At 53.1% G+C, this 67013-nt stretch overlaps 5 protein-coding genes across 21 annotated transcripts; 2 read left to right on the forward strand and 3 right to left on the reverse strand.

Annotated features, from left to right (window-relative positions):
* Nucleotides 1-9687: 9687 nt before the first annotated feature.
* DERL3 (derlin 3) lies at nucleotides 9688-16223 on the forward strand. 8 transcript variants are annotated; one of them, XR_008291877.1, is made up of 9 exons: nucleotides 9688-9847; nucleotides 9961-10026; nucleotides 10110-10183; nucleotides 10312-10405; nucleotides 10896-11091; nucleotides 11641-11731; nucleotides 13036-13189; nucleotides 14434-15129; nucleotides 16026-16223. XR_008291877.1 is itself a non-coding variant. In XM_015086733.3 (7 exons), the coding sequence occupies exons 1-7, from the start codon at nucleotides 9755-9757 to the stop codon at nucleotides 16147-16149; spliced, it is 738 nt and encodes a 245-aa protein (XP_014942219.3). In that variant the 5' UTR covers nucleotides 9688-9754; the 3' UTR covers nucleotides 16150-16223. The 8 variants fall into 8 exon arrangements, 4 of the variants coding, with proteins under 4 accessions (XP_014942219.3, XP_014942221.3, XP_053062547.1 ...); XR_008291878.1 differs by having other exon boundaries at nucleotides 14434-14593; XR_008291880.1 differs by lacking the exon at nucleotides 13036-13189 and having other exon boundaries at nucleotides 14434-14593; nucleotides 14860-15129.
* On the reverse strand, nucleotides 14243-48062 carry SMARCB1 (SWI/SNF related, matrix associated, actin dependent regulator of chromatin, subfamily b, member 1). Of its 4 annotated transcripts, none has more exons than XM_027049725.2 (9): nucleotides 47795-48062; nucleotides 44390-44528; nucleotides 42593-42722; nucleotides 38317-38454; nucleotides 36086-36213; nucleotides 29033-29199; nucleotides 22295-22485; nucleotides 15012-15143; nucleotides 14243-14576 (listed from the first exon to the last, which is right to left on the reverse strand). In XM_027049725.2, exons 1-9 carry the CDS (start codon nucleotides 47885-47887, stop codon nucleotides 14537-14539), a joined length of 1158 nt encoding a protein of 385 aa, XP_026905526.1. In that variant the 5' UTR covers nucleotides 47888-48062; the 3' UTR covers nucleotides 14243-14536. The 4 variants fall into 4 exon arrangements, with proteins under 4 accessions (XP_026905526.1, XP_026905527.1, XP_053062539.1 ...); XM_027049726.2 differs by having other exon boundaries at nucleotides 44417-44528; nucleotides 47795-48057; XM_053206564.1 differs by lacking the exon at nucleotides 47795-48062 and adding an exon at nucleotides 45998-46620.
* A 1178-nt stretch (nucleotides 48063-49240) lies between these two features.
* MMP11 (matrix metallopeptidase 11) lies at nucleotides 49241-59583 on the reverse strand. Of its 2 annotated transcripts, XM_027049724.2 has the most exons (8): nucleotides 59435-59580; nucleotides 54072-54298; nucleotides 53007-53150; nucleotides 52795-52928; nucleotides 52414-52655; nucleotides 52111-52327; nucleotides 51072-51329; nucleotides 49241-50109 (listed from the first exon to the last, which is right to left on the reverse strand). In XM_027049724.2, the coding sequence occupies exons 1-8, from the start codon at nucleotides 59543-59545 to the stop codon at nucleotides 49976-49978; spliced, it is 1467 nt and encodes a 488-aa protein (XP_026905525.1). In that variant the 5' UTR covers nucleotides 59546-59580; the 3' UTR covers nucleotides 49241-49975. The 2 variants fall into 2 exon arrangements, with proteins under 2 accessions (XP_026905525.1, XP_053062537.1); XM_053206562.1 differs by lacking the exon at nucleotides 53007-53150 and having other exon boundaries at nucleotides 59435-59583.
* Nucleotides 59584-61653: 2070 nt separating this feature from the next.
* CHCHD10 (coiled-coil-helix-coiled-coil-helix domain containing 10) lies at nucleotides 61654-63619 on the forward strand. Its single transcript, XM_027049655.2, has 4 exons — nucleotides 61654-61814; nucleotides 62078-62297; nucleotides 63167-63314; nucleotides 63411-63619. The coding sequence occupies exons 1-4, from the start codon at nucleotides 61774-61776 to the stop codon at nucleotides 63428-63430; spliced, it is 429 nt and encodes a 142-aa protein (XP_026905456.1). The 5' UTR covers nucleotides 61654-61773; the 3' UTR covers nucleotides 63431-63619.
* CD3H22orf15 (chromosome D3 C22orf15 homolog) lies at nucleotides 63613-66243 on the reverse strand. Of its 6 annotated transcripts, XM_053206571.1 has the most exons (5): nucleotides 65969-66243; nucleotides 65237-65323; nucleotides 65017-65142; nucleotides 64712-64786; nucleotides 64492-64631 (listed from the first exon to the last, which is right to left on the reverse strand). In XM_053206571.1, exons 1-5 carry the CDS (start codon nucleotides 65991-65993, stop codon nucleotides 64492-64494), a joined length of 453 nt encoding a protein of 150 aa, XP_053062546.1. In that variant the 5' UTR covers nucleotides 65994-66243. The 6 variants fall into 6 exon arrangements, with proteins under 6 accessions (XP_053062544.1, XP_053062545.1, XP_053062542.1 ...); XM_053206569.1 differs by having other exon boundaries at nucleotides 63613-64786; XM_053206570.1 differs by lacking the exon at nucleotides 65017-65142 and having other exon boundaries at nucleotides 63613-64786.
* Between the last annotated feature and the right edge of the window lie 770 nt (nucleotides 66244-67013).

Here is a 67013-nt window from a genome sequence, read left to right on the forward strand (position 1 = left end):
TCCACGACCCTGTAATCATGACCTGAGCCAAACTCAATAGTCCCGATGCTCAACCAACTGATCCAGGCACCCCTAGACTATAAAGCCTTTATTTTAAGTTTGGGAATAAACAAAAACATACCTTATGTCTTACATAGGGATGCATGCTTATGTAGTAAAAGCTCAAGGGTGTGCAGGGGCTAAATACCAAATTCAGAACTAGGTTTATCATTCTGTGTCCAGGGCCACTGCTGTGATCACACTCGGGTGCCCCTCCTCCTCCCTGAAATGACACCTGGACACTTCACTTCACTCAGCCCCCAGGTGCCTGGGTTCCCCAGCCATTAATTATTGTCCTCAAGCCAGGAAGCTTGAAGTTTCTCCTCAGCAAACATTACCTGGGAGTTTAACCTTGAGTATCAAGGTAAAGTTTTGAATAGTTGGTGGCCCCGTGCTAATTACTAATCCTCTCAGCAACCCATTGTGAGTGGCTTCAGCCTTCCTTACAGAGGAGTCCCTGAGAGTCCACAAGGTCAAGCATGGGACTGCAACCACGCCGTGGGAAGTAAAAGTTGGAGCTGATCTTCCTCAGATCTCCTGACAGATGCGCCCCCCCCCTCATACCGCCCCGCCCCAGCCCAACCCCCGTAGCGCCCCCAAACTCAGATGAGTTGAGGGGAGTGTGGAAAGAACACCCCTGGACTCTTCCAGCCCTTGGCTTTCTGCATTTGATTCTCACCTAGTCTGTTTCCCGAGAAGGTAGAAGTGAGGGACAGGGAAGGAGGGGTGACCTGCCCACAGCGACCAGCTGCAGGAGAACACAGCAGCCAGTGACTAGTAGTGACTAGTAGCCAGTGACTCTTCCTCCCCCGTGGTGCGAGTCCACACCCCCACGGCCCCTCCTACAAGCTAGGGCCTTTCACGCTGCAGATAGGGAAACTGAGGCCCAGAGCGGGAGGGGATCTGCCCCTGGTACTCAGCAGGAAGCATGGAGGAGTGCTGCTCACACTAAAAGTAATCAATACAGAAAAGCCAGCTGGCGACGACTCCCATGGGGGTCCGCGCCCCAACCCAAGCCAGCTGGCTCTGCTGCTCTTTACCCCTGCAGGAGCGGCACAGGCGCCCCTCCGACCCGGGCCGCCCCAGAAAATGCCTCTGCCTGTTATCCTGACCTGGGGTCTCAGCAATGGAGCGAGGGGCATCCCAGGGATTCAGCCTCCACACCCTCCGGGGACCCATTCAGTCTACCCGGTCCCGCTGGGTTTCCGAGATTTTCCCGGCGACGCCGCCGAGACCCGCTCCGGCCACGAGAGGGCGACAAAGCCCAGGCTGTGCAGGAGCCTGCGCTGCGGAGCTCGGCCATCGCGGAGCACTCGCATGTGGCTGGGAAACAAAGAGGCCTGTGTCAGTGCTCTCCCTGGTGCGGTGGCACTTCAGGGGAGGCAGCTGCCCCGACAAACCCTGGCCCTCCCAGGCCAGACGCCTCCCTCCTCCACCCACCCCAGGGTGATTTCACTGCCTCTGTCCTGCTCACCCAGACTCAGACTGTGGCACACCAGGTGGGCCAGGGGGAAACTCTTGCCTGGTGGTGAGCCTCCCCTCCCTGCTCCATGAGGGGCAGGACAGTGGTCTCAGCTAGTGCCTTTCCCCGGGGACCAGGGCTCAAGCTGGACCCCAGGTCTCCTGGGCCTCTCCTCCAGGGCTCAGGCCAGAAGGCCAGTCCATCACTGGGGGGTGTGTGGTGGGTGGACAACTCCATCAGGCTGAGGTACCTAGCACCTGACTTAGGGCTGACCCTCTCTGGGCCTGCCTCTTAGCCTCTCTGAGCCTCCATTTCCTCCTTTGTCAGGTTTCTAGGAAGTGCTGCCGAGTGGGAGCAGCCTGCAGGCCCCCTTGGTTCAGGCCACTCAAAGGTCCCTCCTCCTTACAATCTTTCCTCCTGTTCTTCCCACTTGGACTGACATCTCTGCCCCACACCAGAAGCCTCCCAAGGCAGCAGAGGTCAGGAGGCCTCTTGACCTTGGACACCAGGCTGCTAGGGTGACAGTGAGCCACCACCAAGCACAGCATGCTGCTATGAGCCTCTGTTTGCTTACCTAAAAAATGGGGACATCATAACAACTGACCTGCCCACCTCATAGGCATTGTATCCTCAGGCCCTCATGTGTGTATGTTGACCCTCCCTGCACTGGGCATCCTAAGGGCCCTCTCTTGATCTCTACACTTGTCCCAGACAGACCTACACTTGGGTGTTTGAACACAGGGGGCTGCAGCCTCCTCGGGCATCCCCAGCAGGGGCAAGGTTCTGGGGTAGCTCCTGCAGGCCCTACCCCAAATCCTGCTTCACCCTCCTCCTCAGAGCTGGCATTCCCTCCAGTTCTAGGTCTTATTTCTCATTTAATGGTTCAAAAAAAGTAAGGAAGGAAGGAAAGAGGGAAGGGAGGAAGGGAGGAGAGAGAGAGAAAAAGAAAGAATGAAAGGAAGAAAGAAAAGGAAGAAGAAAGAGAAAAAGAGAAAGAAAGAAAGAAAGAAAGAAAGAAAGAAAGAAAGAAAGAAAGAAAAAAAGAAAAGGAAAGAAAGAAAAGAAAGAGAAAGAAGGAAGGAAGGAAGGGAAGAAAGGAAGGAAGGAAGGAAGGAAGGAAGGAAGGAAGGAAGGAAGGAACAAACGAGTGAACTTAGGAAGGAAATAAGGAAGGAAAGCCTACAGCCAGCTGTCTCTCATGGCCACCCTTTGATATTTGAGGACTGAACAATGAGACTGATTGCGGCTAGGAAATCTGAACCCATCTTAGTTAGAAGGAAAGAATGTCCTTGTGGCTGGCTGTTCTAAAAATATAGCTGTGCCCACATCTGGAGGGGAGGGATGGGAGGTGGGGGGTGGGGGTGGGGGTGGTGGTCAGACTAGAGTCTGAAGAACCCATGCCTGAATTTCTTGGTGAAGAGATGACCCTTCTCATTAGGGTCCATGGAAGAGGGAGAGGGGAGGGCGCCAAAGTGCTCCAATCCCCTGTGGCCTGGCCACCTGCCACAGTGTGGGGATGTGGGAACTGAACAGGCAGCTCATCCCTTCCTGGGTCCACCCTTACCCCTTCACCTGAGCCCTCCCCCAACCTCAGCTGCACAGAGGGGACATGCAGGGGCCTGGCTAATGCTTCTTTACCCACCCCTGCCTGACCTGGGCCCAACACATCACCTAGCCACAGGCTTCCGACCCGGGGCGGGGAGGGGAGGATTTTCTGTCTGGAGTTCATGATGTTGGGTGGTATTTGTCAGTTTCATGAATTTATTGTTTGAGTTCTCTTTCTAAGTAAATGTGCCCTTTTGTACTGAATCTTGCAATTTTAGCTTTGTATTTGTTTTGTTAAAGCCCCCCCCCCACCACCACCACCCCCATAGCTCTTGTAAGCAAAGGGCAAGGAGGCAGGGAGTTCTGGTGGCGTAGACAGGGGGGTACAGACACGTGGCTCTTGTCCCTGCCTGCTGTTATGAGCATTCCCTCCCTGAGGCTGGGCCAGCACCTGTCATGAGGAGCACCTGCCCTGGATGTGTGTGAGCAGGGATGTTTGGCAGGGATGTCGGTGGGGGCAAGCCAGGTGGGACATGGCCAAACCGTAGCCCTTCGAGCCTCTACTTCCACCTGCCCAGAGCTCTGAGCCACTGGTCCTGGGCAGGGGCTCCCACAGTGGCTGTAGAGTCGGGGTGTTTTTGTTTTTGTTTTTGTTTTTTACATGTCTTGAGGTTCTCCTGTCTCTGTGACCTGGCATCCCTGGCCCTGCCATTTGGCTGACTCTGCCAAGCAGATAATCTGCTTTCCCAAAACACTGCCCACAGCGCTGAGCCTGAAAATAGCTGAGGCCGGGGGAAAGGGAGGCCCGGCCAGACGCTCTGGGACTCTGAATGGCTGGCCGGAGGTAGCTTTGACATTCCTGTAGTGGCCACAGAAGGAAGTGGGAATTAAGGGCAATTGCTGAGGATCAAGACAGCTGGGCACAAGCTCAGGCTGGCCTGGCAGCTGAGGCTGGGAAAGGCCCAGCTCATTCAGCCATTGAGGGTCAGAGACAGTGAAACTGAGGCCCAGGCAAAGAGCCAGGCACCCAAGCTGCCTGGGGGGGCATCACTGAAGGAGGAGAGTCTCATTATGGAGACACTTCCAGAAGCCCAGGGGCAGCAAAGAGCTTTTGCCTCCAAACTATGGCTGGAGAAGTGTCTGAGGCTGCACGACACTGGCTGGTTGGTGGCCCCCGCCACAGGCACCTGCAGGTGATGCCCCTCACTCCTTGTAGTGACAGCCCCCCGTGCCCCAACAATAGGCTGGGGGCAGCTCACCGCTTCCCCAACAGCCCCTTCCATCACCCTTCCTGGTGGCCAGGCCAGCACCAGTACCTTAGTGTCTTGGTACCTCTCTAGCTGAGTGCCCTCAAGTAGGTTACTCAATCTCTCTGAGCATCTCTGAGTGAGTTACTTCACTCTGTAATAGTAATCTAGTTTGCAAGGTGGAGGTGCAATATTGTGATTTTTTAAATCTAATCTCCTTTGAATTTTTTAAAAAAAGTTTATCTATTTTGAGAGAGACAGAGAGAGAGAGAGAGAGAATAAGCAGGGGAGGAGCAGAGAGGCGAGGGGTGGGACAGAGGATCCAAAGCAGGTTTTCTGCTGACAGCAGAGAGCCCCATGCAGGACTCGAACTCACGAACCGTGAGATCATGACCTGAGCCAAAGTCAGACACTTAACTGACTGAGCCACCCTGATGCCCCAATATTTTTAATGTTTATTTATTTATTGAGAGAGACAGACAGAGAGAGAAACAGAGATAGCATGAGCAGGGGAGGGTTAGAAAGAGAGATAAAGGGAGAGAGAGAATCCCAAGCAGGCTTTGTGCAGAGCCCAATGCAGGGCTCCATCTCACGATAGTGAGATCAGGACCTGAGCCTAAATCAAGAGTTGAATGCTTAACCAGCTGAGCCACCCAGACACCTGTGATATTGTGGTTTATAAGAAATAGATTTGGTTATTCAGATGACCAAAATATATTTCTCAGGTATGGGAGACCAGCCCATTTCACAGACAGGGATGCAGAGGCCCGGGGGGGGCCGGGCAGGGTCAGGTCTCAGTGCCAGCCCCAAGGCTGCAGATCCAGCCCTGGAGAGAAGGTTTCCACCTTCTTGAGGCTCAAAGATCACCAAGGACTTCTGGTGACTGGTGCCAGAGCAGACACCAGGGACAGAGAGTGTGGTGCAGCATGTCTGTGGGCATGAGGAGCACCGTAGGTGGCAAAGTGCTGGGAGCACCAAGTTGGGTGGCCAGGGCAGGGCTTCCCTGAGGCGGTCATGGCTCACAGCACCCCAAATTCAACCTGTCCCAAACCAGCGGGCAGTCTCCCTCAGAAACCTGGCTCTCCCCTGCATCTCACCCTTCTCCCAATCGCTAAGGCTTGTGGCTTCTACCTCCTTGACCCACTCACTCTGTCACATCCCCGCCACTGCCATCCTCCTCCACTCAGATGACTGCTTCTATTCCTGTCTCCTTCCTCCAGAGAGCTGTCATCCGATTGTAACCTCACCACCATGCTGAAAACTCTCTGAGGGCTCCTCATTGCCTTGGGACAAAGACCACAGCCTACACAGCCCTGCTAAGCCTCCAACTGCACACAGCTCCTCCTTGCCATGCTTTCTGCTTCTCTCTGCACCCCCACCATGGCACCTCAGGACCTTTGTACAGGCTGTTTCCCCTTGGGGCATGGCTAATGCTACTCATCCTCTGTCCCAGACCTCTTTGTCCTTCCCTATCCCCCCTCCCCACCCCAGAGACCTGCTAATTCCTGGAGAGCCTGGAATCTGCTATCAAGCTCAGAGGACCAGGCCCAAGCCTGACACAGCCCACCTGGACAGTCTGTCATTCTTGCACTCCAGCCATGAGCAGCTGCTGCCAAGTAGGTTCTAGACTCAGTGCTAAAAATACTCCATGACCCAGACAGGAAGGGCCATCGGGGACACAGCTGTTCCTGGGAAGGGCTGGCTGGGGCTGTGGTAGAGGCCTTCCCACTGCAGTTTGGGGTCCATGTTCTGGAAGCGGGTGGGAACTGAGCTCACAGACCCCGAGCAAAAGCCCCCAACAAAGGAGGCTCAGGGTCACTATGGGGTGGCCTTGTATTGTCAAAAGGAAAACACAGCTGCCTCCAACATGTACACAAACACCTTGTTTCTCATTCTTTGGGTTTGTTACCACAGGCAAGTGTTGGCTTTGGAATAAACTACATTTAAAAATTAGGTATATGGGGACTTAGGTGAGCCTAGGTAGGTGAGCTCTGGTCCCCTCAGGGAGGGCTTCCTGGAGTAGGGAGCATTTCTACCACTTTCATCTAAGCTGGTAGGGAGGAAAATGAATGAATGGATGAACCAGAGATATGAGGCAGTCCTTGGAAGAGAGAAGCCGAAGCCCAAATAAGAGGTGGCAGCAGCAGTGGTGGTGAGGTGTGTTGCAGAGATGAAAAGGGACTGGATGGGATGTCTGGGTGGCTCAGTCCGTTGAGTGTCCAACCAGCTCAGGTCACAATCTCACGGTTTGTCAGTTCGAGCCCCACATCACGCTTGCTGCTATCAGCACAGAGCCTGCTTCAGATCCTCTGTCCCAACCCTCTTTGTCCCCTCTCCAGAAATAAACATTAAAAAAAGGCGGGGGGACTGGAGAATTCCATGGGAGCCTCAAGTTCCAAGTGGGCTGGGGAAGGTGGGGCTTGGATGACCCCAGGTTTCTGGATCGTCACTGGGGCTGATGATGGGGCCTCCTAGCATGTGAGGCCTGTAAGGAGGAAGGCAGGCTTGGTGGGCATGAAGGGGGTACTGTCCTGTTTGTGGGCACTAAGAGCCTAGACAGGAGATTCTGGGGTCCTCTGGGTGCCCCCAGATCTGGGGATGCTGGAGTTCCTTGCTCTGCAGCAGGCAGGGTTGCAAGGCCAGAGAGACAACTTGAGGAGCAGCGTTCACTGTCACCTTGCCCAGGGACCACAGGCCCTCCTTCAGCTACATCCTTTGCCCAGAAGAGAGGGTGGGCCCAGCTGGCCCTACTGCTTGGGACAGGAAGCTAAATAGACGTTGGCATCCAGCACACAGCCTGCCTACATCTTTAGGCCCCTGGGACCATGTGATGCCCAGGACTTCTCTCCAAAAATAACTGTCTGCAGGTACCTGAGTCAGAGGAGAAATGGGCCTGCCCTGGACCTGAGACTGGACAGGAAAAGCCTGAACTGGTGATGGAGGTCTGCCCCAGGCCCTGCTGTGCCTCCTACTAGGCCTCAGTTTCCCCAGGGTTCTGAGGAGGGAGCATCTGCAGTAAAGTCCAGCCACTGTTCCTGTGACTGTCCCTCCAGCTGGCAACCCCCACCTACCCTGGGCTCCCAGCCTCCCAGGAATGTGCTTCTGGTCCCCAAACCAGGCTCCTGCCTTATCAGCCCCAATCAGAGGGGAGACAGACACCCCTCCCCTCCTCCACCCTCCGCTCCACAATTGATAGCCCCTCCTACTAGCCTCGGCCTGACCCTGAGTGAAGGGCCCCTGCTGAGTGCCTGGAGGCAGGAACACCTCCCCTTCCCCATGCTGACAAGAAACCTGACCTCCCTGGATGGCTCTTTTGTGCCTGGCAGGCACCAGCCCTGGCATTTGAGGTCCTGCATTCCCACCAGCTGCCACACCTCCCCCCTAACCCTCCACCAGGATGGAATCTACTCTGCTGGGCCCACCGCAGACGTGACCTTGGCCTGTTTTGCTGGAAAATGGAGGCTGCCCAAGGGGGACTATTCCCACCACCAACCTCTCAGCACCTTGGTCCAATTCCTGCTGTATCAGGCCAGACCTATTCTCACCCCTAAGCCAAATGCACATCCCCCTTCGGTGCTCCCAGCCTCTCCCTCCCCTCCCAGCAGCTCCATGAGCTACTCACTAGGGAATCCCTCTGAGTGCCCTCATTTTCTTGGGATCCACCTGAAATAACTTTATCAACTGGTTATCCCCCTTTCCAGTCTCCTCTGGGGGACCTCAGGGCCCTGTCCAGGGCATTCCTCATCTTCCACACTTACATCCACACCTGAGCTCCCATATTGGTAAGGGCACATCTGTCTGGGCACCTTCCTCTCCCTCCTACCTTCTAGTATCCTGATTACAGAGACACTGGCAGGGCTGCAACCCTTTTTTCCCAGGCCATGTCTCTGTGAGCTTCTGTCTTGCTCCTGATGCCCTTTCCTGGCTCAACTCCTGGAAGACCCCTCCCAGCCTCCCCTGGCCTCCCTGACCAGGTCTGCCTTCTCTGATTGTTGAAGGCTGAGCTGCCCAAGCCTCACCTCTTCTCTTCTCCATTTAGCCTTGCCCCTTGGATGCTTCACGCAGGCCCAAAGCTACAAATGCCACAGGTCTACGGTTGACTGACATCCACAATTGGACTGCCTGCCCAACCTCTCCCTGAACACCATACTTGGATTTCTCCAGGCAGATATCACACAAATACCCTAAACTCAACAAGGCCAGAACAGTACTCCATCTGCCCGCCTTTTCCCCAAGTGTTCTTCATATCTGTAAAGGCCACCACCATCCATCTTCCCGGTGGCACAGACCTCTAAATCACCGTTGATTCCTCCCTCACAGCTCTGTCCAATCCGTGGACAAAACCACCTCCCACCCCAGCCTCACACTCCAGGCTCCATGCTGCCCACGTCACTACTGTGCCTTGCAGCCTCCCTCTGCTCACAGATTCCTCTGACAGTCTGTTGTGCTTGCAGAAGCCACAGGGACCTTTTTTAAGTGACAATCAAGTGTCACTTCCTCACAGACACTTCCCCGGCTTACTGCTCGACCCTCTACTCTTGGCGTTATTTGCGTCATTTCCTGGTCCTGTGAACACTAGCTCTCATATTCGCACAGGTCTATGCCTGCCTGTCTTCTCGGCTACACCATAAGGGATAGCATCCTTTATTGACTGCTGTATCTCCTGAATTCAGAAAAGCACCTGGCACATAGTCCGTGTTCAGTAAACAGTTGACTTAATGAGTGCATAAATGGAGTTCCTCTTTTCCATCAAAATGATGAGGCCCTCTCCAGCTTGTCCACTCGTTCTGGCCCGTGTGGGCACCCTGGCGTCCCTGGGGGAGACCTCCCACAGGAGTCGGCGTGGGGTCCAATGGACTGAGGCGGGGTCGGAGAGTGGACGTGGTGCTGAGCACCTCCTTTGTTGTAGGCTACGTGGCACTGTCTCTGGCTCTCAATGGGGGAGATAGACAGGACCGAGTCTCCCCCAGCACTAGGTGTACTCACAGAGCCCGGGGACCAGACACGTATTAATCCCGGCTTGCCCACGCTCCAGCGTGACCCCGCCCCTTCCGGTCTCGCTGTTCTCCCGTCCTGTCTTTTTTCCACTCGCGGAGTAATTTCAGTCCCGCCCCCAATACGTCCTTGCTATTGGTTCTCCTTAGATTGAGGCCAAGCGACCAGTTCCTCATTGGCTACACGTTCTCCCGCGCCGCCACTACAGCCACCACAACAACCGCCACGTGCTCAACCGTGGGGCCTGCTCATTGGTCTCGAGTTCCGACCCGCCCACTCTCTCCTGTCCCGCCCTCGTCTTCCAGCTTCCTCCTCCTATTGGTTACTGGGCCCAGGGACCCGCCCCCTACACTGGGCGCACTGCGCTCCCCGACATGGATTGGCCGAAGTCGGGGAGTGAGGCGGGATTGGGAGGAGGGTTAAAGAGCGCGCAGCAGGTTGGGCCACGAGTGTCAAAGAAGGTTCAATGGCGTGGCAGGGACTGGCGGCCGAGTTCCTGCAGGTGCCAGCGGTTACGCGGACCTACACCTCGGCCTGTGTCCTTACCACCGCAGCTGTGGTAAGCTGGCCGGGCGGGTGGGATCGGTTCCCTGGCTGCAGCCCGGGAGGGGTGTAGCCATGGTTACCGCTAGATTCCCCGGGGTCGCACCTGACGCGCCCCTGGTTCCGCAGCAACTGGAGCTCCTCAGCCCCTTCCAGCTCTATTTCAACCCGCACCTCGTGTTCCGGAAGTTTCAGGTGAGGCCACCCGCCCCTTGCACCTGACAGCCGGGCCCTGCCTGCCCCGCGCCTGACCGCCCACCTACCCCCTATCCCCGTAGGTCTGGAGGCTCGTCACCAACTTCCTCTTCTTTGGGCCCCTGGGATTCAGCTTCTTCTTCAACATGCTCTTCGTGTATCCTGCGCCGAGCGGACGTAGGCGTAGGGTGGTGGGCGGCCCGCCAGGCTGAGGGAGGCCCAGAATGGCCAGGAGTAGGGAAACCAAGGCTCCTCCCGGTGGCATTTCCTTTACGGACGCTGCAGGTTTCGCTACTGCCGCATGCTGGAGGAGGGCTCCTTCCGTGGCCGCACGGCCGACTTCGTCTTCATGTTTCTCTTCGGGGGCGTCCTCATGACCGTATCCTTCCCAGGCTCTGAAACCTTAGGCGCTGCGCCTCTGGGTCCAGCCTCTGTAGGCCCTGGGGCCCGACATGAGCGCCTGGGCCCGAGGGGGACAGAGTCGTTCACTCCAGTTTAGGGTGAATCTAGCATACGTCATCTGCTCAGCCCCGGGCTACTAGCTCTTCAGTGCTGTACGCAAAGTATCACAGGGTGATGTGGAGAGCCAGGTAGGGTGCTTGCAGGCTGAGCCCCGAATGCCAGTAGCCAGAAGAAACTGGGGCAATGAAGGGCAGTGTTTGGAGGCTGGGGCCAGGTGGAGAAGCAGAGCAGATCACGTTGGCCTGAAGGCCACAGTGTGGCTTTGATTGAAGGGTCCATCACTAGAAGTGAGGAGGGAAGGAAAACTGGGGAGGAGTCCAGGGGTTCAGGCAGTCAGAGGGGTCCTGGGCAGGGGCTCTGAGGCCTACACAAGGAGAAGTCCTCCCAGCACCTTGACTCTGGCTCAGCTGCTGGGGCTCCTGGGCAGCCTGTTCTTCTTGGGCCAGGCCCTCACTGTCATGCTGGTGTATGTCTGGAGTCGCCGCAACCCCCGAGTGAGGGTCAACTTCTTTGGCCTCCTCACCTTCCAGGCACCATTTCTGCCCTGGGCACTCATGGGTTTCTCACTGCTGCTGGGCAACTCAATCCTTGTCGACCTGCTGGGTGAGCCTGCCTGCGCATCCAGCCCCGACCCCCCAGAAACAGGCTGTCTGGTACCTGATGACCTTTGGGAGGGCTCCCAGGCTGGTTGCTGTGCCAGAGCACAGCACCCACCTGGAATGGACCTCTCACCTGTCTTCCCACCCCCACTTCCTGCTCTGCCAGCTCCTCTGTTCTTCTGGCCCCTTGAATAAGCCAGCCAGATACCTGCTTCACATCTTTAGGCCTGATGTACTGATGCTTGTGGGGGTCCTGACCAGGGTGGGGTTGGGTAAGTCAAGATTCCAACCTTCGCTCCTGTTCCTCCCATGTTCTCAGCCCATCCCCTCTCCAAGTCCTGCCCACTTCTGGGCCAGGTAAGCCAATCCTTCAGGGTCAACCCTGGCCCCACCCTGGGCTGGCAGTCTGTGCAAGATGTTGTGTACTCTGGGGCCTCAGGTTACTTGGCCTGGCTGGCCTCCAGAGCTGTGCGTGGAGTCAGGGAGCAGGTTGTGCTGGCTCCAGACTCGGGACTGTGGAGGGTGGCCTCAGCAGTCCTTTGCTCTCCTACAGGGATTGCTGTGGGCCACGTTTACTACTTCCTAGAGGATGTTTTCCCCAACCAGCCTGGAGGCAAGAGGTTGCTGCTGACCCCCAGTTTCCTGTAAGTGCTAGAGATGACAGTTATCCCCCTACACTCCCTCAAGATGGCTCCTGACCCCACTGGGGACCCCTGCTGGCCTCAGCTCAGTGTGGGCCCCTCCCTACAGGAAGCTGCTACTGGATGCCCGAGAGGAGGACCCCAATTACCTGCCCCTCCCGGAGGAGCAGCCAGGACCCCTGCAGCAATGACCCTACCCAGGGCCAGGGCCAGCCCAAGAAGCCCGTTTTCCTGGTCTCTGACAGACCTCCCTCCCACCCCTAACTCCCGCTTTCAGGAGAGCAACCTGTCCTGCAGACTGGGCCTGTGCCCAGGGCCCACCCAAATAAACAGGATGACCTGCACCTCTTCGTCCACAGCACTGGCTCCCTGCCTCAGCTGGCCACACCTTTCCATGCTGCTGGCCCTGACGTAGGGCCACTAAGCCTGGCCTGCCCTCTCAGACCAGAAGGGAGGCCCAGAGTGGGTCAAGAACCTGCCCATAGTTGCCTAGCAGGAGTGAACTAGCAGATGGCACACTCCGGGTTTTCACTCTAGCTTTGCCAGTGCCTTGCTGGAGCCTTGGGCAAATCCCACCTGCACCAGATCTCTGCTCCCTGCCATGCAGCAAGGGAGCTGGTCAGATCTCACTGGCTGGGGCCAGGACTGGGATGTCCCTGTTGTGCCAAGCCCAGTCGGTAGGGGCTCCTGCCCATGGTGCCCTCAGGCTGATGCCTCACTGTCCCTCATCAGCAACCAAGTGGACCTTTGCCCACTTTCCAGCTGAGCAGTTAATGGACTTGGCCAAGGCTCCATGAGGTCAGGTGCAGAGGAGGGCCAGGACTGGGTCCTCTACCCTTTCTGCAACCCCAAAGCTTTGAGAAATTTTCACCATAGCAGAGCCTTGCAAAGTTCTCTCCCTGATGTTTTTAGCTAAGGACCATGGAAACCTTATCTGATCGCACAGCTCACTTTTCTCTTTGGTAAAGCAGCCATCAGGCAACCTGGCCAACTTTCCTCATCACCCTAGACCAGTCCAAATTACAATTTATTCCTGGATGATTGGCAGCAATAGGGGCTCCTCCAGCCATAGTCATGTTCGTGGGTGACACAAGTATTCACCATGGGAGTCTAACCTTAATTTGTAATGAAATCTTGCGGAGTAGCAGTGTAGCAGCGTGGGCTGGCAATGCTCAGAGTGAGGGCTCAGCCCCTGGGCTGCCCTCTAGTTGTAGGGCCTCATTGACCAAGCAAACCCTTTAGCAATGGAGCCCACTTATTTCCAAGGCCAGTGGAGCCTGGGCCTGGAATCCTGCTCTTTGTTCAAGGCCTTCCAGTGAAGCCCAGGTGTCCCCTTGCTGTGGGGCTCCAACAAGTTCCACTCCTGGATGAAGGGCAGGGGGCTTGAGTACAAACTCCCCGGGAGCCAGGAGCCATCACGTCCCAGGACATGATCACAGGACCCCAAGCCCAGAGGGCTAGGCGCGTCTACCCCTACATCCTGGCAGTCAAGACCTCAATTCCTACTCAGAGCTCTGCCCTTGCCCAGGGTGGGGTTCAAGTTGGGAGCCAGGTGCCATCACACTCCTGCCATGCTGCTGGAGGGCAGAGTAGCCCTGACATGGCAGGGAAGACCTGCCAGCAAGTGAAGGAGGCAGCCCAGTGCTTAGATCTGGGTCCATTACCTTCGTTAAGAATGTAGCTGTGTGCCCAAGTCATCAAGCAGCACTCACTCAGTGAGGAGACCCACATATGCCACCCTCATGGAGCCCACGTCCCTTCTGTAGAGTGAGGACACTTCCACATTAGACAAGAACGCAGAGGGGACACACAGCTCACTGGAGGCGGATCTGAGAAGAGGCCCAGAGCTTGCCTCCTTCTCAACACATAGCACCCACAGCCAGCACTGGGCAGGCATGCTGCTCCGTGTGCCTTACTTCTCATAACCGACCTGGGAGAGAGGAGCTGGCCTGGGTGGAGTCACCAGCTGGGGGCAGAGCTGGGCCCCAACCACCTGTTGCACATGCACCGCTGCAAGGTGTGGCAAGAGCGGTGCACGCCTGCTGGAGCCTGAACAGCCAGGCATGGGCCCTTGGGCACCCAAGCTGGTAATGCCCCTGCAGCAACCACAAAGGACGGGGCTGCTGTAAGGGACTCCAGAGAAGCAATGCTCCTGGCCAGGGGTGGCACAATAGCCCAGACGTGCAGAGCCCAAGGATGGCAGGAAAGCCTGTAGCTCCTTCACAAGGCCAAGCAAAGGGGGGGGGGGGGGGGGCCATCACTGAAAGGTAAGTGGGCCCCCCTACCCTGAGCCTCATGACCTCACTTGTCATGTCCATCAGCTGGAGGGCCTGAGGAAAAGCAAGACTGTGCTATGGTTGGCCTTGGATAGAAACTTAGCCCCAACCTGCCCACCTGGGACTCTGAGGCAGAGAAGGCTGAGAGGCCTGGCATGCCAGCCTTGGTCCCACACCACCCCAGCCAAGTCCTTCTCCTCGTCCCCTTTCTTATTTTTATGCTACCACTTTAAAAAAATGGAACATGACCTGTTGTCTTTTATTTAAAAAGTGTTGCTAGCCCTGCCTGGGGCTCCTATACAAAAACAAAACATAACCCAAAACGAGGCCTCTTTCTGACCAGAGACTTGGATGGGGACTGGGCTCAACAAATGGAATGTGCCCAGGGGAGGGTGACCAGAAGCCCTCCCCACACCCCATGTTCCTCAGGATGGCCCCGGCCTGCCCCTTTGCCTCCCTCCTTGCCAGAAGATGAAGGAGAGGCGGTCCGATCTTCTCAATGCTCCGTGGGAGCCATGCGCAGACGGGCTGGTTACCAAGCTGGGGCCGTGTTGGCAAGACGCCTCATACGCCTGCAGGAGGAGAGGAGGTGATGACCCGGAGCCAGCTTCCAGCCCTGGGTGACTGCCCTCCCCTAGGGATCTCTAGCACAGCCAAGGGAGCGGGGACGGAAACAGGATACAAAAGGTGGGATCCCCAGCCCCTCCCTCGGCCAGAGCCTGTCCCCTGCTTGACGCCCTGACAATGCTCTCTCTCCTGCCTGCTCATGTCTTGCCTATGTCTCCAGGGTTCTAGACACATAGGTCTGGGCTGTGGTCAGATCCAACCTGAGGGCTTAACTTTTGTTCCCTGAAGGAAAACCCACCTGGGGTCTAGATTGGGACTCATCACCCAGGGCCTGCCTCTGGCCATGCAGGTACCTTCCCAGAACCAGGGTCCCTCCCCTGCCTGCAAGACAGTGGCTGTGTGCAGAGCAAGCTGCAAGGAGCCTGAAGGGGGAGGGGTACCTTGTGTTCCTGTCCTGGTCTCGGATCTTCTTTTCCATCTCAGCGTCTGTCAGAGTCTCCAGCAGTGGGCACCATTGGTCAGCATCGCCTGTGTTCCGGATGGCAATCTCCACCGTGGGTAGGGGGTTCTCACTGTGGGCCGGGGGTGAGGAATGGGGGTTGTAACTGTTAGTTCACAGAGCAGCAACCAGAAAGGCCCCCAGAGACCAGTGTCCACCCCCCTGCCAGAACACCGGAGCCAGGGCATAGCAAGGAAGGCCCAAGGCTTTCCTGCTTCCTCTTCTGTCTCCTCCTTGCTGGGCCATTTCCATGCCCAGCTCCTCAGAACAAGAGTGGTGTGGTCAACACCCACCATCCGAACCTCAAGGCAGAATCACTGGAGACGCCAGGTCCCCCATAACAATAGCTTCTCTTCAAAGCACGCTCAAACAGGCCCTTTGCTGTCGCCTAGGTGTCTCTGGTCTGTAAAGGAGTGGGGGTTCCCTGCAGAGGTGGTTCTGCATGACAGTATTGCTGGGAAGGTAGGGGAGGGCAGTCTGCCCCGCTCAGTGCCTGGGGCTTGGATCCACCGGCCTTGATGCCTCATCAATGAAGGCCACTGGGCCAGCCTGCTCCTGAATATTCCATACATTTGCCCCTCAGTGCACTTTACTGACCCAACTAAATCCAGATAGCTGGGCCTGGAACCCTTGTCCCCTGACCACTACACTCCATGGCCCCTCAGTGACCACCCCAAAGGCCATCTATGCACCTATGCACCCTCTTGCCAAGGACACACAGCAGTAGGGGTGAGGGAGACACACCCAGAAGCACAAGAGAAGGGAGGACACAGCTGAGGTGCTGCCTCTCTGGGCCTTGATTTCCAAGCCTGTGTGACAGGAGGCTGAAGAGGCAAGGATACTTCAGAGCTGACCGCTCAAACTCCTGGCCCAGGAGATAAGTCTCAGACTGTGGCCCTAATAGTGAATCTCTTCCACCCCCTTCCCTTTCCTCACCAGGCCCTTTCTCTTCCAGCCAGGCGGCCTGCACCTGTCTCTCAAGGCCCAGCACCCCCAGAAGGCTGACCCTGCTCCACTGCAGCCCTATCAAGTGTCTGCCCACCTCAGCCTGGAGCCCTGCACAGCACAGTTCCCTCTGAGAAGAATGAAGGCAGGCAGGGCCCAGGGGAGGCAGGGGAGGACACTGACAAAATAAAAGAGGATGGACCCCTGATCTGTGGCCTTGCTTCTGGTACCTCATTTGGAAAATAGGAACAATTACAGGGCTGTGAGGGCTCTTCAGAGGATTACTATTATTTAAAACAGCCAATATATGTCCACTGAGGGGGCTCCCTAGGTGCCAGGAGCCTTGTCACGCAGTCTCCCTGGAACTTGTGCCCAAGGTTGTGTGAGTGGCCAGCTAGAGAGGGATGTCCACCCAGGCCTGACAGGAGGCTGTGCCCCTCACACTGCCAGCTGGCACACAGCAGCTGAGGGCCTGTTCTGGCTTCCCTTGTGTGCTAGTGTTCTCATCCTGATTCTCAAGGACCGGGAGCAGACAGGGCCCAGCCTGGTGCATGCACTAAGGCTGTCACCACAACCCAGAACTGCCCCTGGCTCCCCTGCAGAAGCAGGGCTCACTTCTTCCTGCTGAGCTAGGTCCCCAAAGCCCAAGCTTGTGCTGGTGACTCAGAGGCTAGTGACAAGAGCAGCACCAGCCCACACCCGTGGTACCCTGGGGCCAACCCTCCTCAGCAGCTCCTGAGAGCTCTTCTCCAGCCAGTGTGGTGGTTTGGCAATCCTGAACCACCCAGCCACAGACCCAAACATCATTCCTCACCTCAAGGGCTCCCAGCCACCTTCCTTGGGAGGGCAGACATGAAAGGCGCCAAGCCCATGCTGAGGGAAGCAAAACATGTTTTCCTCTTAATTTAAACAAGGGCTTGTGAGTAGGTCCTGGAGGCCCCTTTGTTTACCTTCCCTTGGCTCTGGGAAGATTCCACTCCAGTGGGTTTGTTCTAAAATAAGAACTGCTCAATCCAACCATGTAAGAATGGGCCAAGAGCCAGCAGGGCTCTCGGGTTTGGGACAAACACACAGGCAGGGGTCACCTTGCCTCCCCCTCCTTTGAGGGGATTCTGCATCATGGACTTCAAGGCTCCCTATGATCCCAGATGTTCCTACCACCCTGCAGAGTCCAGGGGGGGACACAGAGCCCAGGAATGGGAGGGCTGTGGCGGAGATGTCAGAGGGCCCAGGGCCGTAGCTTGTAGGGTATCTCAGTATGGGCTCACTTTTATGCCCTCACATGATACAAAATGCCAGCCAAGAACCGCTGCTCTACTCACTTTACAAATGAGAAGGACAGAGCCTTCAAGGGAAATGACCTACCTGCCCATGGCCACTCCACTGGGAGGAGGGGGAGAGAGAACTCAACAGCACCCTCCTCTTTATGGCCAACTGGCTTTTGACAAGGGTACCAAAGTCCATACAATGGGGAAAGACCAGTCTTTCCAACAAATGAGCACTGGGACAAGATGACCTTGGATTAGGCAGAGGTTCTGTAGGTATCATATTAAAAATCACAGGCAGGGGGTGCCTGGCTGGCTCAGTCAGGACAGCATAGGACTCTTGATGCCAGGGTTGTTGAGTTCGAGTCCCACCCTGGATGTAGAGATGACTTAAAAATAAAATCTTAAAAAAAAAATTTTTTTTTAAAGCACAGGCAACCGAAGAAAAAATAAAGTGGACTACACCAAAATTTAAAGCTTCTGTGCTTCAAGGGACACTGTCATGAAAGTGAAAAGACAAGCTACAACGTGGTAGAAAATACTTGTAAACCGTACCTCTGATAAGGAACTTATACCTACAATATGTAAAGAACACTTACAACTCAATAATAAAAATACAAATAGCCCAATTAAAAACTGAGGGACCTGAGCAGCTGTTTTTCTAAAGATGATATACAAATGCCCAAAGGCACCTGAGAAGATGCTCCATCATCATTTGTCAGTGGGGAAATGCAAATCACGACCCCAACGAGATGCCACTCCCTCCCCCTCCCCCACTAGGATGGCGAGAATCAAAAAGTCAGGTTAACAGGGGTGCCTGGGTGGTTCAGTCGGTTAAGCGTCCAACTTCAGCTCAGGTCATGATCTCATGCTTCATGGGTTTGAGCCCCACGTCAGGCTCTGTGCTGACAGCTCTGCTTTGGATTCTGTGTCTCCCTCTCTCTCTGCCCCTCCCCTGCCTGCGCACGCGCGTGCTCTCTCTCTCTCTCTCTCTCAAAACTAAATAAACATTTAAAAAAATTAAAAAAAAAAAAAAAGGTAACAAATGTTGGCGAGGATGTGGAGAAACGAGAAAGAAGCCTGACTCTACTGGTGCAAAAGTAAAATGGTGGGCTGCTTTGGAAAGCAGTCTGGCAGGAACTCAAAATGCTACACACAGCTACCACGTGATCCAGCAATTCCTCTCCTACGATCTACCTAAGAAAACTGAAAATGGATGTTTAAACAAACACTTGGACATGAATGCTCACAGCAGTGCCACTCTCCACAGCCCAGAAGTGTCAACCACCCAACTGTCCGTCAACCCATGACTGGGTAAACACAATATGGCACATGTGTATGACGGCACTGTACTCCGCCATAAACAGGAATGAAGCTCCCATACAGGCTGCCACACAGAAATAATGATACTAAGAAATGAGCCACAAAAGAGCATGTATTACATGATTCGATTTATACAGAGTATCCACAACAGGCAAGTTGATAGCAAGTAGATTAGTGGTTGCCCAGGGCTGGGAGACTGGAGGGGCACAGCAGCAGCTGCTAAAGGGTGTGAGGCTTCCTTTGGGGTGACGGAAATGTTGTAAAATTGTCATGGTGTGATGGCATCACTCTGTGGATGCTGAAAACCAAGGAACGGCACACTCTAGATGGGTGAACTGTACAGTACTTGCATTATAGCTCAATGCAGCTGTTATAAAAACAGACAAGCAAGCAAGCAAACCCTGCTGCCGTCAAGAGGGCAGAGTTCCAGGAGTAACCTCTGTGGCTCATGGTCAACCAGTCCAAAATGACCCTGGTGTCTCCTGACTCTGATATGTGCCAGTGACACTGTCTCCCTGTCCCCCACCTATCCCAGCCACCAGGCTCTCTGACCCTCTGCCCATCTCCAGCTTCCTCCCAGTCAGCACCCTGCCCGGCCACCTCACCCCAGGTTCTATGCCGCCTACCCGTGGCTCCCCTCCTCGCGCCTGCAGCCTCCAGTGCACTCTGCTAGACAAAGTACTGTTTCTTCTCTGTGTCCCCAGCCTCAGGCACAGGGCTGGCCTGCAGGAGGTGCCAGTAAGTCTACTGATGCAACTTTCCAACCAGGTAGCAACTCACAGGTTTGGGTCAATGTCTGACACTCCCACATGTTTTGCTCAGCCCAGGCCTTTCCCCTGGCAGAGCTCTGTCCCCTCCTGTCACTCACTGTCACTCTGGGTCAGCTCTGTCCTCTAGAAGCTTGGGGCCCCCAATCTGTTTGTCACATGCGTGTCCCCCCAGGCTTGCCCACATCAGGCCTGCCTGTCCCACTGCTGAAAGGAAGCAGCCTGCCTTCACTCCCCTAACTAGTTTGTGGGCATTCTGCCCCCACCCCCACCCCCCACAAATGTCCTGTGACCAGCAGCACGCCCTGCTCCACCATGGACACAACACCACCATCACCAAGCACTGCAGCCAGACACTGGGCTAGGTCTGGTGAGGGGGAGACAGACAGGACTGGCCTGCAGGGATTCAGAACATCTACAACATGGGATGACAGAGGCCCAAAATTTAAAGTCCCTTTTAAGGAGTCATGTGACTCAGCAGGTGTCAAGTCTTGTGTGCAGTAGAGATCAGGTGGGGGCTCCTGGTCTGGCTCTCCATGGACCAAGTGGCCCCTGGCCGTGGGGACATGGCAGCCCACTCTACCTCCCCCAGGCAGTAACCCAGAGAGAAGGGCTGACACTGGTCTCCCCAGGGAGAGTTAAGAGAGCTCCCAAGGGATGGTGTGGTGCTGTGGTAAGAATGTGGGTCAGGGTCAGGAGACATAAGTTCCAATCCCCTCCCCTGCTTGCCTTAGAAGGCCATAGTTCTGTCCCCTGGATGATGGAGTCCACAATAAGCCAGCCTCTGACCCTAACCTCCCCTTCTGGTCTTGCAAGCTCTATCCACAGCATCCAGCTGCCCAGACCACACACAACACACACAATGGGCCAGACCTAGCCTGAGGAGCTCGAGGCCTGGTCAGCTGGGAAAACACAAACAGCTGTCCCGATGCAAAAGAGGCACTGGGCTGCCTCCCAGATCCCAGGCAGGCTGTGCCCCTCCAACCTGGCTGGCCTGGGCTGCTGTGGAGGGGATGTGTGCTCACCCTGGTCCCCAGTAAGCCGCCCTGCCTTCAATCCCAAGGACATGAAACCTGCACACTCAGCACTACAGACTGCAGCAGGATAGAGGTCTGTGATGCTCCCTGTCCACCAAATGGAATTCATTAATTGGCTCCTGAGATGGGGTGGGGGGGATCTGCTGTAAGTCCTGATCTACCACCACCAGAGTTCCCAGGGGGTACTACTCTGGAGCTATCCGGCACACTGCTGACAGCCTGAAGCTTGACAAGAGTTTTAGGAGGACACTCGGATCACCCAGGGGTCAGAGCAGGAGGGATGCTGCCACATGTGCCAACACCCTCAGGGTCCTGCAGCAGGAATACTCCCTACTCCACACACACCATCTGCCAGTCAGAACATGGATTCAGGCTCAACCAGCATCTGAGGGCTCAGGTACCTGGGGTACTCACTCTCATGACCTGTACAACATCACCATTTCCCACCTCCAGGAGCATTCCAGGGAGCGGGGCCACCCCAGGCAGGTCTTCAGGCCTGTCGGCCTTGGCTCAAATACAACATGAACGGACGTGCACGGCCACACCTCCAGCAGGGCTCTCAAGGACCCAGACATTACATCACGTCTCACTGACACCTCCTCCCAGGGCCTGGGCTCTGTCTGTGAAGCAGGACTACCTGGTTGGTAGGGCCACTGGGAGGTTCCGGGAAGGTGACATATGTGACATCTCAGACCAGATGCCTGGAGCATGGGCGGTGCTTGGATCCCCACAGAACCCAGTGGTTTCCCAGGGCCGGGACCTCAAGCCCTGAGGCTGTACGGTCATTCCTTCTCTCTTGCTCAGATTTACAGGAAGCAGCAAGAAAGCAGTCTCCTGGGATTTCTGGGAAAACCAGCTGAGACACAAACATACGCACGAGCTCCATTAACTGTCCTATCTTTGCAAAAAGACCTTCGTACTTGCTCCTCATGTGCCATTTTAAGCTGCGGTCCTTGAGTAATGATCGCCAAATGTAGACGATGACAGTTTGATGAGCGGAATAAATCCTAACATCCTGTTTTGATGCAGGGATACTCAGCGCCACCCCCAGACTGTACTTTCCCAAGAGGAAAAGGAGCACAGGGAACAGGGCCAGTTATGGTGGAACAGTCCTGAGGTGGACAAGCTCTACTATCAGTTCACGTCCACCGCCCCCCACCTCCTACTAGGCCCCACACTTTGCACTGTGGGGCCACCACCAATAGGAAGGCCATGTCTGCCTCTCTGGGAGCCCCTGTCCCCTGGTCCACCCACAGGATACCGGTCTGGAATGTTCTGTTTATACTCCCACCTTCACAGGCAGCCTGGATGTGGCTCTTTATCTTCCGCAGCACCCTATATAGGGGTCCAGTCCAAATGGGTGCTCACCAACAAGTCTCTGACTGGCAAGATGCAACAGTAAAAAAGAAAACTGCTGGAGGTCTCCTGACTCTTACAAGCTGGGGAGGGCTGTTTGGAGCAGCTCTTGTTTGAGACAGAAGGCAAGTCCATCAGATGACAAACCCTGGGGTGGGTGACCCAACCCTGAGAGAGGGAAAAGTCTGGGAGAATACAGAGGTGGCGGCAGGGTGGAGGTGTAGAGGGGCTTTCAGCAACCGAGGATGGTCCCAGGCAGGGGGTGGGGGTGCTGGAGGATGGAGGGGGCAGATAAACCACCCCCTCAGAGTCACCCCCACCATGATAAGGGTGGGGAGCCCTACCACTGAGACACAGGAGGCAGGAGGAACAAGCCAACAAGTTGCCGCTGAGCTGGCTGCGGCTGCCCATGGCCAGACCATTTTTCTGGGCTCCAGACAGACCCGAAGGCTGTCATGTCCCACACACAGGGAGACGTCTTTTCCCCAAAACAGGTTTACAAAGGAGGGCGGGGCTTGTCTGGGATCCTACCTGAAGGCATAGGTCTTCTGATGCCAGCTCAGCTGTCCCCGAATGCTGTACGCAATGGTGGTGACAAACTCCCCGCCCAGCCCCAGCTCTGAGCACAGCTTCAGGGCAAATTTCTCTGGTGAGTTCTCCTTCTCTGACATGTCCCACTCAAACTGGTCCACCAGCGAAATGTTTCCCACGTGGATATTCAGCTGGGACAAGAACCAAAGAACACAAGTTAAAGGAGTCAGAACCGTACCCTACCTGGAGAGGTCTCAAGGAGATGAGACAGCCCACTAGGTAGCCACCAGGCCGGGCTGGACCCTGCCCACAACTTACTAGCTGAGAACTGGGGCTGGCCCTTGTCCTTCTGGCCGCAGGTCCCCATCCAGAAATTGGAGATGACACCACGCACCTCCTGGGGCTGCCACAAGGGGCTCTGGCTCAAGGCCTGGCACAGCTACCCATCTCACATTAGATGCACACCCCACCTGAATAGCCCACAAGGTGCAGGCAAAGCCTGGGTGGGCAGCAGAGGCCCACAGCCAACTCTGCCCACCACGCACCCAGCAGATATCCTGCTGACATGTAAACTACAGCCAGAAGAGGGTCCAGGCCCCGCCTGTGCAGCACCCAGACCAAGACAGAACCTAGCCTGTGACCCAGGGCTCCCCACCTACACCTGCACTCAGAATCACCATCTTTACTCCTCACCCCACAGATGAGCAGGCCTGCTCTGAAACAGGGCATCACTGAGACACACAGGAAGGACTCTTGAGGGCCTGGCTGTGTCCTGGGGCACTGTATCCACGAGACTCCTCCTACTGGGACCACCCCTCACTGCTCTCCAGGTGAGCAGTACTGCTCATTCTACTGCTCAGTAGTACTCCAGGCCACAGTACTGCTCATTCACCCTACTGTCCCTGAGTGCTCAGCTCTTCAAGACAAAGATCAGGGTGGCCACTGCTCAGGGCCCACAGCCACTGGGGCCTTTCCACTGCCTTCAAAGAAGCATGGGACCCCACTCCCTGTCCCCATTCATGAAGCTCTGCACCTCTGGGCCCTATATACCACCTTCCACTCACTGCCAATGAGCCTGGGTCCTTTCCCATTTCTGTGTTCTGCTCATGCTGGGCAATGAATGATGGTTTACAGAATGGAGCTGGAAGAGCTGTCCCTTCCCCTCACAGGAAACGAATGCCCACTGAGCCCCAAGGGCACGCTAGGACCAGAAAGACCAGCAGTCAGCCCACAGAAAAACATCAAAAAAGAAACAAACAGGACCAACAGGTTTAGCCATCCACACCAGGCCCGGCAAGCCCTGCCCCAGGTGCCATACCTGGCATGCCTGGTGCCATATCTTAGCCACCGTGTGGACTGGGTTGCCCGTCCCCTGCCAACTGGTCATTAATGCTTGCATCTATTAAAAAAATACAGATTGTGTGCTTATCACGGAGAGGCACAGGGAATGCAATGGTGGGTATGACAGACAAAAAACCATCTTCGTGGAGGATGTTCCAGCTGGGGAGAGACACCTAAGCAAGTTAAATATGTGAATGCATGGTATATGTCACACATCACCAAGTCCTAAGAAGAAAATGAAGGGAGGAACAGAAAGTACAGAGGTGGCCACGTTAGCCAGGAGGCCCAAGAAGGCCTCCTGGGGGAGGCAGCATTTTAAGAAGAACTGCATGGGCAGAGAGAGCAGGCCATGTGGCTCCTCGGAGAGAAGGGTCCTGAGCAAAGTTGGGCCTAAGGCCGTCCTAAGGCCTCCAGCTTCTAAGAGGGATCTGGAAGCCCTGTTTGGAGCACAGAAGAGACACTGGCTGCCACTGAGACCCTTACTGGAGGTAGCCATCTAGCTGTAGGGATGGTGGGGTGGTGAGGACAGGAGCGGCTGGACCCTGAGAAGGTGCAGAGATGAGACAGGGCCAGGACTCCTGAGTAGGCATGCAGCACAAGGGCCAGGCTCCCCAGCCGCAACCCGTATCACCACACACACCTTCACAGAAGTCTGCCAGCCCCGTAGAGCCTGACAGCTAGACTTAGGAGAAGCACTGAGTCCCCCCCAAACCCTTGAAGCTGAAGAGAGCCAACCTGGGCCAGGTGCCCCCATAAAGGCAGCCAGGTCTGAGCTATAGTCCCAGAGACCCCAAGAACATCTATTAAGTGGCCACTCCATGCTAAGGCACAGCTCTGTGAAGAGAGACACTCCTCAGATGCCATCATGGCAAAGATTCCTGTCCTCCACCATGTCCCAGGAGCCATACAAGGAAGAATATCCTCAAAGAAGTACCCAGCTCTCCTTGAGTCCTCTTGACCAAAACCTTGGGTGTGACCTTCAGTTTCCTCACTTACAAGATGGGTGCTGTCCCCTAGGTCACAATGCCCATGAGGGCTCTGACCTGATAAACACAGCACTGTCCCACGGCAGCAAAGCTTCCCTGGGCCAGCCGTGTCAGACTTTGGTGCCAGCGAGACCTCACGCCAGAACCAGGCAGGGAACCCAACCTGGGGGTGGTCTCCCAAAGCCTACCTACCAGCTGACACCATCCCACGGTGGGGATTACAGGTGGGATGGAGGGCTTAAAGGGGCCAACAGCTGACAAGTGTCTAGTCACCAAGAAAGCCTCTGGTCAGGAGAGATGGTGGCAACCCCAGACAGGTTTTCAACTGCCTGACCACTTTCTGTAGGGTAGGGTACGGTAGGGTAGGGTAGGGTAGGGTAGGGAAGGGAAGGGAAGGGAAGGGAAGGGAAGGGAAGGGAAGGGAAGGGAAGGGAAGGAAAAGAAAGAAAAAGAAAAATTCTGAGAAAAATGTCAGGGATGCTAACTGGTCAGTCTCATGAGGACCCTGCCTGTGGCCAACCCCATCCATTTGGAAGCACGTTGGTGGGTGTGGCTAACCCCATAAGGCCACATCCCCACCACAGTTAACAGGACAAAGACACAGCACAGAGCAGAGTTCTCAGGGCCATCCTTTAGAGGAGACAGGCTATGCATGAGAAAGCAGGTAAGGCTCCCATTGCCCTCCACTTGTCTCCTATGAAGTTCCCCTTCTTTCTCAATTATGCCTTTTATCTTTTTTTGTTTTTTAATGTTTATTTTTGAGAGAGAGAGAGAGAGCATAGGCATGCAAGCAGGGAAGGGGCAGAGCGCAGGGGGCGGGTGGACTGAGGATCTGAAATGGGCTCCAAGCTGACAGCATCGAGCCCTATGCAGGGCTCGAACTCACAAACACCAAGATCATGACCGGAGCTAAAGTCAGAAATTCAGCTGACTGAGCCACCCAGATGCCCCATGCCCTTTTCCTGTTAGTTGGCCATAATATGAAACTAAAATGGGTTAAGAAAAACAGATTTGTATTTCTCTCAAATTAACTAGTGGGGCACCTGGCTGGCTCAGTCAGTACAGCATGAGACTCTTGATCTTCAGGTCACAAGTTCAAGCTCCACGGAACAAAGGAAGGAAGGAAGGAAAAGGAAGGAAGGAAGGCAGGAAGGGAGGGAGGAAGGAAGGAAGGGAAAGGAAGGAAGGGAAAGGAAGGAAGGAAGAGAGAAGAAGGAAGGAAGGAAGGAAGGAAGGAAGGAAGGAAGGAAGGAAGGAAGGAAGGAAGGAAGGAAATTAACTAGTAAGGAGACTGAATAAACAAAATCTTCCCCACAAAGAAAAGTCCTGGACCTGATGGCTTCACTGGTGAATTCTACCAAGCACCGAGAGAAGAACTAACACCAATCCTTTTCGAACTCTGCCAAAAAACTGAAGAGGAGGGAACACTTCATAATTCACCGCCCTGGTATCAAAGCCAAATACTACAAAAAAAGGAAAACTATAGACCAATATTCCTTATGAACACTGATCTAAAAATCTGCAAAACACTAGCAAATTGAATTCAGTGGCATATTAAAAGAATTATATACCATGACCAAGTGGGATTTATTTTAGCAATGCAAAAATAGTTCAATACAAAAATTTATCAAAGTAATAAACCATATTAACAGATTGAAAAACAAAAACCACATCATCATCTCAATGCAGAAAAAGCATTTGGCAAAATTCAACATCCTTTTGTGATAAAAACAGTCAACAACGACAAAAAGAAACAAACTACTTCAACCTAATAAATCCATATATAAAAAACCGACAGTGAACATTATACTCAATAGTGAAAGCTGAAACATTTTCCTCTAAAATCAGGAACTAGCCAAGGATGCCTGCTCTTGCCACTTCTATTCAACACAGTACTGGAATTTCTAGCCAGAGAAATTAGGTAAGAAAAAGAAATAAAAGGTATCCAAATTGGAAAAGAAGAAGTAAAGTTATCTCTACTCACAGATGATATAACCTTATACATAGAAAACCCTGAAGATTACACAAAAAAACTGTTAGAACGAATAAGTTCAGCAAAGCAGCAAGATACAAAGTCAACACACAATCAGCTGCGTTTCTATACACTAACAATAAAAAATGTGAAAAAAAATTTAAGAAAACAATTTCATTTGGGGCGCCTGGGTGGTACAGTCGGTTAAGCGTCCGGCCCTTGATCTTGGCTTAGGTCATGATCTCATGGTTCCTGAGTTCAAGCCCCAAATCGGGCTCTGCACTGACAGTGCAGAGCCTGCTTGGGATTGTGTCTCTCCTTCTCCCTGCCCCTCCTGGGCTTGTGCATGTGTGCACATGCTCTCTCTCTCTCTCTCTCAAAATAAACCAAGATAAATAAACAAAATAATTTTTAAGGGGCGCCTGGGTGGCTCAGTCGGTTCAGTGTCTGACTTCAGCTCAGGTCATGATATCACGGTTCATGAGTTCAAGCCCTGCATCGGGCTCTGTGCTGACAGCTCAGGGCCTGGAGCCTGCTTTGGATGCTGTGTCTCCCTCTCTCTCTGCTCCTCCCCTGCTCACACTCTGTCTCTCTCTCAAAAATAAATAAAGATTAAAAAAAATATTTTTTAATTTTTTAAAAATTTAATTTATAATAGCATTAAAAAAAATAAAATACTTACAAATTAACCAAAGAGGTGAAAAATTTGTACAATAAAAACTATAAAACACTGCTCAAAGAAATTAAAGAAATAATACTACAAAACATTATTATATTGTATTATTATTATTATGTAGTATTACCTTTTTAAGTTTATTTATTTATTTTGAGAGAAGAGAGCGAGAGCACGGGGGAGGGGCACAGAGAGAGGGAAAGAGAGAGAGAGAAAGAGAGAGAGGGAAAGAGAGAGAGAATCCCAAGCAGGCTCTGTCTACACTGTTAGCATGAAGCCCAAGATGTGGCTCAAACTCACCAACTATGAGATCATGACTGAGCTGAAATCAAGAGTCAGACACTTAACTGACTGAGCCACCCAGGTGCCCCAAGACTAAGTATTATTTAGATACCAAGACTATTCAAAAAAATTTACAAATTCATTGTAATCCTTATCAAAATCTCAACAATGTTTCTTGCAGAAATAGAATAAAAATCTATCCTAAACTTAAAAAGAATCTGAACAGTCAAAACAATCTTGAAAGGGGTGCCTGGGTGGCTCAGTCAGTTAAGTGTCTGACTTGACTCGTGGTTCGTGGGTTCGAACCATTTCAGAACTTTTTGCAAAGCTACAGTAATCAACACAGTGTGGTACTGACATAAAAAGACATATAGACCAATAGAATAGAAAGCTCAGAAATAAACTCTCAAAAATGCAGGCATATAATTTTCGACAAGGGTGCTAAGACCATTCAATGTAGAAAGGATAGTCATTTCCACAGATGGTGCTAGAAAACAGGCTATCCACACACACAGAAGAATGAAGTTGGACCCTTGCCTAACTCAAAATGGATGAAAGACCCAAGTATATGAGATAAAACTATAAAACTATTAAAACAGGAAAAAAGCTTCATGCCATTGGATTTGGCAATGAGTTCTTACATAGGAGACCAAGGACACAAACAAAAAGACAAAGCAGACTTTATCAAAATGAAAATTTTTATGCAGCAAAGGACACTATCAAATGAGTAAAAACACAAAGAATGGGAGAAAATATTTGCAAATCACCTGTATAATAAGGGATTGATAACTAGAATATACAAAGAACTCATAAAACTCAACAACAAAAGAACAAAAAATCTGATTGAAAAAAGGCAAAGAACTTGAACACACATTTCTCCAAAGATCTACAACTGACCAACAGGCACCTGAAAGATACTAATCAACGTCACTAATCAACAGGGAAATGCAAATCAAACCCACAATGAGATACCACTTCACACCAAGCAGGCTCTGAGGCAGGCAGGCCTGGGCCCAAATCTCAGCACTCACTTCTCAGCTGGGCAGTCTGGGGCACGTGACCTCACCTCTCCATGTGGCAACCTCTTCACCTGTAACACAACAGGCAAGGCAGCATCTCCCCCCAGCCCTGAGGCAGGTTACTACATGGTATGAGGTGTGCTTGGCCCAGCCAGTCCACAGGAAGAGTGTGGCACCACTGTTCCTCTCACTATGGGCTTCCCTGCTCTGCCTGGCAGCTGGCATAATCTCCTCTGGAGCACCACCTGGGCTCTGCTCAATGCCTGGTGGTGCCCTGAAGACATGCAGAATATGAGACCTTCCTCCAAGAAATCAGCCCATACTTTTCCTGGGGTAAAGAGCCATGAGCTACCCAAAAGATGGTTTTCCAGAAGTCTGATCCCACAGCATGGACCCCAAAGACAGGCTTTGACTAAGGCCTCAGTGTACTCTCAGCACCCTATGGCCCACCCAGGAGCTGCCTACCTTGATGATGACACGCTGGTCTGACTGGTCCTCCAAGATGCTGTCTGTGGGGTAGGACTCTATCTGCTGCCTGATGGCAGAGGCGATGGCTGGCACAAATGTCAGAGGGTTCAAATCCAGGTCATCACAGAGGATTTCTGAAAACATCTCAGGAGTCATCAGCTTCTCTGAAATCAGGATAAAGGACAGGAATTGCTAACTGATTGCAGGACCTGACCTCACCATGTTTGGCCCCAACCTCCCATCCCCTTCCTCCTCTGCTAGACCTCCCTGACAAAGTTGAGGATGAAGAGAATGACAACTGAGGGTGGCCCTTCCCAACATGGGGTTGCGGGAGGAAGCACAGGATGAGCACCACCCCCTCCTGGCCCTCATCCACAAACACATCCTCTGACACCTTGATCTGGGACTTCTAGACACCAGAACTAAGAGGAAATGAATTTCTGTTAAGCCATCCAGTCTGGTACTTTGTTATGGAAGCCCGAGAAAAATAACAGCTTCCTTCCAGATAAATCACTTTAAAGTCAGTGTCCCACGGGCACAACAACCATCTGCCACTTCCTCACCAATAAAAAAATCCCTCAGAGATATTAGGCTGCTCTGTGGCTTTTCACAGACCCTTCCTCTGTTTCTGACTCTCCAGGCAACACACACGTAACAGACATGCAGGTGTGTAATGGACCCTGCCTCCTGGAAATGTAGCCACACCAGGTGTGAACTTGTAGGGACCATCTGCAACTGGCCAGATTACAAGAAGGGCCCATGTGGTCAAATGTTTTCTCTCTGTTCTGCCCTGTTGTTGTAACCCAAACTCTAATGACCATGCACCACTTCTGGGATGAGCCAGACAAGGCAGTGGCCAAGGATGAATCACTTCATTAGCACATAGCATGATTCTGTCATCAAGAACCAGGTCTGCTCAACAACTGACCCCGTATTTCCTCACTGGCCCAGAAGGGCTAGAGACCAGCCATCCTAACAATACCATCAGGACAGACCCAGAACACTCAACCAGCCTATGATCAATAACTCATACAGCAAGCCAAGTATAATTTTGGAGAGCGCAGCATGAAGCTGAAGTGTCCTATGAAGCACCCTACGAGTACACTGTGCAAAGCATTTTCTTATATTAAACTTTTTATTTTGAGAGAACTATGGATTAATATGCAGCCTTGATTACTGTAGCTATATATGAAGACAAGATTGGGGAGGGTGATTCCTCCTTTGTCCTTCTTTTTCAAAATTGCTTTAGTTATTCTAGTTCCTTTGCCTTTCTGTATAAATGTTATTTTTTAAAATATTTTTTAAGTTTATTTTGAGAGCGAGAGCACAAGTAGGGGAGGGGCAGGGAAGGAGAGAGAATCCCAAGCAGGCTCTGCACTGTCCATGCAGAACCTGATGCGGGGTTGAATGCACCAACTGTGAGATCAGGACCTGAGCCAAAATCAAGAGTCTGATGCTTAACTGACTAAGGCACCCAGGTGCCCCTCCATATAAATTTTAGATAATTTTGTCTATATGTACAAAAAGCCTTGCTGAAATATTCACAGGAATTGCATTAAACTTGTATATCAATTGACATCTTGAGTATTCTAATCCATGAACATAGTATTGAGATCTTTAATTACTTTTATTGGTATTTTGTAGTTTTGGACATATAAGTCCTGAACATGTTTGTCAGATTTACACCAAAGTATTCCTTTTCTTATTGAGTGATTGTAAACGGTAATGTATTTCTGAATGTCCATGTGTTCACCAACAGTACATAGAAATACAATTGATTTTTGCATGTTTATCTTGTATCCTGTGACCCTGCTGAACTCGTAGTGCTAGCAGGGTTTTTTGTAGATCTCTTGAGATTTTCTATGCAGACAGTCATGTCATCTACAAATAGGGACAGTTTAATTTCTTTCTGATCTTTATGTTTTTTATTTAATTTTCTTGCCCTACTGCTCTGGCTAATATTTCCAACACTAAGCTGAACAAGAGTGATAAGAGCAGGTATCTTTGCCTTATCATAGGCAGAAAACATTCAGTCTCTCACCATTAAATAAATGTTAGACATAGGATATTTTGCAGATGCTCTTTATTAAGTTGAAGCAGTTTCCCTCTATTCCCATTTTTCTTAAGAGTTTTTAACCAAGAATAAATGTTTTAAGTGTTTTTTTTTTTTTTTTTAATTAGGTAGGCTCTCTACCCAATTCGGCACTTGAACTCACAACCCTGACATCAAGAGTTGTATTCTCTAGGGGCACCTGGGTGGCTAAGTCAGTTAAGCGTCCAACTTCAGCTCAGGTCATGATCTCACGGTTCGTGAGTTCGAGCCCCACATCGGGCTTTGTGCGGACAGCTCAGAGCCTGGAGCCTGCTTCAGATTCTGTGTCTCCCTGTCTCTCTGTTCCTCCCCTGCTCACACTCTCTCAAAAGCAAATAAAGATTAAAAAAAAATTAAAAAACAAACAAAAAAGAGTTGTATGCTCTAATGACTGAGCCAGCCAGGTGCCTCTGTTAAATGCTTTTTCTGCATCAACTGATATCTGGCTTGTCTTCTTTAGTCTGTTAATATAGTGGATTACATTGATCAATCTTCAAATATTGAACTAGATATCCATCCCTGGAACAACAAACCCTACTTGGGTCGTGGTGTATAATTCTTTTTATATCTAGTTCTGTTTGCTAATGTTTTATTAAGGACTTTTGTGTCTATAATCATTTGGGATATTGGTCTATAGTTTACTTTTTCTGTACTGTCTTTAGTTTTGAGATCAAGGTAATTCTAGTTTTGTAAAATGTTACTGGAAGTGTTCCCTCTTTTATTTGCTGGAGAAGACTGCAAGAGAATTTATATTAATTCTTCTTTAAATGTTTGGTAAAATTCTCCAGAGACACCATCTGTGCCTGGAGATTTCCTTTTGGGGAGGTTTTAAACTATGAATCCTATTTCTTAGTAGTGATAGGACAACTCAAACTATCTATTTGATATTGAGTGAATTGTGGTAGCTTGTTTTTTACAAGAAATTGATCCACTTTGTCTAAATTCTCAAATTTATGTGGGTAGAGCTTTTGTAATACTCCCTTTCAATATCTGCAGGGTCTGTACTGATAGCCCATTTCGTTGCTGAATTTGATCATTTTTGTTTCTGTCTTTTGTTGTCAATCTTGGTAGGTTTATCAATTTTACTGATCTTTCTTTTTTACTTTTAAGTAATCTCTACACCCAACATGGAGCTCAAATCCACAACCCTGATATCAAGAGTCACATGCTCCACCAACTGAGCCAGCCAGGCACCCCCTTACTGATCTTTTCAAAGTATCAGCTGTGTTTTCATTAATTTTCTCCATCATTTTCTAGTTTCAATTTCACTGACTTCTGCTCTATTATGTCCTGCCTTCTGCTTGGCTTCATTTTGCTTTTTTTCTCAATTCTTGAGGTGGGAGCTTAGATTACAGACTTGAGACTTTTCTACTTTTCTAATATAAACACTGATGCTACAAATTACCCTACTTTACAAATTGATACTACAAACTACACTACTTTAACTATATCTTAAAATTTTTGGTATGTGATACTTTCATTCAGGTCCATGTATATATTTTCACCAATTCAAGTTAAGTACAGAAAGCTTACTTCTCAAAGAAAGATATTTCCTCTGCATACATTTAAAACCACATCAGACAGCATTATCAGGTTTGCTTCAACTGCTGAGCATAATTTAGAAAACTTAAGAGGAGAAAGAAAGCTTATTGTATTTACCCATATAGTTTTGTTTATCATATTCTTTCTTCCTGATGTTCCAAAGTTTCTTCTTTTATCATCTCCCTTCTTTTAGGTTAGGTCTACAGGTGACAGTATTCCATCATCTGAGGATTTCCCCTTCATTTCTGAAGGATATTTTTACTGGGTGTAAGATTCAAGATTGGCAGTTCTTTTTTTTCAGTGCTTGAAAAACCATGTGCCATGTCCTCCAGCCTCCATGGTTTCGGATGAGAAATCAGCAGTTATTCCAGGTCTTTCTCTAGAAGTCAGGTGTTATTTTTCTCAGCTCTCAAGATCTTTTGTGTTAGTTTTTGGAAGTTTAACTAGGATGCATCTTGGCATGGACTTCTTTGGGTTTATACTGCTGAGATCTACTCAGCTTGTTGAATCTGTCATTGGGGTTTTTAAGCATCCAAAGTGAACATGTGGATATATATCTCTAGAACCTGCTTCCTGTAGCCATGCCCTGTAGTGTTAACCAGCAGGGCCCTGATCACCCTTGGCCTGTGTGCAGGAGCAGATTCCACCCCTTTTCCTGATGCAGTTCCTGGCCCTGCTCTAGGATTCCCTTGCCCCCAGTGGGGCCAAGCTGGCATCGATGTGTCCTTGTTCAGCAGCTCGTTCCTCTTGGAGAATTTTAACACACCCCAAGGAGACTAGCTATTGAGACAAATGATGCTATAATTCACCAGCAATTCAGATAAACTCTCTTTCATGTCCTTCTAAGAGAAGATAACCTTGAACTCACTGTTAACTGATACCTACCAAAAGCTGGTTGGAGACAAATCTTGGTTATGAAGAATGTCCTGGTTCTGAAGGACATGTAGTTCGTTCATGCTGTTCAACATTTTTAGGACCCTTTGCGATAAAGAGTCTCACACTCACCTTTAAGGTTACTTGAAATTTCAAAATAAATTAGGTAGGACTATGAAAATCACCAGCAATTTTGAACATGTGCTTTTAACTACCATGCCAGGGGTGTGGCTTCCTAACCACCAGTTAAGAATCACAGCCCGTAAAGTTTATTTATTTTGAGAGAGAGAGAGAGAAAGAGAGCACGCACAAGCATGGGAGGGACAGAGAGAGAGGGAGAGAGACAATCTCAAGCTGGCTCCACACTGTCAGCGTGGAGCCCAATGTGGGGCTCAAATGCATGAACCCATGAGATCATGACCTGAGCCAAAATCAAGAGCTGGACGCTTAGCCAACTGAGCCACCCAGGCACCCCAAGAACCACATAAATACCACTAAGGAAGAGTTCACAGAACAAAATTATTTTGGTTCTCCAAGTGTCTGGACCAAATTACACTTACTGGGATATGGAATGTTATGTAAGGGCTCCTTTGGGGAACAGCTTGGAGAAGCTCATGGCAGAGTTCCTGGACAGATGCAGGTCTTCACTGCATTATACTGTGTCCACTTCTTGAGGGTCAGGGGGAAAGCTTCTCTCTAATTCAAATGCTATGTGTGATTCTGCTGCTTCTGAGCCACCAGCGGCTGCTCACCTTGACCACGCTGAGAACTGCAGAACTGATCATCCTGTCTCTGCCTGGTTCTAAAGGTCCGAGCATCATGCCCTCCCCTAGCAACGTATGCCCACTGAACTGTGAGTATGAACCAGAGCACTCACTTCATTTTGTATCTTCTTATTCCATTTTCCCCTTCACCCAATTCTTCCTAACCACACCTTTTGCATTAGCTTTATTCTTTTGTACTAAGAGTTCTCATGTAAGATGCCTTACTCCTTCTGGAATAGGGTGGAAGTTTAAATAAATAGTTGGGGCTTTTTATGTGTTATTGAAAGGAAAGTAACAAGGTAATATACATACTGAGTCAATCTGAACAACTAAATTCCTATGTTATGATCTATGGCCAGGTTCTGTGCCAAATGCTGTAAGAAAAGCAGCAATAAAAAACAAGATCCCTGACCTAAGGGGTTGAAATGGAGAGAGAGAGAGAGAGAGAGAGAGAGAGAGAGAGATGAATTAACTATAACACAGGCCTGCTGAGATTAAGCACGGAGTGGTATAATAGGGGATGTACAGCACTGGCCATGGCCTGGCACTCATGAGCTGTCCTGTGCCCGAGTTGGGAGTATCACCACCACATCTGCCCTATCTACACTCAATACAACCTCCTAGAAACCCCTCACCACATCTCCCTTTGGCCACATCCTTTCTCGCCAGCTAACCTGTCAACCCTGGAGGACAGACACTCGGCTCTCAGGCCCTGTTCCCAGGGCTCGGCAGAGGCCCTTGGACTCAGGCCTGGCACACCAAGTGCCAGGAGGTGACCAAAGGAAGTAGCCTAATCCTTCCAGAAAGCTTAAGGCAACCACGTATCAACAACCACACACGTTCCTCCCTGAGGAAATCCCCTGTGGGAGAAACAAGCTGTAAGTCGTTATGTTTTCTGCCATGGAAACATCTAATAGCAGAAGGAGTTCTAGTAAACAAAGGCACCACAACTCAACAGAAAATTGTGCACCAATTATGAAGACCAAGGAAAACAGGAAGACACTTACAAGTGAAGAAAAATTGTATTTGCACTACAATTACAACTCTGTTAAATACATCTGCATGTGGAAGTGACTGGCAAAAAAACTATTAGGAGCAGTGAGGTTCTGGGAATTCTAAACTTTTCTTCACTTAAAAATGATACTCTTTGGGGTGTTGTTATTTGGTTTCGGTCTTAATATAAGTAATGTGTTGTAAAAAGCCTGAAAGATTCAAGAAAACAATAAAGAAACAATAAACACTCATACAGTCCTCTTTCCTAGATGGGATAAGGACTAAGTGTTATGGTGACCGTCTCCTGTGCTTTCTCTGGTTCATTTGCAGAGTCACGCTTGGACTCTGGGAACCAGGGAAGAGCAACCATCTGACCTGGGACTTACAGAGCGAGGACAAAAAGAGGAAGAACAGAGAGTGAGGGCAGACCTCATGGGGATGACAGAGGGACAAGCCTGCACACACGGTACTGTGAGAGGCCAGAGGGGTGGGCAGGGCTGAAGGGTGGTATGCAGGCGGTCAGGCAGCAGAACCGGTCTGAGCAGCATCAAGGTCATTATAGAGCTCTGTGGACCGACAGCCTGCATCATGGCTGACCCCTGACACCCCAATCTCACTGGGGGAGGGAGGAACCTGAGGTTCACGGGCTCAGCCCATAGGAAACGGTGGCAGAAGCAGGATTTGAACCCAGAGTCCAGGATCCAGCACAGTAGGCAACAGGCAAGAAAAAGGTCTGTTCACACAGCAGCCGGGCCTGGGCCATGCAGAGCCCAGCTTCCCACGTACCATTCATGTTCCAAGTAAAGGCATCTCGCAGCTTCTGCCCGTCGATCTCCATGTCCAGCCGGATAGGGACCAGCACTTCAGGCTGGGAGGCATTCTCATGGATCACAGCTGGGTCGTGGTCATCAAAGCTGGAAGTGAAGAGGAAGCACAGTCAGCCAGGAGTGCCATGGGTCTCCATGCTCAGGGCTTCCCTCCCTGCACCGCCTGTCACTGCAAACCTGGCCGGAGGGGAAAAGCCCACTTCTTATGGGGACTTGTCAGCTAAGGGCTGAGCCAGCAGAGATGAGGCAAGCAGGGGTCCTGGGGTCACAGAGGCAGTGCTCCATACTTCAAGGACACACAGGGAAGGGAGAGGGAGTTGCAGCCTTAGGCAGTGGGATATGACCTAGACATACCCTAAGAGGGAGATTTAAGTCCCAAAGCAGGCAGAACTTTCACTGGTAACTAGGAAAGAAAAGGTATCTCCAGAAGAGGAAATACTTGAGCAAAAGCCAAGGGGTGCAGGAGAGGTGAGGAACTATTGAGGAAGCACAGCAAGAGCACAGAAGATGGGGTGCAGACTGCGGGGGCAGGGAGTAGCATGGGTATCCCAGTGCCCACGCTTCTCCATCTTGGGCTACGGGATCCAGCCTCTCCCATGAGGGAGCCCCAGGAGAACCCAGGGCAAGGCAGTCCCGTGGTCATATCTGTATTTTAGGAAGACAAAGAGGGAAGACGCCGGGGAAGAGATGGAGGGAACGATGGAAAGCAAGGGGACCCTAAAGGTGTCAGTGGAATAAAGCAGGCTGAGAATTACTCTTGGGAGGGACACAGATGACAAACAAGGAAAGCACACTGCATGCCAGACACCAATGCTCTAGGAAACATGGACAGGGAAAGGGACAGAAGTGCCAGAGACAGGAGCAGCCATTCTACCAAAGGGGAGGCAGCTCTGAGAAGTGACAGTCAGCCAGTGATGGGAAGGAAGGGAAGGAAGGGAAGAAAGGGAGGGAAGAGCGAAAAGGGGAGGGTCATGCGGATGTTGGTAAGAAGTGAGCTCTTGGCAGAGGGAACTATAAAGGCAGAAGCTTCTGGGTGTTCTGGGTGGCTCTGAAAGCAGTGAAGAGGTTCACATGACTGATGCAGAGTGACAGTGGCAGGGGATGAGGCCAGAGAGGAGGGGCCACTACACGGACTCCAGCCCTGGTGGGCATGTGACGGGGTATCTGGAAGACCTGCGTCCAGGAGAGGAGCCATCTGCCCTGGGTGAGGGGGCCCACATCTTAGGAGGAGCTGGCCAAGGGTGGTCCAACTCTGGACACGTGGAAGGCTGAGAAGGCAGGAATTTGCTGAGACTAGTTCTGTGGTTGGAGAAGGAGGAAGAGTCGTGGGGTTTTGGCCTGAGTGCAGGAAGGGTGGGATTACTATGTCCCAGGATGGAGGAATCTGTAAGCAGTGTGTGAGATACCTGAGGACAGCGTGTAGGGGTGAGGCTAGGCTGCAGAGATGACAGTGGGGTGGGAACTTGAAAAATGCCCCCCAAAAGATATCTAATCCTAATCCCTGGAGCCTGTGACCATTATATGGCAAAAGGGAGGGAGGGAACTTTGCAGATATAATTAGGGATCTTAGGAGGAGATTATGCAAGTAGCCCTAAACCACAACACAAGCGTCCTTTAAGAGAAGGGCAGTTTCACACACACAGGAGGAGCCCGTGTGGCCACTGAGGCACATGCTGGTAATGCAGCCACAAGCCACGGAATGCCGGCAGCCACCAGGAGCCAGAAGAGGTGGGAACAGCTTGCCTCGCCACCCCACCACGAGAGCCTCCAGAGGGAGTGGGGTCTGGCCAACACCTTGATTTTGCTGCATGGAAACTCCTGGTCCCAGAATGGTGAGAAATAGATTTGTGTGGTTTTAAGCCCCCCTTTTGTGGTGATCTGCTCCAGCAGCCACAGGGAAATAATGGTGGGGTCTCAGTGGGATGGCGTTTGAAACCACAAGATAAGATCCAAGGGCTGTGCTTTCCAGGAGCACTGGAGACACTGGGAAACAGGAGACAGCAGGGACACTAAAGCAGGCAGAGCTCGGAACTGAAGCAAGCCAGAAACCAGCTCTCCTAGAAGCCAAGGGGGAACAGTTTCAAGAAGGCAGCGTGTTTTAGGAAACACAAGGTCAAGGCAGAGGAGAGGAAGAGGCTAAAACATGTTTGAGGACTGAGGCAGAATCAGTGGAGGGTGAGGCGTGCTCACCACAGAGGGAAGGTTCTCTTCTTGTCCCGGCCCATGCGGTTCCTGTTGATGGTCGTGGAGCAGGGCACAGCATCCAGATGGTGGGAGCTATTGGGCAGGGTGGGCACCCATTGGCTGTTCCTCTTGGCTTTCTGTTCCCTGGAGAGACGTGAGAAATGCCCCTGCTCAGTCTAGGAGCCCGATACTGGCCATCAGGCTCTAAGTCATGGTCAATGGATGCCCACTGCACCCCCGCCAGTGGTGAGCACTACGCACCCTAGACTCTGTACGTGTCTACTCCTCAGGCGCCCACTGGCACCCATTCACAGGCACCCAGGCTAGGGGAAGGGTACAGAGGGGACCCCAACACAGCAGAGCAGCCCCCAGCCCAGTGCACAAGTCACAGTGTAACATGCTATGTGCTAGGCATGACTCCATGAAAGCACTCTCCCTTCTTGCGGAGAATGTGCACAAGGAAGCAGCTTCCCAGAGGAGCAGACCCTGGAGTAGAGCCTTAAGCATGGAGTTGGGGCTCACTAGGGATGGGGGTAGGGGAACAACTGGAATGGGGAGGGCATTTCAGGAAGTGCATGGCCGGCAGAAGAGAGGAAGCACGGATAGATTGTTGCCTCAACTAGGGCTGGAGAGGCGGACATGGAGAGGGTCCCGATTAGGGGCAGGTGTGCTCCATGAGAAATGACTGTACTCAGCAGGCAGCTGGGAGTCCCTGAGGACTTTGAAGAAGGGAGAGACAAGATCAGACCATTCTTTTAGATATATGGGCCAGCCAGAGTATAACACTTCAATAATGCTTCTGCCTTGCAAGGGTCCAGACCAGTAGGGTATGAGAAGCTGGGTTAGTAAAAACTTTCTAGAAAGTGAGGCTCAAAGTAGTTTAAGTAACCCACGTACCATCAAGGGTTCACTCTTCTGTCCAAATTACAGGTTGCTTTTACTACTAGGAAAATACCAAAAGGCTTTTTTATTTTAAAGATTTCTATTTTTGAGTAATATCTGCACCCAACATGGGGCTCGAACTTACAAACCTGAGATCAAGAGTCACATGCTCTCCTGACCAAGCCACCCAGGCACCCCCAAAAGGCTTGTTTAATCTGAAGCTCCAGTGCTGGCTTTGAAAGGCAAGCGCTCAGGTTCCCACTATGCTCTGCATATCATTTTATCATCCTCGGACACTGCCTTCCCTAACAAGTCTGAGCATTGTAAGGGCAGCAGCTGTGTGTCATTCACTTTTACATCCCCAACACCTGTACCACATCTCCTTCCATAACTGTTTGCTACAGTTTAAAGGATGTGACGGCAACCACTCAATTTCCCTTCCCTCACTGTCCTCACAGGAGGGATGAGGAGATGTGGCTTGCAGTCATTCTCTCCATGTGGTGGTGAGGACCAGAAGCAGTGGCCATGACCTGCTCTTTGTGGCCAAGACCCCAGGCTCTTTGACTCTTTTCTCCTCTAAAGCTGGAACCACTGGGGTGCCTGGGTGGCTGTCAGTTGAGTGTCCAACTTCGGCTCAGGTCATGATCTCGCAGTCCATGAGTTCAAGCCCTGTGTCTGTACTGACAGCTCAGAGCCTGGAGCCTGCTTCAGATTCTGTGTCTCCTTCTCTCTTTGCCCTCCCCCACTCACTCGCTCTCTAAGATAAATAAACATTAAAAGAAAAATTAAAGCTGTGACCACTTGCACCTCAGATGCTGTGGTCCCAGAGCACCCCTTGACTGAGGGTGGGGGCAGGGAGAGATTTACAGTACCAAACTCTGCTGGGACTCAATCAAGTCTCCTGTACCCAAGTCTTGCTCAGATCTTATGACCAGCCTTACCAATACCAGAGGCCTGGGAAAAGGAGGAACTTGGAACTAATCTGGGCAGGGCTTAGAGCTACTGGGCCAGTGGTTTTGAATCCTGGCTGCAGACTCCCTCAGAGTGCGAAATTTCAAGTAGGAAAGCTCTGAGCTCCACCTAGACCAAGGGACTCCTGTCTCTGGAGAGGACCCAGGAATATGGGTTCTTTATAACTTCCATGTGTGATACCAATGTAGCTGGGCCCATATTTGGGGACCTCAGGTCTAGACCACCACCTCTTTTCTGAGCCCAGGAATATGGGTTCTTTACAACTTCCATGTGTGATGCCAATGTAGCTGGGCCCGTATCTGGGAACCTAAGGTCTAGACTGCCACCTCTTTTCTGAGCCTCCTAAAGCTGGCACTGAGGCTCCCCCTCCACCCTAAAAACTCCTGCCCTATCTCTGTAGTGATCTAGTTCATAACCAGGCCTGGGCTATTCTGCCAAACCTCTGTCAGGTAACTATCTAAAGGAGAGTGCAAGTTCTGTCAGACACAGTGAGTACATCATACACCAAATCCGAGAATCTGGGTCACATAATTCAACCTTTCTTCTGCTACAAGTAGGTCTGCCCAAGGGAGGGGGACATCCAGCCTCTGCCTAGCCTGTCCAGTGATGAGGAGGGGAGGTGCTGGTCCTCCTGTGGGGCTGACTGGGCAGTGGGAAGGCGCTTCCTGAGCACAGAGCCCATGAAAGCAGCTTCTCGCGAACCTCAATGCCCAACCGTCTCTGTAGTTTTGACTTTGGGGTAACAGTACTCTCCTCCGTCAGCTGTTCCTCATATGACAAGATCATCAAGAAGTGTTTATTGCCCCATAAAAGGTTCCTGGCTGACATGTGCAGACTTGAAAGCCTCAGCCATATGTACATCACTTCCTTCTGCCACTTCCCTAGGAAAGTCTAGCCATCCTTATGTTCTTACCGCATCCCTTGGGGAAAGAGGAATCTGCAGAGCACACATCTATAACACTGGCCAAGTTGGATGTGGGCCACCTTTACATGGGGGGTGTGGGGAGGATTATGAAAACAATTCAATAGTAAAGTTGAAAGAAAATCTGGAAAGAAATGATTTTTCCATAACCACATCACTCGAAACAATAACCCTCCTCTCCCTCCTCCTCAGTGCCCCCCGGGGTTTTGTGCACGTAAATGCACTCATTCTAGATATTCTGCACATCACTCAGGCAAACCACATTTCTGGCTGCCGCAGGGTCTACTTAGTTATGACATAAACAGTTACCTATCTATCCAGTCTACCTGCTTCCAAGATCTAGTCTATCCTGGTCTATATCCTAGTCTGTCACCTTAGTCTATTCAGCTGGCTGTATCTTCACTCAGTCAGCCTCTCCCTAAGGCTGAATACTCAAGTGGCTCCATTATTACTGGACAGTGGTACTCACTGCCATTATTACTCACAATGCTACCTCCTTCCATATAATAGTTTCCGTTGGTGGCGGTGTTCTTTGAAGTTATTTGTCTGGGACAGATTCTTAGGGGTGAAATTAATGGGTCAGACAATGAAAACAGGTTTGATGTCATGACCATGCCCGTGTACCAAAGCCTGTGCAGGGTGCTTGCATGTGCCAGCTCTATTGTATCTTCCCCAACTCTTTATGTCAATAGTTGCTTATCTGTTTTACTTTGAATTCTTAATGTTACACGAGGACAAACATCATCTCCTTATTTGTTTACTCCTTATGCTTCCAGGATGGCCCACCCTTTACCTATTTAGCTATTGGGGTACCCAGGTTTTTCTTATAAATCTGAATGAATCAAAACCAAAGAAAAATACCTATGAAAATGAAGAAAAGGGACACATGGGTGACTCAATCAGTTGAGCGTCTGACTCTTGGGTTTCAGCTCAGGTCATGATCTCACAGTTCATAGGTTCGAGTCCCACATCAGGCTCCGTGCTGACAGTGCAGCGCCTGCTTGAGATTCTTTCTCTCTTCCTCTTTCTGCCCCTCCCCTGCTCAAACGTGTGCCCTCGCTCTCTCTCAGAATAAATAAACTTTAAAAAAATGAAAAAAATTTAAAAAATAAATATGAATGAACAGACTCTACAACATAATCACCTCTCAATTACTTGTCTAATTATTACTGTAAATACTCTTTTTTAAAGGTTCTAAGCTCACACACTAAGATCTATTGCTCATTTCTTTTGGGAGTTTATCTGGGCCACTCATTTTTCTGATAGATTAGTCCCACTTTCAAACCACTTCTAATGACTTTCCAGAACCCAAGACTTGGCTTTCATGTCTTAGAAATTCCACAGACACACAAGAAACTTAGCAATCTGGCTAAGACAATTTGTAAGCACAGCAGGTGAAGTGTTTAAAGGTATTTTGGTTCAATTTAACCCCAACCAGTTCTAGGGTATGAGAAAAATATCTGTGGGTGTTATCCTGAGAGCACGTCCTGGCTGGGAGTACATTACCTGAGGTAGGTGGGGGGTTCCGTGCTGATGGAGACGGCCTTGTACTTCTCATCATTGCCGTCCAGAATCTCTTCCACCTCTGAAGCTTTTAACAGCGTCACGCTGGTGGCCAGGGTTGTGTATCCATGATCTGTAACCAGAGACACCACTGCGGTCACCCTGCTGGTGGGGCAGCAAGAAGCAGCAGCCAGCAGATGCAGCACATCGAGGTCCTCACATGCAGGAGGGAAAAGCGAGTGTCAACCTTACTACTGCTGAATGCTGGCCTCTTCCAAAAGGGCAATCTGGACCGAGTGCTTTAGAGGTCCTACTGAGAAAACGCTCCCATGGGATTTACTTGCACTAATTTGTCCCAGGAGCACTGGCTCTGGGCACAGGGCAGCAGCAGCTACAGTGCAGCATGGCCAACGGGGAAAAGGGGGGGGGGGGCTCCAGAGTGATACCACCAGTGGGAAGAGGTCTGACACCAACTGCAATCCATGACACGAAGCAAAGTGGAGAGATGGAATGAAAGATGAAAAATACTTTTCTTTTAAAACAAGAGCCCAGAGAGTTACAAAGAGCTGCCTCACACCCAACATGAATTCCCGGCACCGTGCAGTCAACACGTGCTATCTGGGAAGCAGGACAGTTTCTAGGCAACTCGACCCACAGCTCTTCTAGGGAACCTCGGTCAAGAGCTGCTACCTGTCTGCAGGTCCAGACTGGCTTCTCCTGGAGAAACAAACCGGTTATGGGGAAGGTATCTCCAAAGCACAAGGCAGAAGAGTCACTGAGACTTCACCTGAGGCTTGCGGAGGGGAAAGCAAAGCTAGGAACTCACTGCGTTAGTGACTGGTGCTCCACTGGGGGGCAGAGGGAGGATAAAAAGGAGACTTTTTAAAGCGAGTGAGTGGCAATGTCATAGCAGCAGATAAAAAAAGAAGCCCCGGCTCCTGCATTAAAAGAACCACTACTTTGCCCACAGTAGACAGGACCACAGCAATACCTACAGACACAACCAAACAGGACAGACTGTGAAGTGTACGTACACACACACACACACACACACACACGGCTTCAGGCAGAGTCTTCACCCAGGCCCAGGGCAGCTCTCTGTAAGGGGCCACAGCCGAGTCAAAGCAGTTTTGCCACCTGCCAAACATCGCATAGCATCCGAACCAAAACGTACAGTGAGACTCCCCTGATGGAGCCCTCAGAGCATCTGAAGAGCATCTTCTGAAGAGCCAAAGCACACTTGGCTCTCTAGCATCAGGCAGCTCACCCGCCAAGCCCCAGGCACACACCTCAGGCACACCACGCAGGGACATGCACATGAGCTCTAGCACACTGGCTGCCAGAACAAAGTGCTATGGGATGGAGGTGCTCTGGGAAGCAAAGCAGTGAAAGCCCCAGAGGGGAGTGGGAGCTGGGGCCACCACCCGCCACTCGGGCTGCATGGAGGGTGACTATGGCGACACGCCCACGGCAGATGGCAGAGCATCACAGCATTCCTAAAACGTTTTGAGACCAACATGTCTTCACAGCACCCATTACTGTCCCAGACTTGCCCCCCTCACGCTCCCCCCCCCCCGCCACTGGCCCTGCTGAAAATACCTGACAAAGGACCCCTGGCTACCTGAAGCTGCTTTGTCGCCTGAGTTGCATAGCGTGCTCTGCAGCGACTCTGCCCCTCACGTGCTCCTGCCACGCTAAGGTCAGGGCTGCAGTGAAGACACTCTGGAGTGAAAACGTTTTAACTTCATGACATAAGCGAGTGGTTTTGAAACAGGTTTACAAACCCTCGTGAAGACGCACCCTTAGTGTTAGGTTTTGTTTTTTTACCATGTGACGATGCAACTATTTTCTTCCTCTCTTCCACAGTGGCTAGTCGCCTCCAGAGTGAGGGGTATCTCTTGTACAGAGAACCTCGGAACATACGGAGGTAGTTTCCCACCTATGGGTAAAGCAAGAAGGCTCATTATGAGGGTCACATCTTGATGCAGAAAGGGAGGGTCCTGGTGCAGAGGCTCTGCCGACCGAGTAACAGAGCACAAGCTGGCCTCCAGGCACCAGGCTTTCTGCAGCCATAAAAACACATTCTGCTGACATCAAGGGTTCAATAGCAGTGCACATCTGGCCCACATCTGCCTCTCTAAGCGGGGGCAGTACCATCTGCGTCCTAACGACAGGGCTAAGTTCCAAAAGGCCTGACCAGGCGCTTCTGGGGCAGACCCCCAGAGCTCACTGAGACGCTCGAAGTGATTCTGACTTTAAACTAAGGATCCCGAACACTTTCCAGAAATGTAAGGCCCCTTTGACTTTCTTTTATCTTAAGAACAAGACTTTGATATTTTTATGATGCCATAAACACCAAAAAGGTCTTTTAATTTTGGACAGATGTAGGATAATTTCCCCCATGGCCCCTGTTGCTTTGTTTAGTAACAAACTCAAACCAGGAACACCAAAAGAATTTTCCGAGAGTTTAAAAAACACTTACTGGCAATCACCAGATTGCTATATAAATCACTATTGCCTCAAACAATAGCTTCAGTTTATCTATAACAGATACTCAAAGTATAACTTCTTTAATGAAAAGCAACCTAGTCTCAAAGTTTTTATAAAGAAACTCAATTATTTCACTGACATTGCAGAAATGACCACTCGAGTCAAAATGACCACATGGCAAAGGACAGCCAGTGGACTGGGTGCCACGTGCTGGTTCCACCTGTGACTGGGTCTCCTTTTCTGGGTCTCCTTACTCACCTGTCAAATGCTGAGCAATTCTGAACTTTGCCCCACGAAGCACCATTTCTATTATTTTTCCCATTTATCTACCCAGCACAGTATGTTTATTAAATGTGTTTCTCCATTTTTCATGAATCAAAGATTTTTATGATCGACAACCAGAGCTGCTGAACAGCCTAACAGAAGAATGGCCACAGGGGCGCCTGGGTGGCTCAGTGGGTTAACTGTCCAACTATTGATTTTGGCTCAGGTCACGATCTCAGGCTTTGCTGAGTTCGAGCCCACATCAGGCTTGGGATTCTCTCTCTTCTTCTCTCTCTCTCTGCCCCTCCCCTGCTCACACACACTCTGTCTCTCAAATAAATAAACTTATCGCAGGTCCTATAGTGCTCCAGGACGCCTAGATCCTTCCCAAGACCCCTGAACTTTGGAGACTGGAGCTTGCCTTCCTGGGCCTGTGCCCTCTCTGGACCTGTTTCCCAGATGTAAAATGAAGGTGTGAACCTGGGGATTTCTTAGGGTCCTCTCAGCTCTGTGACTCTGGCTTAGTGAACACAGCTGCCTGCAGATGGGGGGAGAAGAGTGACACACGCACTTGCTGCAATCACACATGCCTTCCCAAAGCTGCTCCACAGATGTGGCATGGGGGCACTGGATGTGTTGCTATGGCCAACCCACCTCTCTGAATATGGTGCCTGTTTTCCAAGGGGAAGGGACCTGCAGGCCATCCACCACCCAACGCTGTCACAGGAGCTTCTGGTTATCAAGAGTCAGCCTCCTGATCTTGAACCCTTCTCAGACCTCCAGATGTTCAGCCTGGCCCAAGAGAGTAGATGTCTCTCCCCTCTCCCATGTGGGACTCTATAGACTGGGTCTCAGGACAATTGTTCTTACTCAACAGGGCTGAAAGAGAAGACTGCAGTTAGCCTTCTAGAAACGAAGGCATGTTACGGGGAAGATCTTGAGGCCATCAAGTCTAAGCATCTCCCACACATGAAAAAAGTTACCAGGAAACAGACAGCCCTTCTTCCCATCTGGCTACATGCTCCCTCTCAATATACTCCACCTAATAAATGAAAGCTTCCTTCTCAAAAGTAGCACCCACTGAAAGTCAAAGCCAAACTGACTGCTTTTCCTGTCCATTACATCGGTTAAAGGCTTCTTTAAACAATCTGCCCAGTATCATTTGGGAACTCCTCAAGTGCCTTCTATCCTACATTTAGGCAGCTTCCTACTGGTCAATGAGGACGATTCCGAGCTGTGGCACATGGATAGCCACTGACTCCACTTCCCCAGTAATATCTGAAGAGCAGCATTTATGTCATAACATGAAAAACGTATTGCATCCTGCCCTTTTTGTTTTACAAAACTTGGTGAAAAATGGAAACACTAAAGTCCTGATACTACTGACAACAGTGGTATCCTAACCTGATCCAACTAAAACAAGTCAGGAACCACAGGGGGTCATTCATTCATGCTATGTTCAGTTGTGAAGGGGAGAAAAAAAAACTATTAAAAAAAAAAAAAGAATGAAACGTTGGCATAGGATACTGAACACCACTACAAGGAAAGACAACCCTGGGCATTCTGAAACTGCTTTAGCTCTCCAGGATTGGCACTTACCTCATTATACAGGAAAGACTCTACAGCTTGGTATTTGCACATCTGAACTGCATATACCACAACTAAAAAAAAAAAAAAAAGGAATATACACTAGCTGGGGATTGCTTTTGGATCAAAAAGGGGTAGTTTGAAGCAACCTGGAAAAACAGTAGACTTAGTACAAACTCCCCACTGAAGGACGAGGTGTAGGGTTTTCCTAAAATCAGCTGTTCAGCTGACTCATAAAAATGCTGTCACTTCTGGTCAAGAATCAAAAGATATTTAGAATCCTTTCCTCATAATTCTGAATTAAATTCAAGACAGCCAAAGCGTCAACTGGTTCTGAACTGATCTAGCTCAGGGACTGGGGCCTTATCCACCCAACACAGGATATCCATCCTCCTCCCTATTTCCTCATTGGTAAGTAACAGCAACCAACACTTTGCGAGATGAGACATCAGTAAACCCCATGTTTTCAATCTGAGATTTCACGATCCCAAACGCAGCAATGGAGGAGGGATACAAGCGAAGCTTCCGAAATCTCTCCTCCAGGCGCCCCAGGGGCTAACCGAAACATCCCATTTCTTTGCGGCTGGCTGGAGCTGTACCAACTCAGGATGGAACCAGTGGCTCCTCGGAGTGCCCTAAGCCCTGGCAGCAGTGGGCGACGCCCACCAAGACGAAATAAGTAAGTAATCCCAGACAGCCGACGTGCGCGGGGCGGAGCCAGACAGGCCCCACCCCGCCCTGACGCAACGCGCGCACGCGCCCGCCCGCCGCGATGAATGGAGACGCGCGCTCCCGGCAAGCAGACCCGCCCCGAGGCTTCCGCGGGGCCGAGGCTGGGGAGGGTGAGGACGCGCGGCGGGCTACCTCAGAGCCGATCATGTAGAATTCTCCGTCGTCTTCTAGCTGGAACTTGACGGGCTTCTGCCCGAAGGTCTTGCTCAGCGCCATCATCATCATTTCGGCGGCGGAGGCGGGCGGCCGAGGCCGAGCTGCAAGGGATCGGGAGGACTGAGGAGGAGCCGAGCCTTGCCGAGCCGAGAACAGCCGAGACCGGGCGGCGAAGGGCGGACAGATCAGGTGCTAGAGCCGCCTCCGGGCTCTTCAGCCGCCGCCGCAAAGGACCAGGCCGCCCTCAGTGCGCAAGCGCGGGCGTTGACGCTGACGCGCGCGCCACCGCCTCCCTAACAAAAGGCTGGAGAGCGCCCCTTCGGGCCGCTTAAAGGAACCGCGACCCGTTTCTTCCAGACTGCTTCCCAAGTGGAGGTACTCCGAAGAATTTCTCACGGACCGAAATAGCAACAGAGGCCCTGACTCAAGCGGTGATTTTTCCAGCCTCACAGCTGGGACTAGAACTCAGCCCAGTGGAGGAGGAGCAAAACGAGGCCTGAGGCCAAGAGGCCAGAGCTACCTGTGTCTCAGTTTCACCACCCGAAACACGCAGTGTAGTTGAGTAGATAAGAGGGATCCTAGGAACAGATACCCCAGTTCCAGGCCCACAGGTGTTCCTGCGGCTGTGGAGATGGGCAGAATGGCAACACTGGGTGAGGGGTTGGCATGGGCAAAGGCTCCCCAGGCTTGGCAGGATTCCAAGGCCCAGGTGGTATTTGGTTTGGCTGGGGCATCGGTGAGCTAGAGGAGAGGAAAACTTCTCCATTTCTCTGCACTCTTCCTTAACTCTGCACTCTGTGTCTACAGCAAGTGCAGCCGTGGGGTGCTGAGCGAAACTAGATAGCCCTGCCCTGCAGAGCTTACAGCCAGGACTGGGGCTAACAGTAATGAAAGCATCAAAGCATCCGTGTTTGGTTGCACAATGCAGCAGATCAAAAACGGCCCGCTGCTGACAGTTTCATATGGTTCAGTCTAATAAAATTGCAGCTGTGATAGGTGCTACTATCAAGAAGATACACATGGGGCTGGGGGGCAGGGCAGGGAGACCCTTGAGGGTTAGGTGGGGTCAGCTGTGGTGACCATGAGTTTTGTTCCTGTCCTGACAGCAGTGAGAAACAAAGTATTTTAGGATCAAAACTGCGGTGTGGCATGACCAGATAAAGTGGCCACCACTTGGTGGAGGATGTTGAGGGGCCAGCGGGGAAGCAGGGAATCAATTACAAAGCCACTCCAGTCCCACCAGGCTAGATGGAGGAATGGAGCAAGAGGAGCCATGGCACTGCATCCAGCCCCAAGGACCAGAAGCTTGGGTGGGTGGGAGTAGGCTTGACCAGGACACAGCAGGTGCTGAGTTGGCTCCCAGGTCCCCAGCTCTTCCCCCCTTCAGGCCTCATAGTTACAGAAAGAACCCAGGCAGTCAAGTAGAAAATAACCATATTTAATGACAGTACTCAGTAGAAAAAAAAAAAAGGCTTTGTACACACTGTACACACATTTACATGATTTTGGAGGATCCCAGTGCTGGGATGAGGGCTGGGAAGGATCTAGCCCAAGACAGGATTGAGGTATGTTGAGGCTTCAAGGGCCCGGGTCTCCAGCAGGAAGCACTCCCATCCCCAGCTGACTCTGGACCTTTTGGCCTGGATCCTGGGGAACATATCCCTAGGATCACCAACTAGAAAGCAGCCAGATCCAAGCACCTGCCCAGAGCTGACCTCTCAAGAAAAGGTAGAAGGCAGTGGTGCCCCTGGCCCCCCTATGCCAGCACCCTGCAGGAACCTCACAGCAGGGAGGGAATGAGGGCTTCAGCTCCCCCAATCCTGCTGAGGTGCTACCCTGAGGGATAAGTATAGAAACTGAGGGCAGGAGGCTTTGACTGTGACCTGCACAGGTTGGGTAGGGCTGGCCTGAGACCACCCTCACCCTCAAGTAATGCCAGAGTCTCCTCGCCTAGTCCAAAGCAGTCGCTGGCAGGTGACCACGACCTGCGTGGCCCTCCCTGCAGTTGTCAAGGTGACAGCAGCCCCTCCCCACCCTCCTGAGGAAACACAGGCTCCATCCTGTGCCTGGTACCCACAGCCACAAGGATGGACACTGGTCTCTATCCAATATCAGTGGCCTGGCAGGAGTCAGGAGCGCTGAGGGCATCCAAGTCAGTTAGCGGAAAGTGTTGGCAGGCTCAGTACAGCCAAAGAAGTCAGGGCCCACGAGGCGGGGAAAGCCCTCCAGGGCCTTCACCTTCACAGGGTCGAACTTCCAATAGAGGCGACCTCGCAGAAAGTAGGCATAGCCTGAGGAGAGAGGAGGGTCAGACCTGGGTGAGTGGACACTGGGCCCTGCACCTGCCAGTCAGGATGTGCCCAGGGACAGGCACAGGAGGAAGTCAGATTCTCAGGGCTTGACCACTGTTGTGTTTCTTGAAACCTGCAGGCCCCAGGGTGGCCTTTCTGGAACCTTCAATCCCTTGGAGTACTACCAGTCCCAAGATCTGATCTGGGCTATCATTCCAGCTTGACAGATGCCTGGAGCCTCGGAAACTCAACTCCTACCTCTCAGGAAAGCAAGTCTCCCTCCCCTCACCCCACCCCACCCTACCCCCATGTCAGTTCTATTCCTGTACCTGCCAGCCAGACTATAGACCGGCATCCTGAGGCAAGGTGGGCCATGCAAGTGACCCAGAGCCCCAGAGCTACCACAGGACTGCTCTCCCAGTAGGTCCTGATGGGGGAGAACACAGAAGCAAGCTTCAGGGTATGGGGGAAAAAGTACTGGACTGCAAGTCCCACTCTAGTCCTTCAAGATAGTAGGCCAGTTCAGTGGTTAGGAGCAGGGACTGCCTGGGTGGGAGGTCTGGCTCCCCACTGTCCATCTAAGTGGCCCAGTTAGGGACCTCATTACGTGAACTTCTGTTTGCCCCTCTGGAAACTGGGTTCACAGCAAGTGTTATGTCAGAGGGCTGTTCTGAGAACTGCATGAGACATAAGGAGCTTAGCACTGTGCCTAGAACATCATCGGTCCTCAGTGTGCAGCAGCTATTATTTTACCAGCTATACTGAGAGACCTGGGCAAGTCCTGGCACCTCTCTACCCCTCAGTCTTCCCATCTGCAGTATGGGGGCATGGCATTGCCCTGGCACAAGGAGGAGGGTGGACAAAGGACCCGTGATGAGGAGCTAATGCCCAGCTACCACCAGGTAGGAGATGTGGCTCTTACACCACTTGTACCAGCCACTCCTCTCCCCCCCTCAACGCACCATCAGCATCCTGGAAGGCGGCGTCAATCTCAGAGGGCACTCCTCGCCAGTCAGTCACCCGGCGGGGCACGGGGTTGTCCACACGGCGGGTGCTAAGGTGGAAGCGCCAGTAGTCTCCATCTCGGAAGAAGTAGATCTTGTTCTTCTCAGGGCCCCAGGCCAAGGCAGCCTGGATGGGGGGCCCCAGCAGCCCCAGCTCAGAGAGGGGTGAAGGGCCCAGGACTGGCTTCTCACCATTGTATACCCAGTACTGAGTGCCTGCCAGAGAGGGAAGGCTGCAATGGAGCTGCCCAACCACTGTACCCGGCCACCATGGACCTACCTGGCCAACACCACCGCCAGACTTTCCCGGTGTCAGTTTCCTTGTCCATAAAACACTCAGGCCAGAAATCCCACTCAGCACCCTTATTCCCAGAGGGAAGTTAGCGCCAGTGAGGACAAGTTTGGGTGATACATGCTCTGGGAGCTACTGCATGTGGAAGGTTATTCTAAACAGGAAGGAAACCTCCTGAGCTCTCGATTCTTCCCCTGGCATTTGGTTCCTTGTGACAAGTGCTTCAGACCATTCCCTGGGCCCCATCCTTGCCATAGCAGGCTTGGGCCTCTGTTGATGAAGTCCCTGCCACCTAGAATGCTTCAGGCTCTTGTCTCTCCCCGTTGAAAGTTAACAGCATGGGCTCTGGGGTTGCCAGAATGAGATCATACCCCTGCTCTACCTTTTCCAAACTGTGCCATTAATGAGTCACTGTACCACCTGTACTTCCCAGAGATCTCATCTCTAGAGCAGGCGTACTGATCACACATACCCCCTAGGATGGCTTTGAGGGTTGAATGAATGGATGCACAGTCCACTGTGCAATGCCTTCTATCCTGCTCCCATCTTGAGAGCCACCTCCTCTGGGAGCCTCCCAGCTGTGCCGAGAAGTGAGTCATACTCTCCCTTGGCACTGCCCATCATGTCTGCCTGGCTGTCCCTACCCTGGGCCATGATATTCCTGGCTCCTGAAGTCTCCTGGGCATGAACCCCAGTCCCCCTCACCTTGGAAGAACCAGATGTGGCCCTGGGCATCTTCAAAGGCTGCATCCACAGGGCTGGGCAGTCCCTGCCAGTGACGAGAAGCCAGTGCAGGGTAGCCAGGCTGCAGCCGGCCCCCACGCAGCCGCCACACAAAGCCCACTTTGAAGAAGAAGAGCTCACCACGGATGGTGGAGACTGCATCAAAGGTGATTTCGCAGGCATCTGGTGGCACTTCCGGCTGGTGTGGGAGAGAAAGGCTGAGCAAGAGCCCACATTGGAGCCACAGAGGCCAAAGAGTGAAGGAAGCTGGGAGCAGGGCCTCACCTCCAGCGGGGCAATCTCGTTGTCATCCACCCCAGCCTGAGGGCCCACAGCCGGGGGCCTAGAGGTGGGGGCTGGCCGGGGTTGGCCGTAGAGGTGCTGGATGCCCCTGCGGTCATCCGGGCTAAGACTCAATGGGTAGCGGAATGTGTAGAAAGGGGACATAAGTGCCTTAGCAGCCGTCGTGTGCTGCAGCCCCAGCACATGGCCAAATTCATGGGCTGCCACCTGCAGAAGGTCTGTGCCTGAAAAAGGGAGATAGCCCAGCAATCCCCAAACCTCCCACCAGAAAACACTCAAACTCCAGAGCCCAGGTCAAGGACTTATCCCCATTCTCTACTATCTGTAGTTGCCCCATCTGGAAGATGGGTCCCCAGCCCATACCCTGGTTGTTCCCGATAGTCCAGGTCTCGTCATAGTCAAAGTGGACATCTCCTTCTCGGTGAGTCTTGGGGAAAAAGGCATGAGCCAGGATGCCCCCAGGTCCATCAAATGGCAGGTTGTCTCCATGCCAGTACCTATGGGTGGGTGGGCAGAGTCAGTGGCTACTGACAGGTGGGGCTAGTTCCCGGAGGGGTCTTAGGTAACTGGTTCACCTGGTAAAATCAATCATGATGTCAGCATGGCCCTCATGGACCTCGGTGAAGGTAAGTGGCGTCACCTCGCTCCACACTTGTAGGGCCTCTGCCACCGTCTGCCGCACCTGCTCCCGTACCAGCTGCCAGGGGAACCGGAGGATCCTGGGGGGAGGAGGAGGGGTCTGGGCCTCACTTGGGACAGCCCCCTGATGGCTGTTGGACCCGGAGTTGCCCCTGGATGCTCAGTGGGGATGCATGCATATGGGACACGTGCCAAGTGTGCTCTGGGCCTCAGCTATGGTCCCTCGTCCACATGGGACCATCTCTGTGTGGGTTTGTATGGCCTTTGGTGCACACAGGTGTCTGCATTTGGTGGAAAGAATGCAGGACCAGGAGCCCCAAGACCCACCTTCTAGACCTGATGGTGCCACTCACTGTGGGGAGACCTTGCCCTTTCACCCCAGTCTTGGTTTTCAGTTCCCCACCCAGGATATTTCTGAGCTCCAATCTGTGTGACACCATATCATCTGTCACATGCCATCCGTCCCAGGCCAGCTCTCCACCTGCAGGACAAGTCTGACCTTCCACATCACTCCCATTATTACTTGCTCACTCACCACTATTCCCATCGGCATGGACCCCAAGCTATGATGGTAGGTCTGAACAATGATGTGGTTAATGCCGAGAGGACCGGCCATGTTTCCCTCGTTTACCACAGAGGCCCAGGGCAGGCCTGGTGCTTACTATGTCCCCAGTAGGGGCTGCCTGGGTGACTGAAGGCCCCCTGCCCCACATATCAATGGAGCCACCAGGTGTGTGCTGAGACTTTTTGTGTGTTGACAGAGCTACTGCCCCTCTGATGTGGGAAGGCATGGCTATGGTGGGGTGTTGTCTGTGTGTGCATCTAAGTTGGGGTTTAGTGAATTGGTCCATGGATGGCTCAGGGGTCGGTGGACATACAGGTCTATTAACCACAGAGATCTGGCTCTAGCACGTGTCTCAAGAAGCAAGTGTGAGGGTGGCAGTTCACACACAGACACACAGGTAGGTCTAGAGCCTGCTCCCACAGCCACTGGCCCCTACCTGTAGGTGAGGTCTGTTTTCTCCCAGCGCCCGCCTGACAGCACAAACCGCTTTTGTCGCTTGCGGGCACTCAACCCATCGGGTGGGTCAGGCACACCGCAGCGGGGAGGTCTGGGGCTGCTTGCTGGCTGGAGAGTCTCCTGGACGGTAGAGGCAGGTGCCAGGCTGCTGGGAGCAGCTTCATGCCAGGACTGTGGCCCCCTCCTCACATGGTGGCGGGGTGCATCCTGGGCAGGAGAGAGGATGTGAAGGCCTGATCAGGCCTTGGGACCTCATGGCCCATCAGCATACTCATGCTCAACCTGGCCCACCTTGCAGATGGGCAAACTGAGGGCAAGAGAAGGGGTGTGCCAGCCATCACACAACAGGGCCCTTTGTCATGGACTGGCTCAGATTTCCTGTGTCTTCCTGGAGGGCCTGGGCTGTCTGTCCAGCCACTTGGGCCAGTAAGGTCTGGGTGGGGATGCAGCCCCTGACTCCACACACACCCAGGAATGGATCCCACAAAGCTTTCAAGGAAAGGCCAAGCAAGCTCCTCCTGCTCCCCCTACTGGTCCCCACCCCTCCCACCCCAGCAAAGCTTTTTTGCCTCCTTTTCTTCCTTCCTCCACCCCACCCCCCAACTCTACCCTCTCCAATTACCTAAGCAGGCTCCTGCCCAGGGCCCCCAACACTGCCACACCCCAGTGTGGGTCTGCAGCCCTGTGGCACAGCCTTGGTTTGCTCACCTGACAAATGGGGATGATACCTCCCCAGTGTTGGGCCATGCTTGGGCAGGGGGAGACAGACAATTCCCAGATGCCCAGCCCCACCCAGCCCTGCCAGACTGGAGCCCCAGCACCGCAGATGGGGATTCTAACACAGAGCTCCCACCCCCTGCAACATCCAGGGCAGAGGTCCCAGTTTTCACACTTGAAAAAAGCACAAGCTCAGAGAAGTAGGGAGACCCTTCAAGATCACGCAGCAAAGGCATGGCAGAGCCAGGTGAGGAATCTGGTGTCCAGGCAGGAATCAGAAGGTAGTTTCGGGATACTTTGCAAAGCTGGAGAGGCATGGAGCTGTACCATTGGCTAGAGACTAAGTGCCTGCCTGGTCTGGGGCTGACTGGTCTGGGCAGTTGGGGCCTCCCCCACAGCCATATTTGGGGTGGGAGCCAGGTCACCCAGGCCCCACCCTTGCCCTTAGCCTCTGGCAGCTCTCCCAGGCGGTAGGCGTCCCAGGGCTCTGATCCTTGTCCCAGTGCCCCTAGTCTCTCAATTCCAGGGCCACTAATAACCTCTCAGAGTCACCCAGACTCAACCCTAAAAACACCCCACTAGAAAGGGGTCTTCTGAACACCCAGGGGCACAGCTACCTGAGATATGAGAAAAAACCCTGGACCAGCTTTCTGATTTCAGAAGTTGCTTATTGAATGGTTAGTTACCTGGCAGAGCCCAGCCTCACTGGGTTGTGGGTTCCTGTTGATATTGGACTTACTGCTAGTTAAGTACTTTTCACTCTTGCAGTTCACCTGTATCCAGGACCCTACCAACAGTTCCACAGACATGCTCTTAGCCCCTGATGGGACCTCTCACTAACTCTACTGTCATTATCCCCCATTTATCAGATGAGAAAACAGAACCCAGAGAAGTTAAGCAACTAGCCCAGGTAACAGCTGGCTGGTGGTAGGCTGTCTGTGCTCACAACCCACTCCCTACCTGCTACCTCTGCTGTGCTCTTCAGGCTGGAGCCACCCTTCCCCTGGAGGAGGGATCCAGGCTGCCCTCACTTTGATGACAGAAGAGAAGGAATTGAAAATTATTAAGCACCTGCTACTTTCCTGGGCACTCTGTTAGCTCTTTGAACCTACACCCCCACACCCCCAATAAGGTGGGGATGATATATATGTGAGGTCTCCCATTGAGGATATGGACCCCAGGTCTGTGTGCCTAGCCATGAGAGCCTGCCCTTTCTCCTCCCTACACTGCCCCCTTGACTTCCTAGATAAAAAGATTCCTTCCCCCAATCCTGGAAAGGGTAAGACTGGGTTGTCCCCTGGGAGCCCCAAGTAGCCCAGAGCCCAGCTGACCAGCTCTATTTACACCTGTAAGCAGAAATCCCTTATCTCCTCTGCCCTGCAGTGAGGCCTGGACCAGCCAGCCATGGAGGGAGGGTAGGTAATGGACACACACACCATACCTTCCTCTCCTGCCCCCATGAGGCATGACAGGTCCTTGCCCAGACCGCTGGATCATGGCACTCTCAGTCCAACAACAAGAGTCACAGTCTGAGATTCAGAAGGGCCAGTTCTAGGCCATGCTCACCCTGGGTAGAGTGACCCTGGCCAAGTCCCTGCCCTCTTTTAGCTTTGACTTCTCTGTCAAAGGGGGAAGGTACTACACCAGCTGGCTGAATAACCTCCCTCTCTGGTGCCCACTGCAGCATCTGGCACAGAGAAGAGCCCCTTGCCTGGCCCACCCCCTTGCCCCTGTGGGCCCTCTCCTCCCACACCTGGAAATCTGCTCTCACCACACATGCTACAGCTCCCACCACCCACCTGGTGTCCTGCTCCCCCAAAGTTCCCAGACTACATCATAAACAGGAATTGCAGCTAGCAAAGGTAGCTTGCAGGCCCAGAGAAGACTGACTTGTGCAGGGTCTCTCAGAAAGCCAGAGGCTCATGCTCACTGTCCATGTCACATTCACTGGTCTTGGAGAGTGAGTGAGCAGGAGGCCCTAGAATCAAGGTCTCCAGCCAGTGGTACTTTCCAGTATTTGTTTTCTGGAGCCATCATTTAACTGCTCTTGGCCTCAGTTTCCCCATTACTGCTCCCTGCCCTGCTGATATCCTACACTTCATCTTTATGAGCCTTTTCTGGCCTGGGGTCAGACACCCTAACTGAAAGTCCTGGCCCAGAGCCCCTTTCAGATCCCTAAGACCGGTGTGCTTGGTTCTCCCAAGGCTGCTGGGATTCTGTGAGGTGGGGTGGTGGGCACAGACCATGCCTGGTCTCATCTATGGGAGGGTTGGGTAGCAGACACCACCACATTTCTCAGAGGAAGAAAGAGAGCCCAGAGAGGTCAAGGACTTTGCCCAGGGTCACACAGTAAGTCAGAAGAGAGCTGGACCTAGACCTGGGGCCCATGCTTCTTCCACCCACAAGGCCCCCCTCCCCCTACCTCCTCAGCTCTTGGCCTGTCTCCAAAACCCACGTTCCTGAGAAGTGTTTCTTTTTTCGATGCCTTCTCTCCTCCTCCTCCTCCTAGGCCAGGAGCCTTCCTTGGCCTGCCCTGTGGTGGGCACTGAGCTCACTCACCCTGCCTTCCTCTTGCGGGGCACCAAATCACAGCCTCAAACGTACAAGGAACTTCTCAGCTGACTCAGTCTCCTGGCTGAGCTAGAGGCTTGGGGTCAGTGCCTGGGTCAACTTCCAATCCAGAAAACGGGAGGCACCCCGTAGAGGGGAGATAAAGGACCCCAAGCCAGGAAACTGCTGGGTAAGGCCAGGTTAGTTTTGCCCCTCTCTGAGCCTCAGTTTGCTATTGGTCCAACGGGGATAATTAATAAAGACGGCTCTGCCTTCCTCTGTTGGTAGGAGGCGACCCTGATGGGAGGGCACTTTGTTAGGCTGTGAGAAAGAATGGGGAGCATCACTACACCATTCTATGCAGCACCATGCCCCTCTGAGGCTCAGAGAAGTCAAGCAACCTGCCCAAGTTGTGCAGCCAGGCAATAGGCAGGTCCACCAACTGCCCCACACTGAACCTAATCTTCTCCCCACCCTGGTCCCTGCTGGCTCCAGTAACAAATGCAGCCTCTGTCCTACAGGACTGCAGGGCTCTCATCAACCCTGAAAGCTGTGAACTGGGATGGATAAATATTTACAGAGCTTTCCTGGCCCCTGTGATGGCAGCCTGGGGATAAACACGTTGAAGGCGACCCCAAATGCTCCCTGCATATCTGCAGAGTGACAGACAACAGCCCAGCTCAAACCCAGCCCCAACTGACGCTGCACAAGCGTCAAAGTGGCAGTCAGAGGTGACATTGTGTCTCCAGAGTGACTGGTTGTGCCCTCTCCTCCCATTACCTCATTTAATCCTCAGTGCCCCGTTATCCCCCACCCACCCGCCAAGACTGAGGGGTGGGATCCTAAGACACAAGAGGGCTCACCTAGGGCACCAGGTTTAAGCCCAGATCTCTCTAATTCCTGAACCAGTGAGGTCAACTGGCTACCCAGGGTGATTTCTGACTCTCCCAAGTTCAAAGGGAGTGAGAAGAGTTGGGGAAGAGGCAGAGCCTTGGGACTGAGGTACCTCCTTTCCCTAACCTACCCATCCTGTCCTCTTTTGCTCCCATAGCCAGGATGGGGCAAGCTGGCCAAGGTAGAGCTGGTGTGACTGGAGAGAGGGGCCCAGGCTGGTCAGATCTCCCTCCTCCAGATGGTCTCACGACTCCTGCCTGGCACACCTCCTAATGCTCCCATCCCTACCTGGGTGGTCTGTATGCTTCAGCTGAGATCCAGGGGGCTTGTGGGCTTGCAGCTGCCCAGTTCTGCCTGGCCACCCTTGTGATTGATCCCTCAAGGCCCCAGCTGGAGGGGAGGGTACTGGGCACACACAGGCTGTCGCACAACACCCCACGATTGTCCTTCCTCTACTCACTCTGCTGCCTTCTCACATGGACCGTCTTCTCTCTTCCCTTTCTCTTCCCAGCCCCTTCCTTTCTGAGGGTCTCAGCCGCCCACTTTCGGTTCGTTCTTTCTCTGTCATAAACACACGCGTGTGTGCACACACACACACACACACCACAGCTCTCACACTCGTGCTGTCCTGGCTTCACACCTCCCAAACTTGCCACTTGTAGGTGCCCAGTTGGAGCCACCTCTTCTGGGCTCAGACCCCATTTGCCCCAGGGCAGTGCTGTCCTCCCAGCTCTTCTTTAATCCTCCAGCTCACTGCACCCCTGGAGGTGTGCTCACCGAGGCCACACACCAGGAGGCTGACACCAGCCTGAGGCTTTGTCCGCGCGAAGAATAGGAGGCCCTGTAACCACTCCCTCTGCTACCTGGTCCAGGAAACAACCCAGCTTCTGCAGCTGGGGAGCCGAGGAGCAGGTCCCCACGCTGGGAGGGGGCGTGCGTCTAGCGCAGAGTCCCGCCTCACCAGCCTGAGCAATCCCGGCGCAGGCTCCACTTGCACACCTCCAGGGACGGGAAGTTCACTATCTTTCACGTCCATAGGGACCCAGAAAGCGTTTCGGGTAACGTGCCGCTCCAGGCCACCCGGGCGCCCCCGTGGGTCCGGGTCCAGCTCGGTCATTGGGCCCAGCCCGCGTGCCCGGCACCCCCTCGGCGAGGAGCGGCCGACCAGCTCCAGGCACTCACCAGGGGCCGCGGGGCCCGGGCCAGCAGCTGCGGCGGCGCGAGCAACAACAGCAGCAGCGGGAGCAGGAGAGCGCGCGGGGCCGCGCCGCGGAGCCGGGCGGCCCGAGCCATCCGCCCCGGGGCTGCTGAGCCTGCTGGGCCGCACCGGGCCACCGCCCCTTATAGCCTTCGCCCCGCCCCGGCCCCGCCCCACACGCCTTTTGTTCTAAACTCTCCCGGTGGAGGCCGCGGCCAAAGTGGGGGAGGTGGAGGGGAAGGGCTGGTCCCGCTAGGGCTGGAGGCTCGGAGACCCAGTCCTTCCTAGGATCAGGAGAGCCTGAGGTCTAAGAGGCCTGGTGTCGGGCGCCCAGGCCAGCTGGTGCTACTCCAGGCCTCACTTTCCCTGCTGTGCTGTGGGGAGTCTGACAGGAGCCGAATTAGACTCCTCCTGGTTCCTACCCCACCTTTGGAAGGGCTTTCCTAGCTGATCTCCCTCGTGGCCTAACCTCTGACCTACTGCTAGCCTATGACAGGTGGTTGTTCCCAGGGCAAGTTCTCCTTAGAGCCTTAGCTGATAGGTCTGGAAGACGGCATAGCAGCCCCTGTGAAACAAGGGATGTGTCTCAGGGGAAATTGAGGCATAAGGAGGTGGCTAGCCAGTCCCCAGCTTAGAACATGTAGACAATTTATAAATGGGAAAACTGAGGGCCCAAGATCAGGCTTTCCCATACCAGCAGGCAAGTGGAGGGGTCAGGAAGGAGGATGCTACCGGTAGACTGAGGCAGGCAGGGAGCCAGTCTCTGAGTGGGGACACTTGTGGCTCAAGAGACTAACACACTCCACAAGGGCCCTAGGGGCCAGGTTTCTGAGACCTGAGAGAGAGGAGGTGAAAATCAAAGGAGAGGGTGATGTCCATATGCTGGAAGGGATCCTCCACTCGTAACCAGGTGCCTCACCACTTCACGAAGGCAATCTGCTCCATCATGGGCAACCCCGCAGAGCCAAAACCCAAGCAGTGGCTCCCATCCTATCAGGCAGGGTCCTGAGAGGCTGCAAGGTGAGGCTATGGGCACCCAGCCAGGGCGTAAGAAGGGAAGGAGGCCAACAGGGAGAAGAGGGCGATCAGGCTAACTCAACCCCTCCCTCCAGGTTCGGGTCCAGGGAGCCCTCTCGGCCTCTCCAGGAGGGCTCCACAGAGACTCCTAGAGGGCCAGGAGAGGAGAAACAAGGCATCAGCTATCTTTACTACCTGGAGTGTGAGCAATCTGTTCCTTTAAAGTGACTCACTTTTACTTGGGGTGATTTCATCTTCCCTACAATCCCGGTGCTACAGGGCCCCCCACTGGCACACGGGACAGTGATAGGGGAGGGTAAAGAAATTAGAGCTCCTTCCCGCCCAAGGGTCATATGTGATTACTGCAAAATCACTCAGAAAAAAAACCTATAAACCTCAAGCTCCTGAAGGGCTGGGAAGCGTCCTAAATCCGCGCCTCGGCCCTTCCCTTGGCCTGGAACCAAGGTGGTAGAATCCCGAGGCCACAGTATTCAAATCCGCGGCCAACGCCTCTGGGCACCCAGAGGGCCTTTGGAATGGGCATGCTGCTAGTATGTCGCTAAACACTGTCAGTGTCCGGCGCTGCATCCGTGATGCAGGGTAGGGTGTCAGGCAGGATGCTTGGCCGCATGGGGGGTTTCATCCCACCCCAAGATGGTGCTGCCCAAGACTGGCCAGGGTTGTGGCTCATTTAGGGCAGGATGGAGTCGAAGAAGGGCTCTGGACGCCCCCTGGCGGAGGTTCTGGGGATGGGTCGCGCTGGGCTTTCCTTCGGGAATTTCTTCCCCGCGACCCTGACATCAAGTCGTAGTCAGTAAACCCAGTCCGTAGGAGGGGGACCAGAGCCTGGCCTGGCGCCCCGTGCCCCCCACCTTGCTGGTTTCAACCGGTCGCCCCCCTGTCAAGTTCTCCCCTGGCGCTCGGACACGAACCAACTCCACTCCCAGCGCTCCGCGATAGTTTCTGACGGGACTTTGCCCGTCGCCCCGGCGTAAGCCCTCGTCACTTTGCAGCGTTGGTCCGTGTCCCCAGGGCCCACACAGCTCGGGCCAGGCGCAAGGAGGAAGCAGGGTAACATTTCCAGCTAAGAAGGACGCTGAAACGAGGTGATGCTTGAAGGGACAGGTCTCGGAAACCCGCGCGAAGGTGAGAGAGGCCCCAGGCCTGGCTCCTCCCTTTGGGGGCGTGTCCCCTAGGCCCCGCCCCCTGGCGCCAGCTGAGTTTAGCGGCGCCACATTCGTCCCGAGACAGAACCGCTGCCACTGTCGTCTCTGACTGCGCTTGGCCGAGTCCCACCGTCATCACCATGCCCCGGGGAAGCCGCAGCGCGGCCGCCCGGCCAGCCAGGTGTGAGCAGGACAGGGGCCGGGTGGGGAGAGGGCTAGGAAAGCGGGGGCACTCCCCCACCAGGGCGTAATAGTGTGACCTTGGCGACTGCTACGCCATCTTGGTGGGGGGAGGGGCGGGGTGCTGCAACCACGTGTCTAAGACTGTGGTCGCCCACCCTCTGGGGGGAGGAGGGGAGGGTTCGTGCCCGGGAGTCGAAGGCCCTTGGGGTCCCAGTTCCGGGGTCCGGCTGGGATTGACTCTACGTCTCCCCCCACACGCAGCCGCACCGCCGCGCCCTCAGTTCACCCGCCAGCGCACCCGCCGCCGTCTGCTGCTGCACCGGCCCCCACCCCGTCAGGCCAGCCCGGCCTGATGGCGCAGATGGCGTCCACTGCCGCTGGCGTGGCTGTGGGCTCGGCTGTGGGACACGTCGTGGGTAGCGCCCTGACCGGAGCCTTCAGCGGAGGGAGCTCAGAGCCTGCCCAGCCTGCCACTCAGCAGGTGAGCTGCGGGCTCAGGAGAAACTGAGGCCCGCTTCTCTCAAGGCCACATAGTAAGGAGCTGCTGGAATGTCCATGAAGGAGTGCTGTGGCCTGTTCAGGGCTGTCTCAGGCCCAGGACTTTTCCCAAGAAGGGTCTTATTCCTCTGCTGTTGGCCTCCTGTCACTCACAGGCAGGCTCTCCTAGTCCCTTCCCTGAGGCCAAGGTCCCTAGACTCCCAGGGATACACCAGCACTTTAAAAATGGAAAAGCCAAAGTCCTTAGCAGTTCAGAGACTGGCCCAAGGTAACCCAACCTAGTGGAGGGGGGGGATGTTGAAGTTCTGAGTCCCTGCTCTCCCTGTTCCCAGGTTCTGCCCTGTAGACCTTGCATCCCAAGGGCAAGGGGTAGCCAGCGACTGTGGGCCTGTTTCCTATTGGCTTATCCCCCTACTGGGTGCCCCACCAGTCCTGAGCCACATGCGGCTTAGTGGCAGGGGTCATGGGGTCATGAAGATCAGTATGGCTGAGGCTGGAAGCTACTGGTACTTGTGCAGGTGGGGCTTATACTCCAAGAGTACAAGCACAACGCCATGCTTTTCCAGAGCCTTCTCCCACCTCTCAGGCCCTACATGCCCAGTGAGCCCATTATGAGGCAATTGGGAAATGCCATCTATACCAGCACTAGCATCGGCTGAGTGGGTTTGACAGGGCTGTGGGCTCCTTCTGTTTCACAGAGGGAACAGCTGAGTGTAGACAGGGTAGGCTGCCAGGGATCCCAGGGGCACCTGGGCTGGGGGTGTGGGGAGGGGCAGGCAGCCCCCAGCTTTGGAACCCACTTCTGGGTGGCAACCTGGAGCTGACATTGCTGCCTCCTGTGCCATACCCTAGGCCCCCATCCGCACTGGCCCCCAGCCCCTGCAGATGGGGCCCTGCGCCTACGAGATCAAGCAGTTCCTGGACTGCTCCACCACTCAGAGTGACCTGTCCCTGTGTGAGGGCTTCAGTGAGGCCCTGAAGCAGTGCAAGTACAACCACGGTGAGCAGCTCCTGATTGGGGCAGGAGTGGGAGGGGCAGTCCCTCTTCCTGAACCTGCAGGCTGACCCTGAGCCTGTGCCACCCTTCCCTCCACAGGTCTGAGCTCGCTGCCCTGAAGAGACTGGTGTAGACCGGTGCAGATCCATGAGCCAACCCTGCACCCACCTTCACCCCTTCACCAACAGCCAGACCACTATGTCAGATTGTACCCATGTAGCTGGGGTTGGAAGTGAGGAGGGGGTTTCTCACCCCGCTTATGACCGGAGACGCAAATGTGCAATTAAAAGAGTTTATTTTAGACCATAGCCTGCTGTGTGCCCTCTCATTTAGTTTATCTGCTGGGGTGGGGTCAGGGGGCATGGATGGATGTCCAACGGAGGGGTGGAATGTTTCACTTTATGCCAGCATCCTGGGTGTGGGAGGGGGAGGAGCCCTGTTGTAATTTGATGACCTTGACAATCCAAATAGGGATGAGTCGTTAGCAGGGACCCCAAGGGCACCTGACTCTAGGTGCTGGAATCCCTGGATAAACCTGTTGTCTCCCCCTGTCAGGGTTGCTTGCCCCCACACCTTTGGATCCCCTTCTCTGCACCCACGTCTTAGGGGCCCCCCCTTGGTGGCCTCACGTCCGGTCTGTGACCTTGCCCCTCTTGCTGATGGCAGCTTCTCAGTAATTCCAGATTCTGCAAGAAGAATGCCACTGGGCTGCTATCTGTTTGGGCCTGATCACACATGGCAGAGGTCATGGCCAACCCCCTTGGATCTGAGTCCAGCTCAGCCACTTGGCTGTGATGTGCCAGGTCACAGGGCCTGCTGAAACAGAGAAGCAGGCCCTTCGATCCCAGGGCAGACCTCACTATCATGTGCTCTGTGCTACTGCCTTCCTTGAGTTCACCAGCTCTGTGTTGAGCACCTACTGTGTGCCAGGCCCTATTCAATATCTCTGGGGGCACTGAGGATGTTCCTGCCCTTGGGCGTTTATATCCCAGTGGAGTGGTGGGAATGTCTCTTGGTGCACTGTGTTCTAGCTTGTATGTACTTCTGCGTGTGGGGTTTTCTGGGGGAGGGGGGTTTGGGGTCTACCTCTCAGCACACATAAGTCTGTTCCCTGGGACTTCTGGGTGTGAGCATTCCTCCAGGTGTCTATGTCTCCTCCTTACCTGGCTCCTGGCCCCAGCTAACGGGTCCTGGATGGCAGGGAGCCCTTCCTTCGTGGCTTTGAAAGGGGGCCTTGCTCCTGGTGGTCACGCCGAGTGCTCGTGCGCCTCCTCCGGCCATCACTTGTGGGTTGTAGGCCTGACAGGCAGCGAAGCTCCTCTGGAAGGCCCAAGAAGCCCTACCTATGGGAGCTGGGGAGAAGGCGCACCCTCCCCCTGGGGCTGTAGCGTGAGACTCACCTGCGAGCTCTGGACACTGGTCATCCAGGTTCTCCAGTAGGGACTCGTAGCGGGTGGGCGCCCCATCCTCCCCCTCTGTGGAGGGAGTAAGACCGATTCCTGACTGGCCTGGTGGTTCCCACCTTCACCTCTCACTCGACCTATTTGCTGGCCCTGGCTGGGGTCAACAAGGCATTGGATGGGAAGGGTCAAGGCTAGGTCCTGGCCAAAGTGGGGGGCTGGCCCGGGCCTTGGGTGGTCTCGGACTGCTGTCCCCCTCTCACATCCCAACATAACTCCAAGGGGAAATCTTGGGCCCCACTTACTGATGATCTGCACAAGGACATAGGTCCCATGCTCCTGCAGCAGGGGGCTGCCCATGGAAGGGGCCTGGGAAGCCCCCTCATCCAGGCTCACCAGGTGCCCATCCTCAGCCAGGAGGGCAATGGTCGCTGGGAGGGCAGGGAGGAAGGCAAGGCAGGGGCTGGTACCTCTGCCTGGGGACCCTTGGCCCCTCCTCCCCAGCACCCCTCCATGCCCCCTCACCATCTGGGGGCACCTGCCCCCTCTGCCTCAAGTGGGCAGTGAGTGTCACCAGGCTGCACCAAGTGTTCACCAGCTCCCAGCAGCCAGCTGTAGGGACAGGGCAGAGGTGAGTGAATGGGACCCTCTGCTTCTCCCAGTCTGGGACCATCTGTCTCGCTTTCATCTCTTCTGTAACCCGAGGAGGGAACAGGTCTCCAAGATTAAGACTGTACCCTCCTCCACCCATCTTCTGAGATGTCAGTGACCAGGGCACATAGCTCATGCCTCCTGCATTGGGTTCCCCCCTCCCACTCCAGCGCCGCCTCTACACAGGACTTCTCTCCAGCACCAGACCCCCCCATTCTCCTACCCCAGCCCCACCTGCCACCAGAAGTCCGGAAATCTTTAAGTGTGGCTAGAGCTTTAGGTGCCTAATGTGCCCTGAAGCTTGAAGACAACTGACTGAATTAGAGACTGTGTAATTTAACAACATGCTCTGTGGTGGTGTGGTGGGTGTTCTCCTAGAGGAGCCCACTGGAATTTCCCACAACCCAGCCACCAGCGTTTCCCCTCAAGGGACTCCAAGCATTTGCTCTGTCTTCTCATAGAGCTGTTTCCCTAAACCCCCCATCCCCTTACCCAAGTGCACCCCCCTTCCTCACACTGCCTCCCCACCCTCCCCTAGGGCGGAGGAAAGCAAGCCTCTGAATGTACTCTCCCCCGACCTGTCTCAGGACAGGGGATCCCGCTTACCTCCAAACATCACTGTGATAAACATGCCTCTGCAGGGGAGAGTAGACAGATGTGTGGGCTTCGATCCCCTAACCTCCAACTTCCTGACTAAGGAAGGATCTGGGGCTGAGATCTATTCTGGGTGGGGCCCTGCCAGGAAACGTGCATAGTGTTTGGGAATGGGTGGGTGGATCCAGGCTTAGGTTCTTGCTTGGCCACCGTTGGAGCTGGGCTCCACCAGCCTAGAGGGGTCTCTGCAGCTAGTTCAGGACGCCTGGCCTCCTCTTCCTCCTGCTTGCTGGGTCAGAGCAGCCGGAAAGCAGACTGAGGCCCTCCCAGCTTCCAATCTGGTCTCCATGGCAGTGGGAGCTGCCAAGTCGTCTAGGCAGCAAATGCCTTCCTCACAGTATCCTGGTAACAGGATCTGGGGCTGGAGTATGGGCACTCCCTAAGGCAGGGCTAGAGTGCGGGCTCAAGCCTTGTAGTCCACGGATGGCACAAGACCACATCTCCCCACCAGTACAGACAGAGCTCGCAGGCTGAAAGTGGGAGAGGACCCTGTCCCTGGGAAAACTCCCAACTATGAGTTGCGGCCATGGCCAAAGCCTGGCATCCTCACCAACCTTGCTCTCCCCTACCTTCTCAAGGCCCTCTTCCCTGTGCTGTCTTTGCTCTCCTTTCCCTCTCTGCTTTCCTCCACACCTTCAGCCTCCTCTCTCTTTCCGTCTCTCCTTGTTCCATCAAGTTTATTGAGATATGATTTACAGTAAAATTCACTTAAAGTGACAAAAATCTGACAAATCGCATAGAGCCACCGCCACACTGGGGAGGCAGATCATTTCCCTCACCCTCAAAATTCTTTTATGCCCCGTTGTAGTCAATGCCGGCCCCTGGCAGCCACTGCTCTGTGTTCCGCCCCTGCCTTTTCCAGAATTGTATACAACAAATCATAGAGCATGGAGCCTTTTGAGTCTGGCTTCTTTCACTTAGCATGAGATTCACTCAGGTTGTTGTGTGTATCAATGGCTCATTCCTTCTTATTGCTGAGAAAGGTCCCATTGTCTAG

The sequence above is a fragment of the Acinonyx jubatus genome, chromosome D3, assembly GCF_027475565.1.
Source record: "Acinonyx jubatus isolate Ajub_Pintada_27869175 chromosome D3, VMU_Ajub_asm_v1.0, whole genome shotgun sequence".
Classification (NCBI taxonomy): domain Eukaryota; kingdom Metazoa; phylum Chordata; class Mammalia; order Carnivora; family Felidae; genus Acinonyx; species Acinonyx jubatus.

Bases quoted from the DNA above. Each gene is read 5' to 3' on its own strand.
- DERL3 (XM_015086733.3), top strand. From the start codon at position 9,755: ATGGCGTGGCAGGGACTGGCGGCCGAGTTCCTGCAGGTGCCAGCGGTT. The intron at 10,184-10,311 runs GTATCCTGCGCC...CGGACGCTGCAG, and splicing joins TTCTTCAACATGCTCTTCGT to GTTTCGCTACTGCCGCATGC. The intron at 10,406-10,895 runs GTATCCTTCCCA...ACTCTGGCTCAG, and splicing joins TCGGGGGCGTCCTCATGACC to CTGCTGGGGCTCCTGGGCAG.
- SMARCB1 (XM_027049725.2), bottom strand. From the start codon at position 47,887: ATGATGATGATGGCGCTGAGCAAGACCTTCGGGCAGAAGCCCGTCAAG. The intron at 44,529-47,794 runs GTAGCCCGCCGC...CTTTACCCATAG, and splicing joins TCTACATGATCGGCTCTGAG to GTGGGAAACTACCTCCGTAT. The intron at 36,214-38,316 runs GTGAGCACGCCT...CTTCACTTCCAG, and splicing joins AAGAGAACCTTCCCTCTGTG to CTTTGATGACCACGACCCAG.
- MMP11 (XM_027049724.2), bottom strand. From the start codon at position 59,545: ATGGCTCGGGCCGCCCGGCTCCGCGGCGCGGCCCCGCGCGCTCTCCTG. The intron at 53,151-54,071 runs GTAGGGGCCAGT...TCCTCCCCCCAG, and splicing joins AAAACAGACCTCACCTACAG to GATCCTCCGGTTCCCCTGGC. The intron at 51,330-52,110 runs GTGAGGGGGACT...CCTCTCTGGCAG, and splicing joins CCACATCTGGTTCTTCCAAG to GCACTCAGTACTGGGTATAC.
- CHCHD10 (XM_027049655.2), top strand. From the start codon at position 61,774: ATGCCCCGGGGAAGCCGCAGCGCGGCCGCCCGGCCAGCCAG. The intron at 62,298-63,166 runs GTGAGCTGCGGG...GCCATACCCTAG, and splicing joins CCCAGCCTGCCACTCAGCAG to GCCCCCATCCGCACTGGCCC. The intron at 63,315-63,410 runs GTGAGCAGCTCC...TTCCCTCCACAG, and splicing joins GCAGTGCAAGTACAACCACG to GTCTGAGCTCGCTGCCCTGA.
- CD3H22orf15 (XM_053206566.1), bottom strand. From the start codon at position 65,498: ATGAGCTATGTGCCCTGGTCACTGACATCTCAGAAGATGGGTGGAGGA. The intron at 65,143-65,236 runs GTGAGGGGGCAT...CTGCCCTCCCAG, and splicing joins GGGGCAGGTGCCCCCAGATG to CGACCATTGCCCTCCTGGCT.